The sequence below is a fragment of the Pristis pectinata genome, chromosome 39, assembly GCF_009764475.1.
Source record: "Pristis pectinata isolate sPriPec2 chromosome 39, sPriPec2.1.pri, whole genome shotgun sequence".
Lineage (NCBI taxonomy): Eukaryota > Metazoa > Chordata > Chondrichthyes > Rhinopristiformes > Pristidae > Pristis > Pristis pectinata.
In genome coordinates this window covers 10,161,400-10,233,488 of record NC_067442.1, presented here as the reverse complement: position 1 = coordinate 10,233,488, position 72,089 = coordinate 10,161,400, and positions in this window count along the sequence as shown.

Here is a 72,089-nt window from a genome sequence, read left to right as displayed (position 1 = left end):
CAGTTAATAAGGACACAGACCGTCCCTTACTTTAAAAAAAAAGATCCACCATTTTCATTTATATTCCTCTGAAAGGACCCACAGTGGCTTCAGGTTATTGTTTATTTTTCTTTGCAAATTCACGAAAAACTTTGGAGTCTTCTGTTATATTTCTGGCTCATTTGACCTACCCATTATATTTCCCCTCTCCCGAAACTTATCTGGGTCATTTGTGGAATAATGAAATGTCTCCAGTCGGAAGGCCTATTGCTTTCTGTCAATGGTTTAAGTCTATTCGTTGCAAGAAAAAAAAAAGCGAAATGTTAAAACCTGTTGCTAATTGGAGGTAACTGTTCATCTTTGTAAATGTTTTGTGAATGTTAACAGCAGTTGGAATATAAACCATTTGTTTGCCATGAATTGATTTCGAAGTAACATTGGGGACTTTTATCCTCTTTAACAACTTTCCCGCTTTTTGCCACGTTCCATCTTTTCTTTTGTCGTAACGTAATATGTATTATTTTGTATGTTCTCGTAATTCCTCAAATGCAGCCTTTGCTTATTCACATTCGTACGCAGCATTCCATCGCCAACTCATACTTCATGCTTTCGATGCCTGCATTATTCAAATATGAGATCCTGGCTTCAGACTGAATTAAATCACCTTCATTCCTTGTGCATAACATTCTCTCATATTATACTGAACTTCCCCTACGAGCGTTTATCTCATCCCATCATCAGCGTCCTCAGGTACTGCGGAACACTAGATATGAAATAGTCTGGTTACAGGTTGTTCTCTTGAAATATTTATTGAAGAAACCCGCCAAAATGTGTCCTTCACATGGTCACTGCTGACTTGTTTTGGCGTGATGCGATGTCGAAGAATATCTCTTCTGATTAGCGCATCACCGGCGTCACACAGAGAGCACATTTACAAATTAATACTGCATTAGTACTGCATTGAGCTGCCTTAAATATAATTCTACAGATGCTGCTGCCCCTCGATGTCCCTGATGCCCACGCAAAATGATTTTACTTATTTGCTTTGTTAATTAAAAAAAATCCTTTTCTGTCCCCTGTCTTGCAGTCAGTGCCCCTCCAATGGAAACAAATCTTTGTTCTTCTACTTTATAAATTAGACACAACTCTTCATATTGCTTCATCGCAAATTCCTCCTTTGCAGTGTGTTTGCCATTGGCTACGACGACAATTGGATCTGTCCAATACCGTGGAGATGTTCTTACTCCGGCCAGAGTGTAAGTAATCCTGATTTTGCACTTATGCCCGTGTCTGCAAAGAACAATCTCTTTCTTTCTTGCCATACGCGCCAACCATGGCAGAGGACGAGGACGAGGCAACCATGCCTGATAAGGGAAGTCAGGGATCGGATAAAAGCAGAAGAGAAGGCATAAAATATGGCGAAGATAAGTGGGAAGCCAAGGGATTGGGAAACCATTAAAAACCAACAGAGGACACTGAAAAAAGCAATCATGGGAAAATGATGAAATATGAGGGTAAACTAGCCGGTAATATGAAAGAGATTGCTAAAGCATTTTTGTGGATAAATGAAGGGTAAGAGCGGCGAGAGTGGACATTGGACCGCTGGAGATTGACGCTGTAGAACCAGTAATGGGGAACAGAGTAATGGCAGAGGAATTTTAAAGGAACGTTGTGTCAGCCTTCATTGTGGAAGACACCAGTAACATGCTAGGATTTCAAGACTGTCAGGACAGAGTGTAGTGTAGTGGCCACTACTAAGGAGAAGGCTTGAAGGTAGAGATATCACCTGAATCCAATGGCCGAAACTCCGCGGTTATGAAAGAGATAGCTGAAGAAATTGTAGAGGTATTAGTAGTGATCTTACAAGAATCACTGGAGTCAGGGATGGTCCCAAACGACTGGCAAAGCTCAAACATAATATCTCTGTTTAAGGAGGGGGGGGGGGGAAGCAACAGGAATTATATTTCGGTTATCCTGTCCATTGCTGAGATTTCAGAGTCCATTGTTAATCTTGAAGTTTCATAGTACTTACAAGTGCATGTTAAAATCAGACGAAATCAACACGCTTCCGTTTAAGTTAGAACTTACCTGACAAAGCAAGTAGAATTATTTAAGGACGTAGAAAGTACGTGAGACAAAGAAGAATCGGCGCGCGTTATTTTCACAAGGCCTTTGACAAGGTGCCGCATACCAGGCTGCTAAAGAACATGAGAGCCCATGATGTTAGAGGTAAGTTACCTGCATGGGTGGCAGCTTGGCTGACTAGCAGAAAACAAAAAGTGGGAATAAAAGGATAATTTTCTGGATAACCGATGGTGACCAGTGGAGATCTCTAGGGGTCAATGGTGTGACAACAACCTTCACTTTTTACACGAATGATCGCGATTAATGGACTGATAGCATTGTGGACAAGTTTGCAGACGACACGAAGATAGGTGGAGGGACAGGTAGTGTTGCGGAGGGATATAGTCTGCAGAAGGACTTGGAAAAGTGAGCATAGAGGGAAAATACGTGGCAGATGGAAAACAACACAGAAAAAGGTGGGCTATGCTCTTTGGTAGGAAGAGTAAAGGCTATATCCTGCTGGGGAGATAATACAGAACTCTGAAATACAAAGGTAATTTGCAGAGCTCGTTGAGAATTCCCTTAACGTTAACTTGGCGGTTGAGTTGGTAGAAAGAAAGTCAAATGCAATGGCAGCACTCATTTCGAGAGGACAGGAACATAAGAACAAGGTTATACCGCTGAGCGTTGAAAAGGCGTTTGATGGCTCTGGGTTGGTACTCGATGGATTTCAGAAAGATAAAGGCGGGGGTTTGATGGTGGGTGTCTCTGTGAAACCTATTGAATAATGGAAGGTCTGGATGTGGACGTGGAGAGAATGTTTCAACTGATAACAGAATCAAGGATCTGAACGCAAAGCTTCAGAATAATATGAAGTACGAGTCCATAGGACGCTCAAAGCAGCTGCACAGGTTGACTCTGTGGTTAAGAAGGCACATGGTATATTGTCCTTCATTCATCGTGGAATTGAGTTTATGAGCCAAGAGGTTTTGTTGCAGTTATGTAGGACCCTGTTCAGACCCTACTTGGTGTAGTCAAGTGGGGGCTGGACTGCGCAGGGGCGGCGCGGGCAGCTTAAAAAGCAAACAGCCTCTAGAGCGGGCAGCGTCGGAGCGGGCAGCGAAGTGAGTGGCAGCAGAGTGTTATGCGCTTTGGCTCAAGGGGCTTCAGCGTGACAGGGCAAAGTGGGTAAGTAGATGGTAAGTAGGTAAAGGCAAGGTTTACCTGTTGTTTATTATAGTTTTGTAGGTGGGACTAACTAGTGAAAAAAGAAAGGTAGTCAGATGGAGGACATGGTGGTGTACTGCAGCTGTTCAATATGGGAACTCGTGGACCTTGCTACGGTCCAAGATGGCCACATCTGCAGTACGTGCTTGAGGCTGGACGAACTTCGGCTCAGAGTTGATGAGCTGGAGTCGCAGCTACAAACACCGCGCAGCATAAGGGAGGGAGAGAGTTATGAGGACACGGTGTATCAGGTGACAGTCACCCCCCCCCCCCCTTAGAGCAGGTACATCTGAGGTTCAGGAGGCAGATAGAATGGTGACTGTCAGGGGAGGGAAGAGGAAGAAGAAGTCAGGCAGGCAGACACAGCAGGGAACCCCAGAGGCTGTTCCCCTCAGTAACAAGTTTTCTGCCTTGGAAGCTGTTGAGGGGGATGACCTGCAGGGGCCTAGCTGCAGTTACCAGGTTTCTGGCACTGGGGCTGGTACTGCTGCTTAGAAGGGAAGGGTGGGAAAGAGACATGCGGTAGTGATAGGGGACTCGATAGTCAGGGAAACAGACAGGAGGTTCTGTGGCAATGAGCATGAATCCCGGATGGTATGTTGTCTCCCAGGTACCAGGGTCCGGGATGTCAATAAACAGGTCCACAGGATTATTGAGCGGGAGGGAGTGCAGCCAGAAGTTGTGGTCCATATTGGCACCAACGACATAGGCAGGAAGGAGAATGAGGTCCTGAAGAGTGAGTTCAGGGAGCTAGGCAGAATATTGAGGAACAGGACCTCAAGGGTAGCAATCTCGGGATTGCTGCCTGTGCCACGTGATAGTGAAGGCAGGAAAAGGAGGAGGTGGCAGATAAATGCGTGGCTGAGAAGCTGGTGCAGGAGGGAGGGTTTTAGATTTCTGGATCATTGGGAGCTCTTCTCGGGAAGGTGGGACCTGTAGAGAGAGGACGGGTTACACCCGAACCAGAAGGGGGCCAATATCCTTGCGGCCAGATTTGCTAGGGTGGTTCGGGAGGGTTTAAACTAGTTTGTGAGGGGGAATGGAAACGGAGGAGTAGGTCAGATGAAGAAGGGAATGAGGAAAAGGTAGATCAAACAGGTAGAGAGGCTTTGGGAAAGGAGAAGCAGAATACAGACTATAAAAGTAGTAAGGTAGATGGACTGAAGTGTGTTTACTTAAATTCAAGAAGTGTCAGGAATAAGGGGGATGAATTGAGGGCTTGGATAAGTATGGGGGACTATGATATCGTGGCTATTACTGAGACGTGGCTGACGTGAGGAGAGGAGTGGATATTGAATATTCCTGGTTTACGTCGTTTTAAGAGGGATAGGGAGGGGGGTGAAGAGGAGTAGGCGTGGCGATAATGGTCAGGTACACTGTTACGGCTGTGGAAAAGATGGATGTTGTAGAAGGATCATCTCTAGAGTCCGTATGGGTGGAATTAAGGAACAAGAATGGAGCAGTTACTCTACTAGGTGTATTCTATAGGCCCCCCGGTAGCAGTAGAGAAATAGAGGAGCAGATTGGCAGGCAGTGTTTGGAGAGAAGCAAAAATAACAGGGTTGTTATAATGGGAGACTTCAACTTCCGAAATATAGACTGCAACCTGCTTAGTGCCAAAGGCTTTGATGGGACGGAATTTGTTAAATGTGTCCAGGAGGGATTCCTGACGCAGTATGTTGACAGGCTGACAAGAAGGAATGCCATGTTATATCTAGTTTTAGGAAATTAACCGGGTCAGGTGAAGGATCTATTGGTGGGTGAGCATTTGGGGCACAGTGACCATTGCTCTATAACCTTTAAAATTGTCATGGACAGGGACAGGTGCAGAGAGGACAAGAGGTTTTTCAATTGGGGAAGGGCGAACTATGAGGCTATAAGGAGAGAACTTGGGAGTGTAAATTGAGATGTTCTTTTTGAAGGAAAATGTACCATGGAGATGTGGTCGATGTTCAGGGATCTTATGCAGGATGTTAGGGATAAATATGTCCCGGTGAGGCAGAGAAGGAATGGCAGGGTGAAGGAACCGTGGGTGACGAGAGAGGTGGAACCACTTGTTAGGGAGAAGAAGGTAGCGTACGTGATGTATAAGCAGCAAGGTTCAGAGAGGGCCCCTGAGGAATATAGGGTAGCGAGGAAGCGACTTAAGAAAGGGCTGAGGAGAGCTAGAAGGGGACATGAAAAGGCTTTGGCTAGTAGGGTTAAGGAAAATCCCAAGTCCTTTTTCCAGTACATGAAGTGTAGGAGGATGGCTAGGGTGAAGGTAGGTCCGATTAAGGACAAAGGTGGGAGAATTTGCCTGGAGGCGGCGGAAGTGGGAGAAGTTCTGAATGAGTACTTCTCTTCGGTATTCACCAGGGAGAGGGGTCTTGATGCTGCGGAAGGGAGTGCTGGTAGGGGTAATGTTCTCGAGGTTGTAGATATCAAGAGAGAGGATTTGTTGAAATTGTTAAATAATATTAAGACAGATAAATCTCCGGGGCCTGACGGGATTTTCCCCAGCCTGCTTCGAGAGGCGAGGGAGGAGATTGTTGAACCGCTGGTAAGGATCTTTAAGTCCTCGTTGTACACGGGGATGGTGCCAAAGGATTGGAGCGTTTCGAATGTTGTCCCCTTGTTCAAAAAAGGTGATAGGGATAGGCCAGGGAATTATAGACCGGTGAGTCTCACGTCTGTGGTGGGTAAGCTGTTAGAAAGGATTCTAAGGGATAGAATTTATGAACACCTAGAGAATCATGGACTGATTAGGGACAGCCAGCATGGCTTTGTGAAGGGAAGATCTTGCCTCACAAGCCTGATAGAGTTCTTTGAGGAGATGACCAGGAAGATTGATGAGGGCAGTGCGGTGGATGTGGTTTACATGGATTTTATTAAGGCGTTCGATAAGGTTCCTCATGGTAGGCTTCTTCAGAAGGTCAGAGGCCGAGGGATCCAAGGAAGCTTGGCTGTGTGGATTAGGAATTGGCTTGCATTGTAGAAAGCAGAGGGTTGTGGTGGAAGGAGTGCCCTTGGATTGGAAGGCAGTGACTGGTGGTGCCCCCCAGGGATCGATTATGGGACCTCTACTTTTTGTGATATTTATAGATGACTTAGATGAGGGGGTGAGGGGCTGCGTTAGTAAGTTTTCGGACGACACTAAGATAGGCGGTGTTGTGGATAGTGTGGAGGGCTGTCGGAGCTTACAGAGGGATATTGATACGATGCAAAGCTGGCCTGACAAGTGGCAGATGGAGTTCAATCCAGAGAAGTGTGAGGTGGAACACATTGGAAGGACAAACTCCAGGGCAGAGTACTGGGTAAATGGCTAGGTACTTTGCAGTGTGGAGGAGCAGAGGGATCTTAGGCTTCATATTCTCAATTCACTGAAAGTTGCCTCACAGGTGGAAAGAGCGGTTTAGAGGATGAAGAGGATAAAGAGATCGGGGGAGCGTTAATAATTCAGGGCATTTTGAGAAAAAGAAAGAAGCAGTCTTGATCGTTTGAAGTATGTAACGGCGGATGTCCCCAGGGCCTGATGGGATATATCGCAGGTTATTGAGAGAGGAAAGAGATGAGATTGGTGGTGCTTTGACCATAATCCTGGTGTCATCTCTATACATAGGCAACGTCACGGAGGTGTGAAGATAAACTTATGTTGTTCCGTTATTCAAGCAGGGAAATAGGGATAATCCTGAAAGCTATAGAGCGGTGAGTCTAATGTCAGTAGAAGAGAAACTATTGGAGAAAGTTCATAGGGATAGGATTTATGAGCATTTGGAAAACAATGACCAAATTAGGGGCAGCCAGCATGGCATGTCGGACTGACTTGATTGAGGTTATCGAGGAATTGACGAAGGTGTTTGTTGAAGGTAGATCTGCAGATGATGTCTGCATGAATTTTAGTAAGGTTTTCGACTAGGTCCCTTCTTGTTGGCTCATCTGGAGGATTGAGGTGCATAGGATCCACCAGGAGTTGGCCGTTTGGATATAAATGTGGCAAGCGCATGCAAGACAGAGTGTAGTGGTCGATGGATCTTATTCTGCATGGGCATGAATGGCTACTGGTTTTCTGCAGGGATCAGTACTGGGACATCTGCTGTTTCTGAAGGATAGGTGGATTAATAGTTTCGCGGATTATACAGGGATTAATGACGTTGTGGATCGTGTGGAGATTGTCAAAGGACAAAACGAGATGTAGATCATTTGCAGATATGGACTAGAAAATGGCAGCTGGAGTTTATTCTACCCAAGCGTGAGGCGTTGCATTTTTGGATATTGAATGCAAAGGAACAGTACACTGTCAATGGGATGACCCTAAACAATGCTGATGTACAGGGGGATCTTGGGGTCTCAGTTCATAGCTGACAGAAATTCCCTAAGGAAATCGTTGGGGTGGTAAAGAAGACATATGACATGCTTGTCTTTATTCGTCGAGGCATTCAGTTCACCGTCAGAAAATTACATTGCAGCTTTTATAAAACTCTGCTGAGGCTGCATCTGTGGTATTGCATTATAATGTGGTCGCGACATCACAGACAAGATATGAAGGCTTTGGAGAAGGTTCCGAAGACGTTAACCAGGACGTAGCCTGCGGCGGAGAGAAAATTCTACGCACTTCCGTTTTCAATAACAGCCGCCGTATCTTGTAACACTGTGCGATTATTTGAGACTGTTCCACTGGGTAAAACATCTCCACCCTTCCCCTAATGTTCCTTCAGGATCTCACACCTTTCACGCAGCTCACAACCCATCTTTCGAACTCCAAGTTATACATTCACAACGTGTTCAACTCCTCCTCAGAGCATGATCCACTTATCCCAGGATTTAACCCGATTAATCTCCATAGGATATCCTTCTTCGATGGCTCTCTATCCTTTCTTGGGTAAGGAGTCCAACACTGTGCACAATTTTCCAGACGTGGGCATTCAATACCTGTGCAATTGTTACAAAACATCTCTGCTTCTAAACGCCAATCTTCCTGTGATACATTCCACATCTGCCCTTTCACCGCTTAGCTACTTGTTGCATCCGCCAGCTGACCTTTTTTTGTTATCCATGCCCTATCTACATCGCTGTTTCTGTGCGCCACACACTTGCCGTCTCTTTCCCTTTCGGTAATAATCCCCCTTCTTATCCTTCCCATTTAATTCCAATACCTCACATTTTCCCCTTTGAACTCCATTTGACCAGGTTTTGCCGAATGATTTAAGCCATCTGCAACTCGTTGCAGAGTCATAACTTCTTCACCACATCTTGCCTTCAATTTATTTTGTGTCACGGGCGACTGTGAATAACTTACATTTGGACGTGCCCCACAATCAGTCGAAGCCCCAAGCAACACACCCTCCCCGTGAGTCATGGAAGCGACAATGGATAGAAGATTATTTAATTTATTTCTTGTACATCTTCCCGGTCTTAGTTGGACACTAGGTAACTTCGAACCATTGTTGGGTCCTTCTCCTTGGTCAACACCGATGCAAAGAACGCATTTACGACCTGGACCATATCCTCCGCCTCCAAGCACATGTCTCCGCCTTTATGTTTATGTGATACCCTCTCTCTAGATACCCTCTTACTCATGATATATGTGTGGTATGCCTTGGCAATATCTTTAACCCTATTGCCAAGGCGTTTATAATTGCATGAGAGCCAGAGCAGATGCAATACTAGCTGATCATAAACAAGTTCTTCTGAGCAACTTTACATTCGATACCCATTGTTTCAGTTTCTTTCACAGTTGTCTCTATCAATAGTTTCTGAACTCTCTTGGTGGCGCAAGATGGAGTAGGTCGTATCTTGGCTCTGCTCCACTCAGCTTTTAATATCTTATACACCACCCCTTAATTAGATTTGTGTGGCGACTCACCGTTTAGTCGGGCGAACCGGCTCCGCAGTCGGGTCGCGCGGCGTCGGAGCGACAAGGCCCAAGAAGGCGGCGGACTTCGACCCTCCCGAGCGATGGGGAGAACCCGCGCGCGGGAAGGTCTTGATGACGTAGTACTTACGTCATTGACGGTTGCTTTGGGCGGGAACAGTCTCCCTTAAAGAGCCCGCGCAAGGCTGGAAAATAAACCACTTCTTGTTCGACAATCTTCCGACTAGCGTATTGTTTTATTTCCCGGTAGCAACCGCTACATTGGTGACCCCGACGGTCTAAACGGATTTCGGACCCGCGCAATGGCCGACAGCACAGCAGCCAACGCAGTGGCCCTCAAGCTTCACACCTTTTGGTCACTTCGGCCCAGCGTCTGGTTTGACCAGGCCGAAGCACAATTCCACCTTCAGCAGATCACCTCCGACTCCACGAAGTACTACCATGTGGTTAGCTCTCTGGACCAAGAGACAGCTGCCCAGGATGGAGACTTCATCCAGTCGCCTCCGGAGTAAGATAAGTACCCGGCTTTCAAAGACCTTTTGATGCGGACCTTCGGTCTCTCCCGTCGTGAGCGCGCTGCCCGCCTGCTTCATCTGGACGGCCTGGGGGACAGATCCCCATCCGCCCTAATGAATGATATGCTGGCATTGGCCCAGGAACACAAGCCATGCCTGATGTTCGAACAGGCCTTCCTCGAACAGCTCCCCGATGACATCCACCTGTTGTTAGCTGACGCCGACTTCAGCAACCCCCGTGAGGTGGCCGACCGGGCAGATGTCCTGTGGAGTGCCAAGCGCGAGATCGGCTCGTCCGTCAGTCAAATCACCAGGCCGCGAGCCCAACGCCCGCATCGTCCGGCCCCAGCAATCGAGCAACCACACCCCAGGAACGCAGACGACGACACGGGTGACCAGCTGTGCTTCTACCATCAGAGGTGGGGTGCGGAGGCCCGTCGATGCCGCCCACCCTGCAAGTTTCAGGGGAACGCCAGGGCAAGCCGCCGCTGATGGCTACGGCAGCTGACCACCGACAGAGCCTCCTATCCGTTCAGGACAAGAAATCTGGACGGCGTTTCCTCGTTGATACTGGAGCGGAAGTCAGTATTTTGCCCACGACCGTCTGCGACACTTGTAACAGGTCACCCGGTCCTCTACTCAATGCAGCCAATGGTACAACGATACGGTCTTTCGGCACCCGTACACTTCAATTACAATTCGGCGGCAGCCGTTTTACCTGGACCTTTACCCTTGCCACGGTCGCTCGACCACTCCTAGGAGTTGATTTCCTTCGGGCCCACAACCTGTTAGTCAACCTGCGAGGGAAGCGGTTAGTCCACTCTAGCACCTTCCAGACCTATCCCCTGGGAGAAATCAGAACACCAGCCCCGCGCCTGAACTCCATTGCCCTTTCTGGTGACAATTTCGCCAAGCTCCTAGCCGAATTCCCATCAATTTTGGCACCTTCGTTTACTAATTCTAGGCCCAAACACGGGGTACGACACCACATCATTAATACAGGGCCACCCCTTCATGCCCGAGCACGACGATTACCTCCAGACAAGCTCGGCCTGGCAAAGGAAGAGTTCCGTCACATGGAGGAGCTGTGGATTGTTCGCAGGACAGACAGCCCCTGGGCCTCCCCCCTGAAAATGGTCCCCAAAGCCACCGGAGGGTGGAGGCTCTGCGGCGACTACCGCAGACTGCATGACGCTACCACCCCGGACCGCTATCCCATACCTCAAATCCAGGACTTCGCAGCGAACTTAACGGGGCCCGCATCTTTTCCAAAGTGGACCTCGTTCGGGGATACCACCAAATCCAGGTCCATCCGAATGACTTCCCCAAGATTGCGATTATCACCCCATTCGGCCTGTTCGAATTCCTTCGGATGCCGTTCGGCCTTAAGAACGCCGCGCAGACTTTCCAGCCGCTGATGGACGCGGTAGGCCGAGACCTGGACTTCGTGTTCATTTACTTAGACGACATACTGATCACAGCCGTAACCGCCAGGAACACCTTTCCCACCTCCGCCAGCTGTATTCCCGTCTCCGTGATTTCGGCCTCACGATCAACCTGTCCAAGTGCCAATTCTGACTTGACTATATCGATTTCCTCGGCCACAAAATCACCAGCGACGGGGCAACACCCCTACCCGTCAAGGTGGACGCTATCCGCCATTTTGCCCGCCCCGACACACTCAAAGGCCTACAGGAATTTCTTGGGATGGTCAACTTTTACCATCGGTTCATCCCTGCAGCAGCCCGTATCATGCGCCCTCTGTTCTCGCTGCTGGCTGGTAAGGGCAAGGACATCACCAGGACTGACGAGGCTGCGGCTGCTTTAGTTAAGGCCAAAGACGCCCTGGCAGACGCCACGATGCTTGTACACCCTAGGACTGACGTCCCTACTGCCCTCACGGTAGACTCGTCCACCACCGCATTGGGTGGGGTACTGGAACAGCTACTCGAAGGCCGCTGGCAACCCTTGGCATTTTTCAGCAAGCACCTTCGACCGCCCGAACGGAAGTACAGCGCTTTTGATCGGGAACTTCTAGCGCTGTATCTGGCGGTCCGGCATTTCCGATACTTTCCAGAAGGCAGGCCTTTCACCGCATTCACCGATCATAAGCCTTTGTCCTTTGCCTTCTCCAAAGTCTCCGATCCCTGGTCAGTTCGTCAGAAGAGACATTTAACCTACATTTCCGAATTCACAACTGACATCCAACATGTCTCCGGAAAGCGTAATGTCGCTGCTGATGCACTTTCCAGACCAACCATCCACAACCTATCCTTGGGTGTCGACTACAAGGCCCTAGCTGACGCACAGCAAGCCGACGACGAACTACCCAGCTACAGAACCGCAGTTTCGGGTCTGCAGCTCCGAGATTTCTTGGTTGGTCCAGGTCAGCGGACCCTACGTTGCGACGTTGCGACTGGTCAGCCCCGCCCTATAGTCCCTGCAGCCTGGCGGAGACGCGTTTTTGACTCGGTACATGGGTTGGCGCACCCGTCCATCAGATCTACTGTCCGACTGGTCGCCAGCAAGTTTGTCTGGCATGGCTTGCGCAAACAGGTCAGTGAGTGGGCCAGGACTTGTCCGCACTGCCAGACGTCAAATATCCAGCGACACACCAAGGTCCCACCACAGCAGTTCGAGCCTACCCGTAGGAGGTTCGACCACATACACGTCGACCTCGTGGGCCCTCAGCCGGTTTCAAGAGGAGCCCGGTACCTCCTTACTATCGTGGACCGGTTCACGAGGTGGCCTGAAACAACCCCCCTGACTGACATCACAACTGATTCCTGCGCCCGGGCGCTGCTCACAACTTGGGTCTCACGTTTTGGTGTTCCGGCCCACATCACTTCAGACAGAGGCACCCAATTCACTTCCAGTCTCTGGGCTGCATTAGCGAACCTGCTAGGGACGCAGCTGCACACCACCACGGCCTACCATCCTCAATCAAAGGGGTTGGTGGAACGTTTTCACCGCCATCTGAAATCAGCCTTGATGGCCCACCTGAAGGGTCTTAACTGGGTGGACGAGCTGCCTTGGGTCCTGCTCGGCATACGCCCTGCCCCCAAAGAAGACCTCCGCACTTCGTCAGCAGAGCTTGTGTACGGGGCGCCCCTAGTTGTCCCCGGGGATTTCATACCTGCCCTTCGGGACCAAAGGAGACAACCCCCAGCAGTCCTACAAAGACTGCGCGAGAAGATCGGCAACTTGGCCCCGATTCCCACCTCACGGCACGGTCAAGCCCCATCCTGCCAGCCCAAGAAACTACGGGACTGTAAGTTTGTTTTCGTTCGCATGGGCACACCTCGGGCGCCAACGCAACGACCATATGAGGGACCATTCCGAGTCATACGGAATAATGGATCCACCTTTATTTTGGACATTGGAGGCAGGGAACAGGTTTTCACGGCGTACCGCCTCAAACCGGTCCATTTGGATCTGCAACAACCTGTCGAGGTTGCAACGTGGCGACACAGAGGCCGGCCCACTAAGCGGCAGCTGGCATAGCCCGCGGACCTTGGGGTCTGTATCGACTGTGCTGGGGGTGGGGGGTGTTGTGTGGCGACTCACCGTTTAGTTGGGCGAACCGGCTGGGCAGTCGGGTCGCGCGGCGTCGGAGCGACAAGGCCCAAGAAGGCGGCGGGCCTCGTCTTCCCCGAGCGACGGGGAGAACCCGCTCTCGGGCATGTCTTGATGACGTAGTACTTACGTCATTTCCGGTTGCTTTGGGCGGGAACAGTCTCCCTTAAAGTGCCCGCGCAAGGCTGGAAAATAAACCACTTCTTGTTCGACAATCCTCCGACTAGCGTCTTGTTTTATTTCGCGGTAGCAACAGCTACACTTGTATAATTCTTTTACAATACTGACTTTAATTTTTAATTGCCGGAAACGAATACCAGAGCTAAAGCTGCAACTGATAACAAGGGTAATGGAGACTCTCAACTTACTTTGGAAGCTATTTCTAAACTGGATAAAAAGCTTGACCAGAGATTTGCCACTTTGGAAACGTTGTTAAAGGAGATTAAAGACAAACTACACTCATACAGGGGAATGCTCAACAACAGAAATTCATTGCTCAACTGGATGAAGCTGGCAAAGAGAGAGATCGTAGACTAATCTTACTGGGAAAAGATTTAACTGCAACCATCCAGAGACTAGAACAGCAATGACAGAGGGTTACTGATTTAGAAAGCCGCAGTCGGAGAAACAATTTGAGAAGCATTGGCTCTCCCGAGAAGCTGAAGCTGGTAATCCTATTGAATTCTTTGTTAAACTTCCGATGGATGTGTTTGGCTCTGACGTTTTTTTCTGATCGTCCCATACTTGATCGTGCTCATCGAGCGTTTAGATCAAAACCTCCGGCAGAGCGAAAACCACGGCCAGTAATACTGAGATTTCACTATGTGAGTACTAAAGAGCATTTGATTCGAATCGCTCGTCGTCAAGGAATGATCCAATATAAAGACTGGAATTTCCGTCTGGATGAAGATTACATCCCAGAAGTTTTGAAAGAGAGACTGCGTTATAAACCGATTATGTATTTACTTTTTAAGGGTATTCTCAACCTGCATTATTGTTCCCTGCTCGCTTGAGGATTGTACCTCCCGTAAATCACGCCGATGGTTTAATTCCGTCATGGAAGCCGAAGATTTCCTCCAAGATTAACTTTTGACTTCAGTCGCTGAAGAAACGTACTATTCTTTGATTTTTATACCTATTTGGTCTACTAGGTAATAATTAACTACAGACTAGAGCGCTTTTTATGTTCGGAGATATTTTACCTGTCCTATGTTAACACTTCCGTGATGGTTCTGGAACATGAATACTTACTATGTTTCTATTTAACAATTCTTTTTTCTTTTTATTATTTACTTTAATATATTTAATGGTTTGTTTTAGTAACAATTAATAATCTGACTGAATGGCTTATCGTTTATTTTCTTTTGAAACAATAGTAAGATTGTGTTATTTAAATGTCGACTCTCAGTATTCTTGACTGTGTAGAAATATTTTAGCAAGACTGTTTACATTTCAAATTTTTTGTTTTGGATACTTGTATTCTCATGTTTTGATTAATGGTGGTGTCTTGCATTCCTCTTAACTTGGTGATTTTCCACCAAAAGACGTGAGGTTACGTAACTTAGCAGGTAGCATTCCTCCTGTATATTGGCCAGTGTCCTCGCTTCTGTGGGTGGGGTGGATGGGGGAGGGGGGTTGGGACTACTTTTACGTTAGTTGTTTCCTTCCTCGTGACTGATAAACTACAAATGTGCCTAAATTGTCGTCATATCCGCCTCCACTTTGAACTCGTTTTTCTCCTCCTGTTAAAGAGTCTCCTGTAAAATAAGGTTAAACATTTACCTACCATATGTTTCTAATTTGTTCAAATGGAGAAAGTGTTTAATTTTGTTTCATTGACCAAGAACTGTTTAAATAATCCAATTAAGCGCAAGAAGATCTTTAAAGTTTTTCATAGACTGAACGCTCAGTTTATTTTTGCGAAGGAGACTCACATCAGGAAAGAGGATAATCAGCGTTTTTTTTTTACATTTTGCAGGGGTCAACAGTTTGATTCTAATTCACATTCTTTATTTTTATAGATTCCTCAATCTATATGACAGGCCGACTAGAGGGAATACCATGTTATATCTAGTTTTAGGAAATGAACCGGGACAGTTGAAAGATCTATAGTTGGGTGAGCATTTGGGGGACAGTGACCATTGCTCCATAGCCTTTAAAATTGTCATGGACAGGGACAGGTGCAGAGAGGACAAGAGGTTTTTCAATTGGTGTAGGGCTAACTACGAGGCTATAAGGAGAGAACTTGGGAGTGTAAATTGGGATGTCCTTTTTGAAGGAAAATGTACCATGGGGATGTGGTCGATATTCAGGGATCTTATGCAGGATGTTAGGGATAAATATGTCCCGGTGAGGCAGAGAAGGAATGGCAGGGTGAAGGAACCGTGGGTGACGAGAGAGGTGGAAGGAATTGTTAGGGAGAAGAAGGTAGAATACATGAGGTATAAGCAGCAAGGTTCAGAGAGGGCCCGTGAGGAATATAGGGTAGCGAGGAACGAACTTAAGAAAGGGCTAAGGAGAGCTAGAAGGGGACATGAAAAGGCTTTGGCTAGTAGGGTTAAGGAAAATCCCAAGTCCTTTTTCAAGTACGTGAAGGGTAGGAGGATGGCTAGGGTGAAGGTAGGTCCGATTAAGGACAAAGGTGGGAGAATTTTCCTGGAGGCGTCGGAAGTGGAAGAAGTTCTGAATGAGTACTTCTCTTCGGTATTCACCAGGGAGAGGGGTATTGATGATGCGGAAGGGAGTGTTGGTAGGGGTAATGTTCTCGAGGTTGTTGATATCAAGAGAGAGGATGTGTTGAAGTTGTTAAATAATATTAAAACAGATAAATCTCCGGGGCCTGACGGGATTTTCCCCAGGCTGTTTAGAGAGGCTAGGGAGGAGATTGCTGAACCGCTGGTAAGGATCTTTGAGTCTTCGTTGTCTACGGGGGTGGTGTCGGAGGATTGGATGGTTGCGAATGTTGTCCCCTTGTTCAGAAAAGGTAATAGCTTTAGGCCAGGGAATTATAGACCGGTGAGTCTCACGTCTGTGGTGGGTAAGCTGTTAGAAAGGATTCTAAGGGATAGGATTTATGAACACCTTGAGAATCATGGACTGATTAGGGACAGCCAGCATGGCTTTGTGAAGGTAAGATCTTGGTTCACAAGCCTGATAGAGTTCTTTGAGGAGATGACCAGGAAGATTGATGAGGGCAGTGCGGTGGATGTGGTTTACATGGATTTTAGTAAGGCGTTTGATAAGGTTCCTCATGGTAGGCTTCTTCAGAAGGTCAGAGTCCAAGGGATCCAAGGAAGCTTCATGTGTGGATTAGGAATTGGCTTATATGTAGAAAGCAGAGGGTTGTGGTGGAAGGAGTGCCCTCGGGTTGGAAGGCAGTGACTAGTGGTGTCCCGTAGGGATCAGTTCTGGGACCTCTACTTTTTGTGCTATTTATAGATGACTTAGATGAGGGGGTGGAGGGCTGGGTTAGTAAGTTTGCGGACGACACTAAGATAGGCGGTGTTGTGGATAGTGTGGAGGGCTGTCGGAGCTTACAGAGAGATATTGATAGGATGCAGAGCTGGGCTGACAAGTGGCAGATGGAGTTCAATCCGAAGAAGTGTGAGGCGGTACACTTTGGAAGGACAAACTCCAGGCCAGAGTACTGGGTAAATGGCAAGGTACTTGGAAGTGTGGAGGAGCAGAGGGATCTGGGGGTTCATATTCACAGTTCATTGAAAGTTGCCTCACAGGTGGAAAGAGCAATTAAGAAAGCCAATGGGATGTTGGCTTTCATAAGTCGCAAGATTGAGTTTCAGAGCAGCGAGGTGATGATGCAGCTTTACAAAACTCTAGTTAGGCCACACTTAGAGTGCTGTGTTCAGTTCTGGTCGCCTCATTATAGGAAGGATGTGGAGGCATTGGAGAGGGTGCAGAGGAGATTTACCAGGATGCTGCCTGGATTGGAGAGTATTGAATATGAGGAGAGGCTTAAGGTGCTAGTGCTTTATTCACTGGAAATGAGGAGGATGAGAGGAGACATGATAGAGGTATATAAAATATTGAGAGGAATAGATAGAGTAGACAGTCAGCGCCTCCTTCCCAGGGCACCAATGCTCAGGACGAGAGGTCATGGCTTTAAGGTTATGGGTGGGAGGTTCAGGGGAGATGTCAGAGGGACGTTTCTCACCCAAAGAGTGGTTGATGCATGGAATGCACTGTCTGGGGTGGTGGTGGAGGCAGATACATTGAACACGTTCAAGATCTTGTTGGATAGGCATATGGAGGAACGTGAGATAGAGGGATAGGCGGGAAGAAGGGGTTAGGTAGTGTGAGGGTGGTCTGATAGACGGCACAACATGGTGGGCCGATGGGCCTGTTTTGTGCTGTATGGTTCTATGGTTCTATGGTTCTCATTTGTTCATCATGAAACAATTTCAGACCCGAATGGTAGAATTCTATTAATTACTGGCTTACTTCATAATTAAAATATTGTTATGGTTAAAGGTTATGCATCTAATGTGGATGATCCCGAGTTTTTTTAAACATTTATTTTCATCTTTTCCTAATTTGAACGAATATTCGTTGATTATGGGTAGAGATTTAAATTGCTGCTTAAACCCTTTGATGAATTGATATGTTTCGAATCACGTACTTCCAAACAAATCTGTTTTCTTCATTAATTCCTTTTCAGTTGATTCCGGAGTTTTAGAAGTTTGGAGATTTTTACACCCATATGATAAAGAGTTTTCATTCTTTTCTCATCTTTATCACAACTACTCAAGGATTGATTACTTTTTTATTGACTCGCGATGAGCCCCATTTGTTACTGACAGAACGTATGATGCAATTGCCATTTCTGATCACGCGCCATTGAAACTGTCAATTATATCAGCGGACGTATCCTCTGGTGTCAGACAACGGCGTCTCAATTCTTCTCTATTGCAGTATTTAGACTTTGTTCACTTTATTGAAGAACAGATTTCATTTTTCTTCTCAACTAATTTCACGGAATAAACTTCCAGTGGGATATTATGGGATACCTACAAAGCTTATGACCGTGGTCAAATTATTTCATACTCTGCTGGATTGAAAAAAAAACCGAAATAACAATGAATTGCTTATATTGGCCGATAAGATTAAAGAACTCAATAAAAATACTGATTTGGAGCTGTATAAAAAACAGAACTGAACTTCAATTACAACACAGGTTATTATTAACATCTCCAATTGAAAATCCATTACTCAAAAGCAGGAGTCAGTTTTATATACATGGAGATAAATCTGGTAAATTGTTGGCCAACCAAATGAAAGTTGCTTCAACTGAACGTCAGTTTATGAAAGTTCGTAAACGAGATGGTAATGACACGGTGGACCATGATCAAATTTTATATTTCTTTATGTCATTCAGAATTTCCTGAGGATCCTACGTCAATGAATGAATTTTAAAGGAATTGGAAGACTCCGAAATTATCACTTAATGAACGTTTAAAGAAGAAATAAAGAAAGCAATCTCTTCAATGAATTCGGCTAAAACACCTGGTCCCGATGTGTTTACAGTTGATATTTTTTAAATGCTTTTCTGATCTTCTCTCTCCCTGGTTATATAATTTTTTTAAAGATGACTTATCAGTAGGTAAATTACCACAATCTTTTAAGAAGCAACTATCTCTTTAATTCTTAAAAATGATAAAGATCCTATGAATGTGCATCTTGCAGACCTATTTCTTTATTGAATGTGGATTCCAAAATCGTTTCCAAAATATTGGCTTCTAGACCGGAAAGGTACTTCCACAAATTATTTCTGATGACCAGACAGAACTTATTAAGAATCGTTATTTGCGTTTTAATATTAGGAGGTTAATGAATATTGTACATACACCTTCATCTATTAATCCAGAATGTGTTATCTCGCTGGATGCCGAGAAGCTGTTTGATAGAGTTGAATGGGAATATTTATTCAACACGCTTAAGAAATTCAATTTTGGCCCAAATTTTATATCCGTTATTCAATTGATTTACCATACACCTATGGCTTCAATACTTGCTAATAATCAGAGATCCCCCTTTTTCAGACTTCTTCGAGGCACTAGGCAGGGCTGTCCTTTAAGTCCTTTATCATTTGATATTGCCTTTGAACGCTTGGAAATTGCCTTTCGGGACTCTTCTAACATACTTGGTATTACTCGTGGGAAGGGGATCCATAAGCTATCACTATATGCAGATGACCTGTTACTCTATATTTCGATGCCTGAGAAATCTATCCCTACAGCATTATCACTGTTTTCTCAGTTTACTGTTTTCTCTGGTTATAGATTCAATCTTAATAACAATGAACTTGTCCTATTAAATATGGAAGTCCCAATTTATAGGCAATTACCATTTAGATTAGTGACTGATTATTTTAAGTATCTGGGTGTTAAAATTACCAAGGACTTATTCAAAGTTGACTTTTTACCCTTATCGATCATGTTAAACTATTGTTTACTAAATGGCCCCCATTGTCTCTATAACTGATTGGCCAAATTAACGCGGTTCAGATGAATATTTTACCAAAGTTTTGTATTTATTTCATGCGGTTCCAACTTTCATTTCGAAATCCTTTTTCGATACTATTGATTCTAAAATTCTTCCTTATATATGGCCGAATAAAAACCGAAGGTTAAGTAAGAAATTTTAAAAAAAATAAAAATGATGTTTGTATAGCTTTGCCTAACTTTAGATTTTACTATTGGGCAATTAATATTAGATATTTAGTTTTCTGGTCACAAGATTTAGATGTAATTCAATGTCCTCGATGGGTGTATCTAGAATATGAATCAGTGCAAGGATTTTCATTAGCTTCTATTTTAGGAGCCTCATTCCCATTTGCACTTACTAAATTGAGTAAACAAATGACAAACCCATCAGTTAAACATACAATACAAATATGGTTTCAATTTCGTAAATTTTCTGGCTTCAATAAATTTATTTCATCAAGTCCTATCCAATCTATTTTTTTTTCTTTCAGCAATCCAGGATTGACTTAGGTTTTTCTTTATGGAAAATGAAGGGAATAACATGTTTTCGTGATTTATTCATTGATATCTGTTTTATGTCTTTTGAACAGTTTGTCTAATAAATACAATTTGCCTAGATCACATTTCTTTAGATATTTACAGATTAGAAACTTTTTAAAAGTCACATTACCTTCTTTTCCGATACCATATAAAACTGAAATGATGGGAAAAAATCTTAGGTTTTAATCCTTATCACAAGGGCTTGACAGCAATAATTTATGATCTGATTATCAAAATACGTCTAATAACACTTGATAAACTTAAGAATGAATGGGAAAGAGAACTCCAGATACTCTTACCTACAGAGACATGGAAGAAAATTCTCCAATTAGTTAATACATCTTCAATGTGTGCTGGAAACGCTTTGATACAGTTTAATGTGATTCACAGGACCCATATGTCGAAGGACAAGTTAGCCCTTTTTTATCAGCATATAAATCCTATATGTGACTGATGTAATTCGGAGGTGGCTTCCCTGACACATATGTTTTCGTCCTGTCCTCTTTTGGAAAATATTGGAATACATTTTAATATTATTTCAACTACATTGAATATTGATCTGCAACTCCATCCTTATACTGCAATTTCTGTGTTAGCAATGATGGATTCTGGCCATCTATCCGCTTCTGCATGTCGTATGATTGCTTTTATTACATTAATGGCCAGGAGATCCATTCTATTTAAATGGAAGGACCCTATACCCCCAACCTAATTTCAATGTTTTTCTCAAACTATAACATGTTTAAACTTAGAAAAAAATAGTAGTGGTACTGCTGATCCTTCGCTGAAATTTTATGAAGTTTGAAGTCCATTTATTCAATAATTCCATATGATATAAGCTGACCTTTTTCGAATCCCTTTCAATAACCTTGGAATATAGAGGAGTGGAGCTGACGACATAGTTATTTTAAGCGAAGAAATATCAGTCTATTTTTTGAAGTTTTTGGTTTGATTTTGTTTATTATGATACATTTTTTGATTTGGGGGTTTTCTTTTCGTATCATCAAATTTCTTTACAATTCTTTTTTTTGTATCATGTTCACTTAGCAAGAGAGCGGGGGATCCAGATCACATATTTCTTACTCCTTGTGAGTATAAATTAACTGTTATGATTGTCATCCCGATCTCTTCGTATCATATGTAGAATTATTAATGTCATTTGAGAATTTGAAATTCAATAAAATTAGTGAAAAAGAGAAGACATCAAGAGTTTCTGCTTTATGATGGACTTGCATGAGGAAGAACATCAATTTGTGGTGTAACGCAAAGATACAAATGTCGCTAAAAATACTTCCACACGCTATTCACGGCAAAGCTGTGTTTAACCAGTCTCTGCTGATTCTAGATAATCCCACAAGTGAAAATACTTGGACCACATCCATCATGTCACGTACCCCTCAATCACTCTTTTAAGCGCCAGCGGATACAAGGATAAACTGTCCATCCTTTCCAATAGAAGATCATCAACAGGTTTGACATCGTGGACATAGAAATTCAACTTTCCTGGGCTGTGTAAAAGCACAAATAAATGATAATTTATCGGACAAACACACGATGCACCGTCACACAGTTTTCCCCGTTACATGTGGACATACATTATTAGCCATACTGGCGATGGAAGAAGCCTTCCAGTTACAACATTAAAATAATCTTCTTCTGGTGATGAAGAAAAGAAATCCAGCACGACTCAGAGCAAATCCATTGTCATGGGATGAAGAAGCAGAAGCTAGAGTCTGAAGAAGAAACGAACAATAACAAGATCGCGGAAGTACTCAGCAGTTCAGGGAACCACTGTGGTGGAGAAACAGAATTAACTCTTCAGTTCAAAGACCATTCGTCAGGTGACGAGCATTCCTTCGCTGACACAGGTTCCCGCATTCATCCAACCGAATTAAGCTGCCTGACCTGCGAAGTCAAGAGCTACTTTCTTACGGACAGAGATATCCTGATCTGCAAACAGCTTCAATGATAAGAAATTAATTCAAAGGGTGTTTAAACTTTGTTGGAAATATAAATAGTCTCCGATAGCAAAACGCAGAAATAACTGCACGAATGAAGAGGTGTGGGAAGGATTGCGGCATCTTGACACAATCAAAACGGTAGTGTAGCTGTTAGCATAACGCTTTTCAGCGCTGTCGACTCGGATTATATTCCAGCAGCTCTCTTAAAGGAGTGCGTCGACCAAAATCCGCCGTGTTTCCTCCGGGTGCTCCAGTATCCTCCCACATTCCAAAGATGTGCGGTTAGGAAATCGTGGGCACACTATGTTGGCACCGGAAACGTGCCGACACTTGCCAGCTGCCCCCAGAACACTCTATGCAAAAGGTATATTTCAATGTGTGTTTCGATGTACATGTGACTAATAAAGATATCTTAAATTCCTTACCTCTAGTGTGAGGTAGACAAACCAGGTCGATGAATTATATCATTTCCCCCCAGAAATGTTAGTCATTGATTTCGTATTGTGAGGGTGAGCATTGTTTACGACGTCACGGACACATTTCTCATTCGAGCTCCCCTCACCAAAATACGTGCAGCAATATCTGCAAAACGTGACCATTTCCAGTTAAAACCAGGATTATCTTAGTCAAATGCTGTGAACTTCACTGATGTTACGGACGTGGACTTTCCTCGATGAATAGGCAGCAGATGACATATTTTGTAAGACCTTCATTGGAAATGCGATATATTCCGGATCATTTTATATGACACCAGGATTACTCTCCTATTACACTTCACCAGGTGACACAGAGGATGTTCACTCGAGTACCAGGGATGGATAATTGGGCGATTTGTAACATTAAATTCCCAATTAACAATCAAAACGTCGGCACTGAATTCTTTGGTCACGTGGCCCTCATTAACGGAACAAATTTTGCTTCTTTCGGTGAATGTAGCATGCTATTGATGTTCATTCACTTCGCTGCATGGATTTGTGGAAATTTATCAAACACATGAATCGTTTAGCACATTTATTTGAATGCTCAACAGAAGTTGCAAACATATCTACAAAGTTGTCCATTTAATGTAAACAGGTATTTTACTCCGTTCTTCAACTCCTCTCTAAATTTACTCTGTGACAGTGTGTAGATACAAGTGTTAGTGCAGGTACAGAGAAATTGCAACATGAATCCAACCTGCTGCAGATTGTCTGTGTAAAAATAATTTTCAGCTTGACAGGTCATACTCAATACAATGAAGGGTATCCACAACAAGATGAAATTCACCGATAGAGCGAATAACAAAATCATTGACTTCCTCCGGACCTCCACCTCTGGATACTTCTGATTCTCGTTGTTGCTCCTGAGTCCCTGGCGGGCGCGGTTTGCCGCTATCATATGTCTGGCGGTCAAAACGTCAAAAAATAGAATTAAACCAATTGGTAATAAAGGTGTAATGATGCTGATAAACAACTGGTACGCCTGCCACACTGATGAAGTAAAGTATTCCGCTTTGGTGACGCAGCGCCATGGGACGTTGTCAATGATAACATAAGGTTCCACTGAAGATTAAAACGGAACGCACCTCGCACAGCTCCCTACACCCACAATTGCTATCACTACGGTCGCTATTTTCTCGGTACAAAATCGTTCTCGGAGCTTTTGACTGCAACTTGCGATGCAGCGATCGAAAGTGAAAGACACAGTGAGCCAAACAGAGCAATCCGTAGTTGCGAGCCTCAGGACAAGTGTCACCGCGCAAATCGGAGTAACGAGCAAAGTAGGGGCATAAATATAGATATTATTGATCTGCTGCAGTACAACAGAAATGATAACGCCCACTAAATCAGCCATCGCCATGCCCACCAGGTAACGGGTGATGCATCTGCAGAGTCCGCAATTTCCTCGAGACAGGATCACAATCGCCATTAAATTAACTGCAAGGAAGAAATACAATTGAGTTTCAAGCACACCAAACCTGATTCATGGAAAATGCGTTGTGCGGTGGGGTCAGGTTTGGTCAGGTCAGGTTGGATTCGAATTGGAGAGTGGAAATCCAGTCCATTCGGTATACGGCGATGCACTCAACTTGGCACCTGAGTGACAGTTGAGATGGCAACGTTCCAAGAATTTACAACGGAGACTCTGAACGCCACGACAGACACCGGTAAGCGGCTGATCGATACAGTCATCGAGACTGAGCCTATCATCCTTGCTACGAACTGGGAAGTGGCCATTGATAGCGAGAAAAAAAAGGACTCCGGAGACTTTCAACTTCAGGAAAGGGAAGTGTTAACATTAAAACAGGTAAAAGGAGGCCAATAAAGTAAACGGGACATTTTTCATGTTATTGAAAAGACATTTCGACAAATACCGAAAAAAATGTTTGTTATTTTGAGGTGAATGTAAAAGACCTACGTCTCGCAGATATACTTGGAAGCTCACTGAAAGAGATGTGGCGACGGTAAAGGGATTCTTTTCATTGTAGTAGAGGTCCAAGTTTCCGTATTGACGCAGACTCAGAACTAGAAGTATTTCGACTGGAAATGCTTCGGAAAGTGGAGCAAGGTAAAATGCTGGAACAGTGTCAATATTAGCACTAACTTGACGGATGCAATTGATAAAAGAACCATACAGTAAAATGAGATCAGCAATACCTGAGACTAAAACATAGCTTTGAATCGTGAACAGTCTGGAAACATTCAACAGGCGAGTCAAATCTGCAATGGTGCGACAATACTGCAGCGCAGCAGGTCCAGCAAGAAGAAAGAAGAACACAGAAAATCGCCGGCGTCCGTACCTTACCAGGGACACCAACCGCTGCCAGTACAGGGTAGAATAATCTCGCAATGTGGAAAATTGCTGGATATTCCATTTTCTTTGTGAAGCGGCGATCAGTTGATCGAAATGTTCCGACGGCCCAAATGTTGTGGTGATTGGTTTGAAAGCTCTTATACGGTGGAGGGAACGTGCACTCAGCCAATTAACGTCACCACTTCCTCAATTACGTCAGGCACAGCCCAATGAACAGACACTTCAGGTAAACTATTTTAATGCATTGTGTCACCGTGAAATGAAATTTGCTGCTCGAGGTAATTACAAAAACAATCAGATTTAATATTTTTGTTATCATTTTCAAAGGTGAATATTGCACGTTTCATTTCTATGCGCATAACGTTTGAGCTGTTTAAATGAAGCGATTCTTGTGCTCATTTTTATAGCATGGACACAAGGAGCACAAGGGCTTCTCAATTTCAGAAAGGGAATTTCCCTTGGCCTTTAAATAAGTTGAACGTTTTCTTTGAAGGGGAAGATTCACATCTTCCCTTTGCCTTTTGATGGGTTTAGTGCGGAACGTAATAGCCACAACGCATGATATTTAACTGAATTGACTGTAGTTCGATTTAGTTACCTCTATCTCTCAATCTGGCAACGGGGTGTAGCGGTTAGCGTAACGCTTTACAGCCCCAGCAACTTGGGTTCAATTCTGGCCACTGTCTGGAAGGCGTTTGTACGTTCTGCCCGCTGCTGTGTGGGTTTCCACCTCGTGGTCTGGTCTCCTTATTAGTTCCAAAAACTTACGGGTGAGGAAGTTGTGGGCATGCTATGTTGACGCCGGAAACGTGGCGACACTTGCAGGGTGGCCCCAGAACACTCTGCGCAAAAGATGCATTTCACTCTATGTTTCAATTTACATGCGACTAATAAAAACATCTTATTTTACCTCGTCTTATCGAAACACACCACACAGATATGGAGTTCATCTAAAACAGATGCAAACTAGATCGAGATTATGGGAAAATTGAATGCCAACACTTTGCAGCACAGAACTGCACCGTTGGACTCGAAGCAGCCGGATCTCTTCCAGCAAACGATCTGACCACCTCACGTCGTCCCATTGACATTTATGCAGTCGCCTGTATTTCTGTTATTTCTAGACATTAATCAGCATTGCTTTTTTGCAGATTTTACAGGGCTCTGAATCTACCACAATTGTGTTCAGTGGTTTCATGTCCGAAATAATATATTGACACAGGACGGTGATATACCTACCGGCTATTATGTTTGTAGGGATATTTTCTTCTTTTGCTTTAAGTGCCTTGCAGAGAAGTCACCAATCTATTGAACCGGAAGGTGAGAATAAATATTCGAAGTAATATTTGGTTCCTCCTTAGTATGTGCAAGTGCGTGGATACCAAAGTAGCTTCTAAAATGTTATCGCTGTATCTTCTCATCCTGGCTGGATCTTGAACGATTGGTAAGTCTTGTGCTGCGCTGTTTTCATGGTGGCGTTTCCTTCCCACTTGCTCTTCTCGCGCACTTCTCTGTTCTTCCTAAAGAAAATTACAATACGAGAAGACAAATTGGCTGCTTGACAACTGTGGAAACCGTGTTTTATTCCAAAGCTTGCTGCCTGTTTTCAAATTGTGTCTCGGCCGCAAGGTCACAAGAGACAAGATGCCACTTATGACCATGGCAACGCAGTTTGAAGGGTACAAAAGCGGCTGGAGTCGCGACCAGACCTGAGAAGCAGACAGACACATAAGACAGCTGAAGTGGCTGTTGGGCAGCTGGAGTTTCCTCCAGCACTGTAGATCACCACTGAGTGATTGATAAGAAGACTTTCTATTCTTTCCTTCTGTTTCTTTTGGTTAACAAGTAGTTCCTACATAATTCTAATAAAGTTAGTTTTTGTAACCGTCAACCCGCATATAATTGCCTCTTTTTTTGCGAAAACCTCTTGCTGCTGAATGAGAAGCACAAGGAAGGAATTTTAAAATATTTTTGTTACGTCATCCAAATGCATTGTCATTTTACGGAGTTTTGTTTTGAAAATCGTCAATATATTATACTCCTTGTGTGCTAGTTACAATCCCACATTGATGTGTTCCGTTCACTGTACCGCATAAACGTGAAAAAGCTCTGTCACTTTACACTGTTACCATAAGAATGAGTCACTTTACACCAATATACAAGTGTCGGATTTGGTGTATCATCATGAGGGAGGGCCTTGTTCTTTGATTTGTGTACACTGGCACATTTGTTGTCCCGTTTAAATTCTGTTTCACCACGGCAACAAACAACTACAATCTTCACGAGCAATGTACCTTCTCCCTGGTTTCGAGGGCCAGGTATATAACCAGTTAATATAGCTTTGCACTCCAGTCGCTGGAATTCAAATTATATTCAAATAAGAGACGGATTTATCGCTGACACTTGAGGATGTGTCAGGAATTGGAGTGTCTCTCCCGAATAAGTCTCACATCTCTTTATCGCCTGATATACTTCATAATTACAGCACAGGTAAAACAGACATACTCTACTTTCAGTCGATCATTCAATGTGTAAGGGCAATGCTGACGTAAACACTTCTCGTTGTGTTCTGCACGCTGTCAGGCTCTCTACCTCGAGCAAAGGAAAAAGATCCAGTTCTCCTGCCCACATAGAAATTAATTCAGCAGTTTAGAAAATGGTCACTGAATTGCTTATTGTCATCCGAAATGACTGTGACGAAGGTAATCTACCCCTTTTCATTCTCACACATTTTCGCACAAGTGACTACTTTGTCCTCAACTAACATCTTTCCAGCTTAACTGAACCACATTGGCTTGGCTGTAGTCATTGGCAAAAAAAAAAGACATCTTCTATTTCCTACCACTTCATAATTATCGCCGGTATCTTCCAAAGTTCTCTTCTCGGCCCTCTTCTCCATCGCTTACCTGCTATCTGTTCGTAATATCATCTGAGAACATGGTGTCGATCATTTTGAATGCGAGCACTGACGATTATGTTTCACCTCTCTGTTGAATATCCAGTGTTGATAAAAATGAAGCCCTGAAACAAAATAGCAAGTGAACCAGGGCTGTCATCTTCAGTTCACCAATACATTCTGTTGCCTGCAAATGCATCCCTGTCTCTGGTCACATCTGAAATTTAACCAGGCTGTTTGTAATATTTCGTTCTGACATTATTTTGACCTACATTACACGGAGACTGCCGACTTTACCTTCTCTCAACTCCAGCCCTGCTTTACTTCCTCCAATGTTCACGACTTCATCCACACTTTTATTCCTGCGCAATCAAGATGCCACGCATTCCTGGTCCGACTCATTGTTCCCGTCACCATAAAAAAGAGGACATCCTAAACATCGCTCCTCCTGCCCGAACTCACTCCAGATCGCGACAATTCATCGATACTATCCTTGGGTGGCTCATATTAGCTCCCACATAAGCAATATATCGATTTTGAAACATTCACATCGTATATAATTATTTGAAATAATTGACCCGCCCCATCGCTGTCAGCGCCTGCAGCCACATCGGTCTCCAGAATATCTGTCGTCCACTTCAGGTCTGTTGACACAATCGGTCTCGTATTAGCAAAAGTGTCTTCAGATGACGAGGAGACAGCTCTGGGCTTCACTCCTTCTCATTCCTCCTTGAATCATGTGATTAAACTGGAGAGAGTGCAGAGGAGTTTCGCCAGGATTTTGCCTGAGATGGCGTCTATCCACAATGAGCAGAGAGCTTGGCTTGGGTTTATTTCCTTCGAGCAGAGAAGGCAAGGCAAGAAAGAACTGAAGGAGGTATATAAAGTTATCGGGGCAGACAAAGGGTTGCTAATGAGAAACATTTCCCCACGGCAAGGAGCCGATAGACAGCGGATGCAGGTTTAAAGTACGAAGCTTTAAGTGCGTGGACTTGATGAAGAATATCCTACACAAACGGCGTTGACTTCTGAAACGCACTGACAAAGAGCGGCATTCTGGAAAGAATTCTCACATTTAAGAAGGATTTAGAAGATCATTTGCAACGACATAGTACTGAAGGCCACGGGCGAGTTCACGGAAAGAGGGATTACAGTAGACCGATTGCTCTGTGGAACACTGGGTACCAAAGAGTCCGTGTCCGTGCTGTTTGAGTTGATGACTCTGATTCCAAGTGGAATATTGTGAAACTCTGACTGACATCAAATACAGTGTTCTCATCAACATATTTCGCTGGAAGTCCCCGGGTTACGAACGAGTTCCGTTTTTGAGACTGTTCGTAACCCGATTTTGTCTGTAACTCATAACATTGTCCACGCATGCGCACTTGGGCCGGGGATCGAGGCTGCACATGCGCACTTGAGCCGGGGATCGCGGCCGCACATTGCTCCAGGCGCACATACGCACTTGGCCAGGGGTTACCCGGCCGCATATGCACACTTGGCCCGGGGTTGGGCCACAAAATGTGTACCGCCGTCATGGTAGGATCGGGGGCTGGGCCCGTTTACGAACCGAAGGTCGGTTCGTAAGTACGGTCGTTCTGAAATCGGGCGTTCGTAAGTCGGGGACTTTCTGGTACTTAGAAGAAAACAATCATGTGAGTCAACGTCGAGCACGAACAAAACCACGCTGACAATTTTGACCAAGCTCTGCCTTTCCAGATGCAGTTTTATCCTGTCCATCAGAGATTTTACAAAAACGTCCCCACCACTGACATCCCACTCAGCTATGTTACTTGTGGTACACCTTTGTATAGTTATGTCTGGAAATGTCAATAACATCCGAAACGCAACTATCCTAGCTGGCGTCAGTACAAACTTTCCCTTTTCCAATAATTCTGCTACCTTATGATGCGTGTACAGAATCACAGGATAACCCATGGTCACAGATGATGCTTTCTCATAAGCATAGTGCAATGCTGCCAGTCCCCGATAACAAGCGGATATCCCTGTGTCACCTCATCCAGTCTCGCACTATAATATGCTATTAGTTGTTTTGTTCTCCCTCTTCCCGTCTCCTGTGTCAGTACTGCTGCAACAAAACCTTCCTGTCCGTTCGACACATAAAGGTGAAAGAACTTTTCATAATTAAGCAAAGCCAGCGCTGGGGCTGACTGCAATTTCTGCTTAAGAGTGTTAAAACCTATTTCTGCCTCCTCATTCAACTGCAGAACACCCTTCAGGTCAGTATGTCCAGCTTCCTTCATCATGTTCCTCAATGGCGTCACAAGTTCAGCATATTCTCCAATCCAGTCTAAACTGTATCCTGCCCATTCCCAAAAATGTCATCATCTGTCCTACTGTATGAGGTTTAGGAGCCTTAGTTATCGCTGCAATATGATCCGGCTCTATCGACTTTGCTCCCTTGGATATTAATCTACCCAAATATTCCACCTGCCGTTTACAAAACTGCAGCTTCTTTCTGCATAATTTCTGACCTCCAAATGCCAATCTTTCTAACAAAGCCAGCGGATCCCGCTCGCACTGTTCCTCGCTTTCGGAGCAAACCAACAAATCATCCACATACTGTATCAGTGTACTTTCCAATGTTATACCCTCCAGGTCTGCCTTTAATGCCTGGTTAAAAATATGTGGTGTATGCTTAAATCCTTGTGGCATCCTTGTATAAGTATACTGGTTACCTCTGTAAGTGAAAGCAAACAAATACCGGCATTGCTTCGCCAAAGGAATGCTGAAAAAACCGAACACAAATCAATCACCGAAAAACAAACTGCCTCCGATGGAACATTTTCAATAGCGTATGCGGGTTTGGGACTACAGCTGGCCAATCTTCCACAACCTAATTCACTGCTCTCACATCATGTACCAGTCTTCACCTGGACTTGTCTGCTTTCAAGACAGGTAACAGTGGGGTATTACAGGGGCTACTCGTGCTCTCAAGCTCTCCTACCGCAAGCAATCCCTGTATTGTTAGCGCTATTCCTTCCTCTGCTGCTGGCTTCAAGGGATATATTGGCCTTTTAGGTGGAATCGCTCCCTGTTTTAGTTTTATTTCTACTGGGCTTACTGACTTTGCTCTTCCTACATCTGTATCGTATTATGACTATAAAATGACTGGCAGCGCCTCCAGCCTTTTATCCTTCTGCTGGCCCTCTTCTTCTACCAGCAATGTCATATGTCGTTGAGGGGTCACCTCGACCTGCTTAGGGTTTCCTAAAATCTCTGTGTCTATTGCTACTCTGACATAATTATTGTCCCCAGGCTTCCAAACCCTTGGTGTCACTGTCTGCCAATCAATAATTGTTCCTTCTTGCTTCACCATGGGGCCCAAATCTTTGGACTGGCACCCCTCATTTACTAACAGCGTTACATGGGTGCAGCTCCTGGCGCCCTGTACCATTTCTCCAGTAATGAATTTTGTTTTATTTGAAAGGCAGCTCCGTTTCCCTATTATTATTGTCTCACCTTTTAAATGCCGCGGAGTATTTACTTCATTGTACCATTGTCTCTCTATTTCTTTACACTGAGTTTCATCAAAAATCACTGTACAATGTAACTCAGTCAAAGGCGGCTTGGCCTTAGGTAATATTGCCAGAGCGCCCTCTTTTCACTTTCTCCAAGTTTTCCAGACTTGATCTTCCCCTCTCCAATACACATTCGTTCTTTCAGCTGCATGCACACTAGCTGAGTGCTTATTTTTCCCACGCTTAAATGCTTCGGGGTGCATTCTAATTTAAATCTCAGTTTTAGCAGTACATCTCTGCCTAACAAATTGATCGGGGTTCCTTTGAACACTAAAATCGGTAAAACTATTTCATTATTTCCCATCTTTAAATTCACCGTAGCTGCAAATGGTGCTAACTGTGCTTTACGCCAGAACCCTACAGTTTTAACACACTTTTGAAACATGCGAAGGTTGGAGGCATATTGTGGCTGTACACAAATGTACGTGGCTCCAGTATCTATCATCATTGGTGTTATTTGCCCTTCTAGGATGATCTGAACAATGGGCTCTTCTTCCGCCTCCCGTGTTATCATTGGGTACTGTACTTTCCTACCCGGGTGCTCTGGGCACCCCTTGCACCTTCCATAGGGGTTGACAGGTCCTTTCGGACCTGCTGGGGCTGGTCCTTGATAAAACTGCTGCTCTCTTCTTATGGATTCCTTCTGAAATGTGGCAGGCCAAGGTTTGTACGGACAATCTCTCCTGATGTGCCCTGGCTGATTACATCCCCGCATAATCCGCCTGTCCCTCTTTCCACCTGTCTGTTCCCTGGCGCCTTTTACCAATTACGTCTCTGCCCTCTTCCTTGGAAGTTCAAGTCCTGTCTGGGCTGTTGTCCTAATTTATTTTGCCCCTGATATGGCGTTTGATGAAACGCTCCCCCAAAGACGGCTATTGCTGCCATGGGGCTTTCTGGCCCTTGTCTGGCAGTATAACAGGTTCCTCCAAAAGCTGGCGCTTCGTTCATTTCGGTCGGCACAGTCAGATCAGTTGTTGCAGGCAACAACTTTTTGCCTTTTTCTTTTTCATTCTTTTTATGCTCCTCAAGCCGCATCTGTGTCAGCTTTGTTTGTCTGTCTTTTCGGTATTTCAAGACTGCATAGACAACGCGGTCCCTAAATTCTTGGTGGGACATCGACGTCAGCCCTACCACCTCCTCGAGTCTGGACTTGACTTGGGGTGGTATTGCATCTACAATAGCAGTCCGAAACAATGTGGTCATCAACTGGTTGCCCTCCACCTCTTGCTCTGTTTCCAGTCTACACTTTTTCAACTGGTTTTCTAGGCACTCTGCCGGGTTTTCAGTTTCTCGCAGTGGATACCCTTTCAAAGCTTTGGGGTCCACTTTAGGTGGATAACAGTCTCTGAGGGCCCTCCATACCCACTGCCTCACTCGGTCAAAACCGCTTCGATCAACATTTGGGTTGTCTGCCACATTTGCTAAGCCAGCTCAAATCATCATTTATCTTAGTTTTTAGGGTCCCACCACCTTCACCAGTAGTGCCTTCAAGTCACCCATTGCCAGTAAGCATCCTGTGGTCTCGTCCTCAAAGGATCTAATCCATTTTCCCGCTTCCTCGTATAAACTGGATAATGCATTTTTTAACCCTTCCTGTCCCTGGGACCCCAAGGAATGTACTGTGGATGTCCTCCTCATTTTACCAGTAGAGGGCGAAATCCCACTTTGTCTCTTCCTGATCCTTGGCTTTCTATCTCATCCTCTGATTCCTCGCCACTCTCTGATTCTGTCTCTATTTGTATTTTCTGCCACGTCAGCCTCTCCAGGGTTGCTTTTATTCCTCACTTCTCTTTTTGTTCTCTCCTTAGATTTCTTTCTTCTCCCTTCTACCTCTAACAGTCCTATCACTACCGGGCATTGTTTCAGGTTCCCTTCGTCTGGATAGGGATGTTTTTTTCTGCTCCAAATGAAATCTGGATATAGAGTCGACCCTTCATCCTTTTCTTCTATAGGGAGTTTTTTTTCTAACTCTTTGGCACCCTGTCTAGTTACTACTAGTGCCTGATATGCTTGCCTTACTCTTTCTCCTTCCGTCCTAAAGAGACACAGTATCTCTGCCTCCTGCTCCATCTTCTGGTTTCTTTTTTCAGATTTCTCTTTTCGTTTGTAGTTTTTAATTAACCCCTCCATTTCCTCAGACAGACCTAAGTCAAAAGTTCCCACTTTTGGCCATTTCGTAACTAGATCTTTAGTTCTCTTTTCCCATTTTCAGAAATTTTTGTGATATCACTTATAGATATTGGAATTTTTTACTTAATATTTCAACTGCTGTTCCTTTTCCCGTCATGTTGTTTTACAGGGTGTTTCTCACAATCTCACTTGTTAGCGCTATTGTTTCCTTTACTACTTCTGAACCTAACTCTATAATTTTTAGCGCCCAATTTGCCGGCTTTTGTATTATTTAATCTTATCCAATTTATCAAAAGATTCTTACATCTTCTGTTCTGCCCGTGCAGACCCCTTCCTAGGGCGGTATCCGCAGAACTTTCCTTTACATCTCGTGCGTTCAGATCCTCGTCTCCTGCGAGGCTGTATCCACGAGGACTTTCTGCCCTGCCCGTTCAGACCCTCGTCTTCTGCGAGGCGGTAGCCACAGGGACTTCTCTTACCCTGTCCGTGCAGACCCTTGCTACCTGCAAGGCAGAATACACAGGGGCCCTGCACGTTCTGACCCTCATCCCTGCGAGGCGGTATCCACAGGGACTTACCAACACCACTTGGAATTTTTACTTTAATCGTTCCTGTTCTTCTCACCCCACTGCGCAGTTTTCTTGATCAATCCTCTGATTCTCCTTTAATTTCAATTTATACCAGATTCTTTGGATCGGAGAGACCCTTAGACAATCGTTTAACACTTCTGCGTCCGGAGACCTCCCACACCCATCAGAGTTTTGGTCCGAATTTACAGCGAAAACACTTATCTTTTTTCTGTGTCCTCACCCTTTACTCTGCTGGTCTCGTGGGGGTCCCCTAGGGACAAGGAAGTCTCCTTGATTTGTCGGTTTTTACTTATGGGTCTCTTTCCGATCCTGTTCGTGACGCCAAATTTGTCGTGGTTAACCGCAATAAATAGACGACCAGGAGAAGCAGAAGATTCCTCAAGAAGTTAAACTTTGATTTGCAAAAAAAAATGTTGTGACAGTCAGACAATCAGTTACTAGTCACCCTCTGACGACTGCACTCTCTGACTGCCCCCAAGTAAAGCTCGAGGGCCTTTTTTGTACCTTCTTTCTTAGCTCAATTACAATGTTACAATCAATCATGTTCTCTGTTATAATCACAGTTTCATCCTTCACCATTTGCCTCTTTCACAGTTGTCTCCTGGCTCACAACCGTTTGTCTTTCGCCAGAGTCATTTCCTGTCTTAATCGCAGGGTGCCCCAATTATTTATGGGCATTGGGAGTATTGGTACTCGGCTACAGAATTAACAGTTATAAAACAATACTAGACTTATTCGCCTCTTGCTAACGGTTATAAATCATTACAATTTTCCCCTATAACCTATGATTTCTGAGACTTGCTGGCATCTGGCTTATCAGTTAAAAAAAACTATCAGCTTCAGAACTGCTGCAAACTCATTCGTCGCACTAACCCTAATGACCATTAGCTACACAATAGATCAATAGTCTCTTCCTAGGAATGAGCTAACCATCGGTTTAATGAGGTACACTAAATCAAAAGTGTTTCCCATTAATGAGCTATATGTTTCCCGCACTAAGAGTTTCCCGCGCTCGAGCTGAAGACGAAGGAGGCCCAGTGGCCATCTTAAGGAGATCAGCAGCCATCTTAAACACAGAGCAGATTATGAATAAAAAACTATAGCTTCTACTTTCTATATATTCTGTAATGTCAAGTTGGACTATTCGTTGAAAGACATTCTCATCATCGCAGGTAAGGTGAGTTGACACTCGCTGACAAGCTGCACCTCGGGAAAAAGAGATGCCATCGAGAAATCCCGGAAGTGGGAGCCACAGAACAGAAAGTTTACTCATGTGAACAGGAGTCAGGGCTGGGTCAATTGTGATCCGGCTAAGTGAAACCATTTTTGAACGAATTTGTCTCAGTCATCATCAGTAAGACCTTGAAACTAATGTCTCGCCGTTAACGTCAACATTTGTTATTTGCATAGATGGCAAAAATAGAAAACGAAAAGAGAATCACCAAACGAACAGAACGACTCGTTGATTTGGATACAGATGTTACCTCGTCTACTTTCAGGGCCAAAGGAGCCGAAGGTCGCGCTGATAAGGACAAAGAGTCAGTGGCAGGGAAACGGCTGCAGCCGCTGCTCAGGAGACCGAACTATTCTTGTTTGGAGAAGCACTGATAATAAGATACAGAAATAACTGTTTATTAAATCCAGTTTTCATACATTGGCCCTGTTGTATTATTCAACTATCAGGGTTGATCCAAGGTGAGAGGTTGTATTTGTTGCTGGAATATTAAGTGGCGCTAATCCACTTGAAAATACAGCTACTTCCGAAAGTGGTAATATCGGTAATTGGACGGGAGTTCAAGAGGCCTGTGAAAATCTGCACGTGTTTGTTCTCTGACAGACAAAGCGCTCTTGGTATGTTCTGACAGACATCAGAACTTGGGGCGTTACTGATATTTAACCAACACGTGGGTTCGTGGATGCAGTACAGTTCTGATCCCCTGACATTGAGAAGAATATTGTCAGGTAAACACCAGACAGCAGAAACCTCATTCAGATGGAGAGATCGGAAATGTTAAGAATTGTTTTGGGCCTCATCGAACGCCGACACGACTCAGCCACTGAGCTCTCCGCTCGGCCTCAGTAAATTGTGCTGGGACTGTCCGAGGACAAATATGGGTATCAATGTGAAGAGGGACTCACCAGCGCTCAGCACGCTGGAAAACCACAATCTTCAGCGTCGGAATCTCCACAGATAATGTTGAGGCCGAAGATTACCGCCAGTGCGCTTTGTGAGCATATTTAAACATTTCTGCTATTCAGCAGAATTAATAAAAGATCATTAAATCTGCGTTTTCTATTCAAATTCAAAAGAAATGAATTCCGAAATTTGTTTAAAATATCATTCACACTTCCATACAGATTTTTATTTTGAAAAATAAAGTAACATAAATTACATTTTAAAAGAAGGGTAAATAAAAAAATATCATTCTTTGTGATGTCCGCCGAATGACATGATGCACTGAACTGAGGAACCGGAGAGAAAGACACGGAGACTTTACGTTGCAACACGCGTAACATGAAAGCGAAGCAATTGAAGTAACAGTCAGATGCAGTATTTTACCAGGAATACAGACCACTGCAAGTACAGGGTAGTAAATACTCGCTCTGCAGTAAGTTGCCAGATATCCGGTTTTCGGTGTGAAGCAGCAATCAGTTTTAGAGAACGTTCCAACTGCCCATAGCACCGATTCAAGTAACGCTTGTACACCAGGTGGAACATCAGTTAGGCCAATTAGTATCCTGCTTAGTCACGTTAGCCACAAGCCACTGAACAAACACTAAAGATGCGTTGTTTTTACTCATTGTGTCATATAATTAACTCTTTGAAAAGGTATTGCAAGCAATTTCATTTGACGTTGTTTTGGGGTAGAGGTAGAGTTTCGGAGCAGAACGTTCCAAGTTCTATTTCCGTCTCAGGGAAATGGAGCTGTAATGAAAATATTTTAAAATTCGTTCCTTGTTCTTTCCTGATTCAGCAGCAAGAGGTATTCGTAAACAAAGGAGGCATTGCATACATAGTAAAGATTATAGAAACTGCTTTATTAGTGTTATATGAAGAATAAAATACAGAAAGAAAGATGAAATACAGAAGGAACAAAAATAATTAACTGATGCCGCAGAGAACCTCAGGTGTGCGACAGCCTTTCAAGCAGCCTTCTGTCTGTGTCTCAGCACTGGCAGAGACACAACATAAGGTAAGGTCCCGATTTGCACAGAGTAGGTGTCTCCTTTTATACCCCACAATAATTTAACATAACCTTTACTGCAGTAATTTCCATTCCTTTATGTAGCAGCCTGAACCTTCTTATCACTCAAGACCTTTGGCCTAAACACAGAACTTAGAAACAGAGAAAACTTTCTGTAAATAAGTGAACATCCTTCACCTGTATCTAACATCAAGGATGTGCATCGGTACTCCCATAAGTTCTCAAAACATTCTTACAGTCTGATCTGACACCATTTTGTGTGACACACTACTGTACATACCAAGGAGGAATCAAAAATGACCTTTGGCTGACATCCTTACGGATTCCAATATATCCCGACGCACTCCGACTGACACCGGTTTGTTATTTCTGACTTATGTTTCTCCATTTCCAAGAGAAGGATTTAGACTCGTGCCCCAGGGATAAATGATCCAGTTGATTGCAATATAATTCCAGCAACGTAACGATCACATCTCCACCACTTATATTTTTGGCGCGATTTCCTCACCTACTTTCATTAATTGAGCTGGCTTCGGTGGATATAACAGTTTGCCGATGGTCAAGAATATTCCTTATTGATTTGTTATATTTACTGTGGAGAAAGACAGGAGAAGGCTCAGAAGTTCAGGGATATGAACTGTGATATCCTGGGGCACATCGAAATTATGAATGAGGAGGGGTTGACAGTGTTGTGGCGCAAGAAGGGGAATAAATAGCCCGGGATCCGACAAGTGTATTATGAGACACTGGGGAAACATGAAATGAGGTTTCTGGGGCACTGACAGAGAATTTTGTGGTTTTGCAAGACGGAGACGTGGTACCGGAAAACTGGAGGATGAAAATTTAATTCCTTCATTTATGAAGGGCTGCAAGGGCAAGGCAAGGAACCAAATTCTGGTGAGCCTTACATCAATGGACAAAAATTACCGGAAGTGATTCTGAGGGAGAGGGTTTAATTGCATTTGGAAACATAAGGTCCCATTGCGGACAGGCAACTTCGGTTTGCTCGTGCGACATCAGGTCTCACAGATTTGACTGAGTTATTCAGGGGCTGACCAAGTGGTTTGAAGCGGGCAGGGCAGTAAACATTGTTTCCATGGAATTTAACAAGGCAATCGACAAGGTTCCGTGTGGCAGGCTGGTCCACAAGGTTAGAGTACATCAGATCAAGTGTGAATAAGCTGATGAGATACAAAACTTGTCTTGGTCGTAGGAGACAAAGAGTGAGAGCGGAAGGTTGCTTTTCAGATTGGAAAACTGTAATCAGTGTTGTGGCGCAGTTAATGAGGACGGTTTTCCAAGGTTGCAACAAGATGTAGATTACTGAGAATGCGGGTAAGGTAATAGTTGATGGTTTTTAACTCAGACACGTATTAAGTGATGTATTTGGTGAAGCTGAACCAGGCGAGGAAACACATTAAAAGGCAGAGCACCGGGGTGCGTTGTTGTGCCTTGGGGGTGTAAGTGCATAGCTCCCGGGAAAAATAGCAAGACAGCCAGATAGAGTGTCGAAGAGGTCGCACGGCATGGTTGAATTCCTCGGTCGTGGCAATGAGTACAAAATTCAGAACGTCACTTTGCAGTAATGCGAGTTGTTCGTGTGGTGGCACTTGGAGCATTGTGTGCAACTTGGAGCATTGTGTGCAGTTCCCGTAATCACGTTATAGGAAGGATGTGATTAAGCCGGTCAGGAGGCATAAAAGATTCACAGGTATGTTGTCTGGACCGGAGGGTTAAAGGAGATATTGCCGAGGCTCGAACGGTTTGCCCTGGAGAGAAGGGGGCTAAGGTGTGACCTGATGAGAGTTTCTTAATTTATGAAGAGGATAGATGAGTTGTATAGTCACACAGTTTTTCACAGAGTATGAGCGTTTTAAAACAGAAAGCATGGGTTCAATGTGAGAGGGGAAAGATTTAAAGGGAATCTAAAGGACTTGTTTTCTAGTCAGAGGTTGGTGGGAATATGTAACGAGCTGGCAGAATAAATGGTAGAGGCAGGCACTATTAAAACGTTTAAAAGTTATTTGGACAGGTGTATACGCAGGAAAGGTTTGGGGAACAACGGGCAAACGCGCGATAATAGGAGTAGCGTACATCGGCATATTGGTCGGCATGCACGATTTGGGCCAAAGAACTAGTTTCCGTGGGGAATAAATCTGGGAATCAAGACTCTATAATTAATGGCATATTTGCAAAACTGTTAGAACATTTATTTGATGAAAACATTTATTCAGCCAAGTTGCAATTGGATCTCCATGTTATCGGCATAGCAGCCCATTTAATGTGAAGAGATATCTCACTCCATTCTTCAGCTCGTTCCTGAATTTTCGCTGAGTCAGCGTGTAGATGCACGTGTTGGTGCACATACTGAGCATTTGCAAAAAAAAATCCGATCTGTTTCAGGATATATATCGGGTTATTCAAATATCTGTCTGTATAACGAGAATGTTGCTGTTGCCAGTTAATAGAATGTACAACATAGGGCATCCTTAGTAAGATGAAATTGGTTGATATAGCGAACAACAAAATTATTGATTTTCTTCGGTTCTCCACCTCTTCATCCTTCTGATTCTTGCTGCTGTTTCGAAGTCCTCTGCGGACCTTATTTGCCGCTATGATATGTCTGACTGTTAAACCATTGAACAACAGAATTAAACAGACTGGTAACAACGGCGTTAAGATACTGTCGAATAACTCGTAGGCTTTCCACGCCGATGAGGTAAAATATTCAGCCGTGACGACGCAATGATACGGAATGCTGTCTATTATGGTGTCAGGCTCCACCATAAAGTAAAACGGGACACATCTCCCGCAGCTCACGACAACCACGGTCACTATAACTACAGTCGCTGTTCTCTAGGTGCAGTATCGTTACCGGAGTTTTTGACAACAAATTGCGATAAAGCGATTGAAAGTGAAAACCACAGTTAACCAAACGGAACAGTCCCTGGTTACAACCCTCAGTACTTTTGTCAAAGCGCAAATTGGAGTAATGAGTAAGAAATTCGCATACGTATAGATAAAGTTCGTCTGTTCCACTAAAGCAACAACGAGAACCACCATGAGATCTGCTGCTGCCATTCCCACCAGATACCGGCTGATGCATTTGGAGAGTCCGCATTTTCCCCAGAAGATGGTCGCAATCGCCGTCAAATTAACTGCAAAGGGAAAAAAAGAAACGTTATTCCAACCCGGCTAAAATGGATCCGCTTCATTTGAAAAATCCGCTTGACCGTGCGGAGTTGTCTCGTTTCTCTGACCCTACACTGCAAATGGCTGTCTTGGAATCTGAGGGAGGATATGCAGCCCATCCGGGCTCTGTCATTTTACTCCGTCTGGAGGACAGCGGCTGAGCGGAGTGATAATTGCGTTGGACACTCTCCAAGCGTTGACAGCGGGGGCTTTAAAATCCACAACGTACTTAGCGCTGAGTGGCTGATGCTCTCAGCCATCGAAAATTTGTCCATCATTGGAGCAGAAAATGCTGAAGGGAGCATTGTTCGTGAAAATAAAGTGGACTCAGGGAAACTGTTTCTTCAATCATCACGTATTTGGGGAGTGGAACCGCAGATTTAAAATCAAAACTGGCAGAAGAACACCAACGTGGAAATCGCGAGAATTGTCACTTTATTGTTTAAATTGAAGAGACACTTCGATAGATATAAATACCAGTAACGTTTCAGAAAGTCAATCAGGTAAAATAATGGTGCAATGCCAATATTAACACCAATGTAATTAACAAAAGAACCAGACGTCAATAGATAAAACAGGCTGAAGATCGACATATCCCGATCAGCTACTTCAAGACTCTTCATTCTGGAAATACTCAGCAGGTGAGGTGGCATTGTGTTGGGTATCAAGACGTCTATTCTGCAGTTCAAAGATTAAAACAAAATACGGCAATCACATACATGCTTCTTTTACCCGGGATACCAACCGCTGCAATTGCAGGATAGAAAATACTCGCCATATAATAAATTGTTGAGTAACCCATTTTCTGTGATAAGCAACGATCACTTGGGCAGAACGTTCGAACTGTCCATATGTTCTGGTGATTGCTTTAACAAACTCTAATATAAGAGAGGGAACCTCCACTGAGACAATTAGTGTGACAATAATCCTTAGTCACATCACACACAACCCACTGAACAAACACTTACTATAAATTATCTTCATCATTGTATCACTGTGTAATGAATTAGGCTCCTCAAGGGATGTTACAAATTATGTATTTTTTGAAAAAAAATATGTTAAACATTTTTGAAGGAGAATGTTGCAAGTTCAACTTCCATGACACGAGATTCAATCTTCCAAAATACAATTCCTTGGATCAGTATCATTTATGACATGGTTACTCAACTTGAAATATGTGTCATTCATAGTATTAGGCGGAGCACTGTGGGATTCTGAAATTAAGAATGGGAGTTGAGTTTGGCAGTTAAAATTAAGTACCTGTATTCCTTGAAGGGTAAGACTCATCCCTCCTTTTGGCTTGCGTGAGGGTGGGGGGGGGGAGTGTGTTCGTGCTGGAAATCGTAGGAGCAGCCGAGAACATTTAACGTTTAAAAAGATACAAATTCAGTTACCCTGAAGACATCAACAGATCCACACGCATACTGGAGTCACCTGTGATGAACACACGGAATCCCAATTCCCAAAACTGGAATTGTGGAAGAACTGCATTTCGAAGCATATAAATAGGCCCTTTGGCCCGAATTACACTGCCTTCTGCAACTGAAAGGCGTGACCACCGTTGATGTTTGTTTCAGTCCCTTGTTTAATTTATTTTCAGACATTAATCGTGAATGTATTTGTAGTTTATCCAAGGTTCTGGTTTTACTCTAATTTTACGCTGACCAATTCTGTCTGACCGGAACTCAAATCGACGATCCATCCGGGGGTCGCTACGCTTTGATATCCAGGGACTCAGCAATGGTAGAAAATTAGAATGTCAATATTAGATGGTTGGACCCTCTCTTTTTGGACATGGTGCTGGCCTGGAAATTCTGTTGCAAGTTTATTACTTATGGATGGTCAATGCATCCCTGAATATCTGTGTGCACGAAGCCATGGGATGCATCATTCTTGGACAGTTATGAATGGAACTGAAAGCCAAGAAATCATCATCGAACGTCCCCTCTTCTGACCTTCTGATGGATGAAAATTCATTAATGAGCAAATTGAGAGGAGTTGGACCCAGCAGACATCTCTGAGGAACTCATGCAGTGATATCCTCGGGCTGGATAATGGACCGCTGACAAACACAACATTTTTCCATTGTGCGGGAGATGACTTCGACACTCGGAATGTATCACATTTATTTCCCGTTGAATTCAGTTTTATTTACGCTTGATGATGCAACACTCCATCAGAGGCTGCATTCATTTCATGCGCAGACGCCCTCTTAATTCTACCAAAGGAAGTCACGGTGGAAACAGGGGTTGCATTGTTGCTGACGTTCCAACATTTTTACACGCTGGTACAATTATTACAGACAAGAGCGTGACAAACCTGGTGCCAATATTTATGTAAGGCAGGAAGGAAATTAACGCCCTATTGTAGGCTAGCTGGTCCAACAACGGAACTGAGGGAAGTAAACTTGAATCTTGTCTAGATAACACGATATCAGAACACGTGGAACGGGTTAAGAGGATTGGACCAAATCAGCCTGAAGTAATGAAAGGAAACGGATGCTTCCCATGTCACTGGAGGACACGGGAGAACAAGGTTAACAGAAAGTGGCGAGTCAGTTGCAAAGTAAGTACTTGTTAAAAAGGTTTGCATTCCCTCTTCTCTCACCTGCTCTTCATTCAACATCCTCTGTATTCTCTGTATTCAGCCCGGCTTTCGATTGCATTCACTTCCTGAGGATTCACCTCAATTCTGCATCTCCTCATTCTCGACATCTCTTCCAATATGATCGGCCTGTCTCTCTCTGTCCGCACTGCCTTTGCCTATTGCCATTTTACATACCTTCGTCGGATCTACTCGCAACCGGTTCTGTTCCAAGGAGAACAGGCCTCGCTTCTCCAGTCTGATCACGGAACTAAAACTGTTCAGCCCTGGAATTATTCCAACAAATCCGTTCTGCACCCACTCTAACTCCTTTACAGTTTTGCTGAAGGGCGGCGCCCAGAGATGAAAACAATACTTCAGCAAACACAGAAAGTGCCGGAAACACTCACTGGATCTGGCAGCTTCTGTGTGAAGTTAACGTCTCATCTCGAACAGTTAAGTCGGTTTCTCTTTCTACAGATCATCCGTAACCTGTTGCGTGTTTCCATTATTGTCTGTTTTGGTTTCTTATGTTCATCATTTCAGGTTTTCCACACATCAACCAAGTTGTGGCCGGACCAGTGTGCACCATTACTTCGTCGTTCTCGGTCTCAGTGCGTCTCTTCCTAAAGCTCAGGACTCTGTCTGCCCGATTCCACAGAAACACTGAGCTGTGGAAATGCTCGTCTACGCTGAGCAATGGTGCTCTGGAGTTCAGCATAACTGCCCTCATAATAGTTCATTCCCTCCAACGTAATGTGAATTCTGTCTGCCGGAATACAGGTTTGTTCGGACTTGGAACTTTCCATATCTCAGGATCTCATTTTAGATACAACAATGCAGAGTAACCTACCATTCGTGTGTGTGTCTGAACTGACCCAGTCTGGGGAAAGGTCCTTATCCCGAAACTTTTCCTCTGTTTCCCTTTCCATGATTTCTGTCTGGCCTGCTGAGGTTTCCCAGCATTCCAGGTTATCATTTTGAATGTAATGTAATGAATAGAAAGATAGAGACAAGGCAGCAGTCGCCAAGACAGAGTTAGAGTACTCAAGCCAACAATCTGAAACCCTCACGTGAAAACTGCTTGGATGTGGACCTGAAGAAGGGTAATTAGACCATGACCCCGTGGGGTTTACCGAGTGCTCCCGTTTCCTGCCACATGCGAAAGACGTGCTGGTTGTGCACATTGTGCCTGTGTGTATGTGTGTGGCATCAGGAAAGAGCTGATGGTATAGAGGGGAGTTAATGTGGGTTAGGGTCAGAAGCTAATCCAAGACCTTCATATCTTTCCGAGGCTGAGCCTCAGTTCACGATGAGAATGTGAATCTTGTTCTTAATGCGGAGCAGCCCACAGTTGGTCCCGGATTTACGGAAGCAGCTCTCATCGATTCCTGGGACCAGTGAAAATGCTGCACAACGGCTGGGTTTGAATAATTCACTGAACCTGTGATTACACTTGCAGAGGGCGGTTATCCCAGTGTGTCTTGTCCTGAGTCTGGGCGAAGAACTGTAAGTGGAATCATACCTGATTCTGGAACTGTGTCCTGTGGGATACTGCGCATTGGTCTGGGGGATGATGTTGCCCTGGCTGTGGGTGTTTAATTCTCCCACTTAACCTGTACAAATGACAAGACCTAAACCGCGCTGTACTTCAAAGGGGCCCTTTAACCTAAGTCCCTGGAAGTAGCAGCTGTCCATTCGTCGTGCACCGGACTGGCTCTCAACTCGGCCGTCGGGCACCCAGTCGCTATTATTGGGCGAGGGAGAATGGAGCAATGACATTCTGCCCCCGTCCCCTTGTGCAGTTGGAACAACTATTGACATTGACAAAAATATTGGTAAGATTTGAATGAACATTCTAATCGTCTTGTTTGACTTTGCCAATAAACTTCCTTTCTTACCGCTCCGTTTGTAGTCGAATTTATTTGCGACACGCCGAATTCTCACGGTTTTTTTTTTGAAATCCTGCCATCAAATTGAACAGGGTGGGAGTCTTACCTTCACACTGGGGACATAAGCTGGGACGCGCGAAGAGTCGTTGGAAATCAGGAGGGTAGCCAAATAGAACAGTCCATTGTTACAACTCTCAGTACACGTGTAAAGGCGCAAATCGGGGTTAGGAGAAAGACATGGCATAAAGATATATATAATTAGTCTGCTCCACAATAGCAACAACGGTAATCACCATGAGATCTGCTGTTTCCCTTCGCATCAAATACCGTGCGATGCATTTGGAGAGTTCCTATTTTCCTCGAGACAGGATCACAATCGCAGTTAAATTAACTGAAATGAAACCATGAGTTTTATTCCAACAGCACGAAACTGATCTGTTTCAGTTGACAATTCCGCTGGATTGTGCCGAATGGTTCCCATTCCGCTGAACCAATGCTGTACATCGATGACTGAGAATCTTAACGAGGAAATAGACCGCACGGGCGCCGTCACTTCTTCCCATCTGGAGGACAATGACGGACCGGGGTGGCAGTTGCAGCGGCAACTCTCCAGCAGTTTACATCGGGGTTTCTGCAATCCACAACAGTACAGTGAGCTGATGATTGCCCCATTGATGGAGACTTGGCCCATCCTTGGATCAGAAAATCCTGTACTCAATAAAATGGACTCAAGTGAGACTTTTTCTTTAGGTATAACATATTTTCGAAGTAGAAACACAGAATGAAAATTAAAATTGATAAAAGAACGCTAATGGTGAAACCGCGAGATTTGTTTATGTTATTGTTAAAAAAATGAAGAGACAATTCTCGTGTTGAATTATGGTTAAAAAAAAAGATCTGCATGTGGAATGTAAACTGGAAATTTCACTGAAAGAGGTGTCAGGTTATTATTGTAACTTTCCAAGTTTATCTCTGATTTAGACTGTTACCTAGTGCAACATATACCGGTGACGTTTCGTAAAGTTGAGTAAGGTAAAATGCTGAAACAATGTCAGCATCACCACCAAATTCATTGACAAAAGAAGCGGATATCAAATTGATTAAAATACGTGAAAATAAAAATGAAACAATCAGCTGCTTGACTCCTCGTCATTCTGGAAATACTCATCAGGAGAGGCAGCATCTGTGTTGCGTATCAAGCCGTCTATTATACAGTGTAGCCGATAGAGCAAAACGAAGGCACGACACAAATACTACCCAGATCCATTGTCTTACCGGCAATACCAGCAGCTGCAAGCGAAGGATAGAAAATACTCGCTGTGTAGTAAATTGTTGCATATCCCATCTGCCGTGTGTAGCAGCATCAACGGTATAGAACTTTCCAAACTTTGGTTTAACAAACTTTCATACAAGAGAGGGAAATTGCACTGAGAGAATGCTGTGTCCATCCCCTCAGTCATATCAGGTGCAAGCCACTGGACAAACATTCAGGGTGAACTATGTTTACTCATTTTTTCCCTATGTAATGAATTTGTCTCCTCATGGGATATTACAAGCTATTAATTTTTGAAAAATATGTTAAGCATTTTCGATGGAGTATGTTACAAGTTCACTTTTTATGACACGAGGTTACAGATGCTGAAATAGATCAATTACGTAGATCAGTATTATTTAGAACATGGGCACTCAACTTGAAATCGGTCACATTTGTCACATTAGGCGGAGCACATTGAGCTTCCGAAATTAAGGAAGGGAGTTTAGTTGGCAGGTGAAATGAAATACAGTTCTCCATTGAAGGGTACGACTCATCCCTCCCTTTGGCTTTCGGGAAGTATTCGTGCTCGAAATCACAGGGACAGCTGAGGAAATTTAACGCAATAAAAATATACTGTATTCACCTACGCCGAAGATATCAACTCATGCACACCCATAGCAGAGTCACCTGTGATGAACACACGGAAACCTATTCACAGAACTGTCCTGGCGGAAGAGCTATGTTTCCTAACACGAAGCACCTGCACTTCTCCAACTGAGAGAACTGACCACGTCATATCGCATCATGGACGTTTATTGCAGTCTCATTTTTATATTTATAAAACAATCACGATGTTTTTTGTAATTCTTCCAAGGTTCTGATCCTATATCAATTGTTGCCACGCCATTTCCTGCGTGACCGTAGCTCAAAAGGATGATACTCTCGGAGGTTGTTGTGCCGATCACTCTTTCAGTACCAAGTAGCCGTGATACTGTTTCCTTATTTACTTTAAGGTGTCTTGTCTCCATTTAGTCACCACTGCAATCATCCAACCCCGTTGCCAGTCAGCTATACGAAACGCCCTAAAATGACAATGTATTATTTTCGTGCTGTCCTTGCGTGGGAAATCCCGCGCCATGATTACATCTTACTTTCGTAAATATCGGGGCATTTCTCATTATCTCCAGGTGACAATATCACACTGTCACCCACTGGTTACTGGGTCACAAAAACGTGAAATATTCCGGTACCCTATCCCTATATTGTCACCTCACTTTGCAATTCATTACCAATCTAATTGTAGTGCAGAGCAGTGAGTGCGTTCAAGTTACTTCACTCTTGCTTCGGGACCTTTCAGAGCATTTTCATCTACTAATGCAGTGCACCACTCTGCATCCATTGGTGAATCTGTACTCAGCGGTCTGTGTGGGAATGGGAAGTGGAATTGAAGTGGTTGGCTACCGGGAGATCCTGGCCCTTGTGGCGGATGGAGCGAATGTGCTCGACTAAGCAAACACTCAAACTGCATCGAGTAACACCTATGTCGAGCAGGCCACACCGGGAACACCGGATGCAATAAATAACACCCCGAGATTCACAGGTGAAGCACTCCCTCACCTGGAAGGAGTGCTCGGGGCCCTGAATGGTGGTGATGGAGAAGATGAAGGGACAGTTGTAACTCTTTGCACGGTAGCAGTGTTAAGGGCCCGGAGGGTGACCAGTGGTGAGGGACGAGTCGATAATGGAGTCGCGGAGGGAAAGGTTCCTGTGGAAAGCGGAGAAGGAGCGAGAGGGGAAGATGAGCCTCGTGGTGGGATCCCGTCAGTGATGGTGGAAGTTGCTGAGAATGATGTGTCTGATGCGGAGGCTCGTAGGACAGGAGGTGAGGTCAAGCGAAAGCCTTTCCCTGTAATATCGGGAGGTAGGAAACAGGTGAGGGCAGACGTACCAGAAATGTACGAGGTGCGGGTGAGGGCTGCATTGATGGTGGTGGAAGGGAAACTCGGTTTACTGTACAAACAACACATCTCATATGTATTGGAATGCAATGCATCGTCATGAGAAGAGATGCGGAGGCGGAGGGACTGAGAAAAGGAAATAAAATTCTTAACGATGACAAGGTTTGAAGAGGTGTCGTTAAGGTAATTGTGGGAGTCATTGGGTTTGTCGAAGATGTCGGTGGATAATCTTTCTCCGGAGATGGTGACACAGAAATGAATAAATGAGAGTTATCGCAGGTGAGCCAACTAAATTTAAGGGCAAGATATAAGTTGGAGGAAAATATGATGAAATTGATCAGCTCAGCATGGGTGCAGGAAACAGCACCAATGCAGTCGTCAATGTAGCGAAGAGATAGTTGTGGCGTACCGGTGTAGGCTTGGAACATGGACGGTTCCCACGTAGCCGTTAATGCAGACATAGCTGGGGCCCTTGGGAGTGCCAATGGCTAATCCTTTGGTGTGAGAAAGAGAGAAGGAGCCGAAAAAGAAGCTGTTGCTGCTGAGTACCAGTTCTGCCAGACGGAGGAGTGTGGCAGTGGTGGGGCACTGGTTGGATCTGTTGTCGAGAAAGAAATGTGGAGACTAAAGGCCTCCCTGATGGGGAATGGAGATGTTCAGGGACTCCACGTCCATATTGAAAATGAGACGGTCAGGTCAAGATAATTTAAAGTTGTTAACGAATGGAGAGCATGCTCAATGTCATGGATTTCGGGACTGAACCAAGTCGTACAAAATAGAGTCGAGAGATGTGGACACGAATTCAGTAGGGCAGGAGCAGGCAGAAACAATGGGTCAACCGTGGCAGTAAAGTTTGTGTATCTTAGGGAAGAGGTAGGAACTATGACGTTGAATGCTGCAGAGGGGAGAACTCCGGAGATGATGAGGACGGTGATGGTGCGTGAAACAATGGTACGATGCTTCTTGGTGGGTCCTGGTTGAGAGCTAATTAAGACGAATTGATGCTGAGTTTAGGCTTGGAATGGTCATATTGGAGGGCAGTGCGTTCAGAGGGTTGGAACTGGTAAGGGAAGTGGCGACGTCGAGATGGTAATGTCCTGTCGGCAGTTAGAGATGAGACAATCCAGATCGATGAAGGGTCTCAACCTGAAACATCGACTGTTTATTTCTTTCCATAGATTCTGCCTGACCTCTAGATCACAAAACAACGGAGCAGAAGTAGGCCATTCGGCCCATTGTCTTCTTCATGAGCTAAATTAATACCATTCTTATCTAGTCCCAATTTCTGTCCTTATCCCTATATCCCTTGACACCTTGACTAATTAGATAACTATCAATCTCCTCCTTAAACGCCCCAAATGATTGGGCCTCCACAGCTGTACGTGGCAAAGAAATCCATAATTTTACTACCCTCTGACTAAAGAAATTTCTCCTCATTTCTGTTTTAAACCGGTACCCTCTAATTCTAAGATTTTGCCCTGTAGTTCTGGACTCACCCACGAGGGTAACAGTTTAACCACATCTACTCTGTACAGTCCTTCCAACATTCTGAATGTTTCTCTGAGGTCCCTTCTCATTCTACTGTACTCCAGTGAGGACTGTCCAGGAGCCGACAAACGCTCATCATAAATAAGCCCTTTCATTGCGGGAATCATCTTCGTAAATCTTTTCTGAGCCTTCTGCAACATCCGTACATCCTTTATAAGATAAGGGGCTTAAATTTGCGCACAGTAATCCAAATAATGCCTCACCAGTTTTCCATAGAGCCTCATCAACATTTCCTTCCTTTTATGCATTATACCTCTCGAAATGAATGCTACCATAGCATTCGCTTCCTTTACCGCTGATCCGACCTGGTGGTTAACCTTTAGGGTATCCTGCACGAGTACCCCCAAGTCCCTTTGTACTTCTGTACTTTGAATTTTCTTCCCATCCAGATAATAATCTGCCCGTTTATTTCTTTTTCCAAAGTGCACGACGGCACATTTCTCTACATTGAATCTCATCTGCAATTTCTTTGCCCATTCTCCTAAACTATCTAAGTCTCTCTCCAACCTTCCGATTTCTTCAATACTCCCTACTCCTCCACCTATCTTGGTGTCGTCTGCAAACTTAGCCACAAAACCATTTAATCCATCATCCAAATCATTAATGTACAAAGTAAAAAGAAGCGGCCCCAACACCCCCTGCGGAGCACCACTGGTAACCGGTAGCCAACCGGAACAGGATCCCTGTATTCCCACCCTTTGCTTTCTGCCTCCCAGCCAATGCTCCACCCATTCCAATACCCTACCTGTAATTCCATGACCTCTCATCTTATTAATCAGCCTTTTGTCCGACACCTTGTCGAGGGTTTTTGAAAGTCTAAATACACAACATCCACAGCCTCTCCCTATCCACCCGACCTGAGATCTCCTCAAAAACTCCTATAGGTTGGTCAGGCAAGATCTTCCCTTCACGAAACCATGCTGGCTAGGACCTATCTTGCCTTTCACCTATAGATATTCCATAACCTCATCCTTGAGGATAGATTCCAATAAATTTTCCACCACCGATGTCAGACTAATAGGTCTGTAATTTCCTTTATTCTGCCTACCATCCTTCTTATATAGATGAACTACATTTTTGACCCGCCAGTCCTCCGGAACCATGCCGAAGTCTGTTGATTCCTGGAAAACTTATCACCAATGCCTCCGCAGTCTGTGAACCCGTGGGTGCACCTCATCCTGTCACGGAGACTTACCAGTCTTTAGCCCATTTAGCTTCCCTAGCACCTTCTCTCCAGTGGTGCTATGGAAGCTAAATGGACTAACTGGTGTGTTCGTTCAGCATTTTGTGTGTGTTTCTCCAGATTCCAGCATCTGCATAATCTCTTGTGTGTCGAAATCGTAATAGTAATTGGTACTATAGTCACATGTACCGAGATACGATGAAACCCTTGGTTTTGAATGCAGGATGTGGGAGTTGAGGGAAACTGACAGTGTCCCCGATAACATCACCTGCATGACCTGAGCCAAGCTGCAGCTCCTGTTTCATGGGACGCATTTAGGACAGTCCGGGATTCCGAGAGCACCAACAACAAGCGTTTTAGCGAGCTGATCACACCTAAGATGCAGGCCGGAGATAGTTGGGTGACTTACAGGAGAGGTAAGAGGAAGAAACATACAGTGCAGGGTCCCCACGTGGCGGTTCCCTCAGAAATAAGTATACCCCTTTGGATACTGCTGGGTGGATAACTGTTCAGGGCAGAGGTTGGTAAGACTGTCGCCGGCTCTGAGGCTCAGCATGGAAGGAGAAAATCAGACAGAACAGCGGTGATAGGAGACTCGATAGTTAGGGGGACAGAAGGGGATTTTGCGACCGTGAAAGAGACGACAAGATGGTATGTTGTTTTTCCGGGTGCCAGGATTGTGGATGTCTCGGAGCGGCTGCAGAACATTCTTCATGGGGCGGGTGAACGGCCAGAGGTCGTACTGCCTGGTGGTACAAACTACATGGGTAGACGAGGAATAAAGTTTTCGCAATGAGCAGAGCGAGTTAGGAAATGGACGGAAAGGCACGATCTCGATGGTAGCAATCTCTTTATTACTTCCGGAATGACTCATGGCAGGAATACAACGATAGAACAGATGAATGCGTGGCTGAGGTTCTGGTGAAGGGGGAAAGGTTTCAGGTTGCTGTATCATTGGAACCTCTGCTGGGGCAGTGGCTACCTGCAGAAGAGGGACAAGATGCATCTTAACTGCAGTGGAACCAGTAACCTGTCCGGGAGGTTCGATCGTGCTACTCGAGAGGGTTTCAACTTGTTTGGCAGGGGGAGAGAACCAGAGCCCCAGGTTAGAAAGTGGAGCGAGTGAGAGAAATATAGACTTCATGACCAGTAAGACCAAAAGGAGCAAGGCAATAGATACAACAGGACCGTCGGGTTGAAGTGTGTCCATATTAATGACTGGAGTATAATGCGTAAGAGTAATAAATATAGAGCAGAGGTCAGTACAGGGAACTATGGTACTGTGGCCACAACAGAGACTTAGTTGAGAGAGGGAGAGGAATGGATGCTTATTGTTCTAACGTTTCGATGTCTTAGGAAAAATAAAGGAGAATGTACAAGGGAGGGGGGGGGGGGTTGCGCTATTAATCAGGAACGATACCACAGCTGCACTCAGAGGGCACATAATGGAGGGCTCATCCACTGTGCCCATATGGCTGTAAATCAAAATATAAGAAGGGTGCAATACTCTGATAGGATTTTACAACAGACCTCCCAATAACCATCAGGAAATCGAGGAACATATGGGTGCAGATTAGGGAAAAAGTGTAAAACCAATAGGGTTGTGCAGTGTGTGAACCTCAACGTCCCTGGCATAGACTGAAACCTCATTATTGCAAAAGGTTTAGACGAGGTAGAATTTGCTAGATGCATTGAGGAGGGTTTTTTTGAATCAATATGTGCATAGTCCCACAAGAAGAGGGGACGTATTGAAACTGGTGTTGGGTAATGAGCTTGGCCAGGTGACTGACCTTTCATGGGGGAACCGTTAAGGAAAATGACCAGAATTGCTGCAGTTTTAAGAGCGCTACAGATAAGGATAAGTCTGGACCATCAGGCAGGAACTAGGTAGAGTTAATTGGGAAAACAGTTTCTGAGCAAGTCCACATCTAACATGTGGAGCGTGTTTGAAGACCAACTTCAGAGAGTACAGAAAAAGTATGTTCCACTCAGAAGGAAGGGCACCGATATCAAGGTAAGGAATACAGATCAGTTGCAGATAGGGGAAGAAAAATGGCAGATGGAGTTTAAGCCGGCCAAATGTGGAGTGTTGCACATTGCGATATCAAATGTTAAGGGATGGTACACTGTTAATGGAAAGACCCTTAACAGTGCTGATGTGGATAGTGATCTTGGGGTCCAAGTTCGCAGCTCCCTGAAAGTGGCTAAGCAAGTTGATAGGGTAGTAAAGAAGGCGTAGCTGTCAGGAAATGTTTCAGCTTTATTAAACCTCAGTCAGGCCGCACTTGGAGTATTGCATTCAGTTCCGGTCGCCCCGTTACAGGAAGGATTTGGAGGCTTTGGCAAGGGTGCAGAAGGGGTTTACCAGGACGCTGCCTGGATTATGGGGCATGCGAATTAGACAAAGCTGTTTTTCTTCCTCTGTAGCGGTGGACGCTGAGGGGAGATCTAATATAGGTTTATAAAATTATCAGAGGCATACATAGAGTAGTCAGCCTGTATTTTCCCCCAGGGTTGAAATATCTAATACCAGAGGACATTAATTTGATGTGACAGTGGATTAAGTTCAGAGGAGATGTGCAGAGCAAGTTTAGTACACAGAGGGTGGTGCCTGCAATGCGCTGTCAGGGGCGGTGGTGGAGGTAAATACGATAGAGGCGTTCAAGACGCTTTTATATCGGCAGACGAATGTGCGGAAGATGGAGCAATACGGACACTGAGTAGGCAGAAGGGAATAGTTTCGTTGGACAGTTGATTAATAGCTTAATTAGTTCGGCACAATATCCTGGACTGAAAGGGCTGTTCCTGGTCTGGACTGTTCTATGTTCTATGAATTCCATCTCTGCAGATCGTTCTAAAACATGAATACATCGAAGTAGTACAATGTGAAGAACAAGAACAGAATGCGGAATATACTGTTGCAGTTGTAGAGAAATTGCAGTGCAGGCAGACAGATAAGGTGAACGAGGAAGCAGATTAATGGATTAAGAGTTCATCTTCATTGTACAAGAGGTCCATTCATGAGTCTTACAACAGTGGGAGAGAAGCTGTCCTTAATCTTGGTCGTGGCTGTTGTGAAACGTTTGGGTCTTTTGACCGACAGAACCGTGCAGAAGAGAGAATGAAAGGAGTGGGAGGAGTACTTCAAAATATTGTTTCTTTCCTGAGTCAACGGGAAATGCAGAGATGGAGAAGAGAGGAGAAATGGTTTACGTGATGGACTGAGCTGTATCCCCAACCCTTCGCAATGTCTTGTGCTCATGGGCAGAGCAGTTGCCACACAAACTTGTGATGCATCCAGATTGGATATTTTTTATTGTGCATCAGTAAACATTTCAGACAGTCAAGTCAAGTTTATTGTCACAATCACAAGTACATGGATGCACAGGTGCAATGACAAATATTTACTTGCAGCAGCATAACAGGCACTGTAAATGGCACAGAAGAAAATCATAAAGTAAACATTAATTTTAGAAATTATTCACAATAAAGAACAGAAATAGAACAATAAACGTCCGTTTTAGTGCAAAATGATCATGGTGTTGCTAAACTGATGTCAGGAGGATTTTGCTGATTGGCTGACGAACCGAATGGTTGAAAAGAAGCAGCTGTTCTTGATTATAGTGGTGAACAATTTCAGGCTTTAGACCTCCTGCCTCAGGGTAACTGCGAGGAGATGGCATAGCCCGAATGCTGGGGGTATTTGATGATAGCTATTGGCCTCTTGAGGCATTGCCTCCTGTCGGTACTACTGATGGTGGTGAGGGATGTGACAGTGATGTATTGGGCAGAGTCCACTACACTCTACAGCGCCTTACCTTTCTATGCAGTCAAATTGCCTGAACAGAGTATGATGCAACCAATCAGGATATTTTCACCAGCACATGTTTAGAAGTACATAAATGGGGACATGCAGAGTTTACTTATCCTTCTGTGGAAGCAGTGGAGCTGGTGAACTTTCTTGGCTATAGCGTCTGCGTGGTTGGATGAGGACAAGCTCTTTGTGATATGTACACCAAAATCTTGAAGCTCTCAACTATCACCACCTCAGTATCATTGATGCATACAGATTTGTGTACTCCGTCCTACTTTCTGAAGTCAATGAGTTGCTCTCTTGTTTTGATGACATTGAGGGAAGAGTCTTGCAACGTACCACTAGAGTCACTATCTCCTTTCTGTATTCAGTCTCGTCATTGTTTGAGATCCGGCTCATATGGTGGTGCCATCCACGAACTTACAGATGGAGTTCGAGCAGGATCTGGTCTCAGCGTCGTGAGTGTACAGGGAGTAAAACAAAGGCCTGTGGACGCTCACCTGTGGTAGAATCAGCGTTGAGGATATTCGTGGTGGAGATGTTGCTGCCTATCCTTACTGATTGCTGTCTGTTACTCAGGAAGTCAGGGATCCAGTTACAGCAGCAGGTGCTGAGCCTTAGGTGTGGGAATTTGGAGATGACTTTGTTTGGAATGATGGTATTGAAGGCCGAACTACGGTGATTAATATCTGAGAAAAACGTGTACAGCACCTAATGCCAGCCGTTCCAGGTGTGATGGCTGAGGCTTTAGGTGGGTGACGACCAGGTGCTTCGGTTGAACGGTGCATGCCCATGCTTGAAAATGTTGATATTCAATCCGTCCATATACTCCAGTTAGTTTCGTGAAACAGACTCCTTGCATTCGTCACAGATGATCCTATCAATTTGGAGGCAAATAAATAGCAATCCTTTATTTAAATATCATCATCTGTGACTATTACTTGCCGCACAAATACCACCCTGAGGCGAAAGGCAGGTGTGAAACTGACACGTTCATGAAAACGTATCCCTCATTTAACAACCAAAAAAATCCTCATCTGCGAATCTTAAAGTCCTGCGCCTGTTGTTACAAACAATACTTAATTGAAGGTGATTGTCCATGTTACAAAACTATTAAGCTAAGGAATTGTTCAATTTAAACAGAGAAACAAACGACTGCAGATACTGAACCTTGATGAAAAAACAACAAGATGTTGTAGGAAATCAGCAGGTCAGGCAGCATCCGTACAGGGAAGCATACGGTCAACGTTTCGCGTCTGGAACCTTATTCCTGACTGTCTCAGGAGTCCTGTAGAGGGATCTTCTCCCGAAAGTGTGACCGTTTGCATTTCTAACGGAAGCTGCCTAACCTGCCGAGTTCCTTCAGCATTTTGTCCATTTTTTTTTACAAATTAAACAACGCAACTTAGTGTTATTGAAATGGAATGTGGAACATTCTCCTTTGAGAAGGTGAAAAACAATATCAATAACAATTTTTGTTTTGTAGTGCCCTCGAGGAAAGTTTTTCATTGCCCGGTGGAACAATGCATAAAACTAAAAATAGTTCACCCAAAGTGTTGGTACAGTGGGCTGTGACAGATGAGATGAAGAAAGTGGCCACATTAATTGGCTTAGTGCACTTTACCGTCCTACATAAGAGCATTCAAACAAATCACATATCAGCAGTCTGAACGATTTCAGCATCTGATCGATTCTTCACACAGATAATGGGATATCCAGCAATTTACCACACAGCTAGACTATTTTATCCTGTACTGGCAGTGGTTGGTATCCCTGGTAAGTACTGAATCTGGCTATTATGTGTGCTCTTCCTTACTCTTTCTGTACCGACTTCACTGCATAAAAGTCGCCCTGAACCCTATTACGCATGCTGCCTCGCCTAATGAATGTTACCACGTTGTTCAAGTTTAAAGCTCAGGTTTGATGATTCTTCTTATTGTCCGTCTTTTTGTCAAATGCAACAGTTCAGTTAGTGTTAATATTGGCATTGTTCCAGCAATTTACCTTGCATGACTTTCTGAAGCATCTCCGGTAGATATTGTTCTGAGTCTGAGTCTGCATCAAAACAGAAACTTGGACCTCCACACCAGCGAAGAGAAAACCTTTACCGTCGCCACAGATCCTACTGTGAGCTTTACACTGTATATGCGACACGCAGGTCTTTTTTTAACCATAAAGAAAGTTAGAACTTTTTTTCAACGTCTCTTTAAATGTCTTTTCAATTGCAACAATAACATGAATACTGTCCTATTTCCCCTTTGCCCTCTTTTGCCGGTTTTAATTTTATCTATGCAGTTCCTCTAACCAAATATGTTATGCCGGAAGAAACTCTCTCCCTGAACTCATTTTAGCTCCACCGTTAATACTACCTTCAGCTTTCCCAGCGTCTGTCATGGACCCAGTTTCGACGACTGCGTTGATCAGCAGCTTACCGTTATATATGTCATGGACTGCAGAGTCCCCGCTGTAAAGTGCAGGAAAGTTGCCGATTCAATGGTCAAATGGGTCCGCCCTTGTCCTGCAGCTGGAGTGCAGCGGCAGAGCCCAGACGGACTGGATTTCTGCTTTCTAATTCGAAGCCAGGCTGACCCGCCAGAGGATCAGTAGAATGGGAATCATTCAACACGCTACATCGCATTTTTCGCATGCAAATCTAGTCAAACGGATTAGGTTTTGAGAGCTTAAAACTAACTCTTATTTTTCTCCCTTATAGTTAATTTAATGGCGATTGTGATCTTGTCTCGGGGGAACTGTGGACTCTCAAAATGCATCACCCGTTACCTGGTAGGAATGGCAACAGCTGATTTACTGGGGGTTATCATTGATGTTGCACTGGAATATTTCAATAATATTTATGTTTATGCCTCTCCTTTGCTCATTACTCCGATCTGCGCTGTGACACTCATCCTGAGGCTCGCAACTATGGACTGTTCTGTTTGGCTTACGGTGGCTTTCACGTTCGATCGTTGTATTGCAATTTGCAGTCAAAACATACGGGAGCGATATTGCACCGAGAAACCAGCGACTGTGGTGATAGCAACTGTGGATGTCGGGAGCTGTGCGAGGTGAGTTCCATTTTACTTTGAACTGGAACCTTACATAATTATTGACAACGTCCCCTGGCGCTGCGTCAGCAAAGCGGAATAGTTCACGTCACCAGTGTGGAAAGCTTACCTATTATTTAATACCATCATTACACCTTTATTGCCAATCGGTTTAATTATATTGTTCAATGCTTTAACCGCCAGATATATTATAGCGGCAAACAAAGTCCGCCGGGAACTCAGGAGCAACAATGAGAATCAGAAGGATCTTGAGGTGGAGAACCGGAAAAAGTCAATGATTCTGTTGTTCGCTCTATCAGCTAATTTCATATTGTTGTGAATACCCTTTATTTTTTCCACTATGACCTGGCAAGTTCAAAATTATTTTTATACAAACAGATATTTGAATACCCCGACATATACCCTACAACAGTTTGGGTATATGTTGCAATCTGTCTGTACCTGCACCAACACGTGTATCTACACACTGTCACAGAGGAAATTCAGAGAAGAGCTGAGGAATGGAGTCAAATTTTTGTTCACATTAAATAGACGACTTTGTAGATAAGTTTGAAACTTTTGTTGGGCCTTCACATAAATTGTCTAAACTATTTGTATGTTTGGTAAATATGCCTAAATCTGTGCAGCCAGGTGCGTGAACGTCAATAGCCTGCTACTTCCACCAAAGGAAACAAAATTAATATCGTTAGTTTGGTGAACTGGACCAAAGAATTGAGTGCCCGTGTTGCGATCATTCCATTGTTAAAATTGTATTTTAAGTCATTGGTTTACCACGGGAACCTGGACCAGCGAACTAGATGCCGGCGATTTGATTGTTCTATTGGGGGATTTACATTGGAAATCACCCAATTTTTCATCCCTGGAATACGGGTGTACATCCTCTGTGACAACTGGAAAAGTGTAATGGGAAAGGAAAGCTGGTGCCATATGAGGTGATCCATAATATATCGCACTTCCAGAGAAAGTGGTGCAAAAATGTTGGCTCATAACTATTCATTGAGTTAACTCCCCGTCCGTAACACAAGTGAGAGCTAGGAAAGAAAATCCTGCTCTTACCCGGAAATGGTCATGTTTTGCTGATATTGCTATACGTATTTAGTGAGAGGGGCTGGTATCACAAATGTGTCCGTGACGTGAAAAACAATGATCGCCCTCACGATACATCATAGATGAATGTTTTAACGGAATTCGACCTGATCACCTCGCGGCAGAGGCAAGAAAGTTATCTCAAGGCCCCACAATCCTTTCCATACCGCGTTCGTCATGCAGATATTTCATGTTTTGGACGGGGAATTGATTAATATTTCCAACAAATATTAAATGATATTTGAAATAATTACTTACCAAGCTGGTTACAGATAAGGACCGCTCTGTACGTCAGGAAGTTTTTATTGAATTCGCAGGTCAGGGCAGATTAATTTACCGGGGTAAATACAGAAATCTGTGTCAACGATTCAACAATAATGCTCCTTATAGAACGAATGGTCTTCGAACTGAAGAGTTAATTCTGTTTCTCTCCTCACAGAGGTTGCTTGAACTGCTGAGTATTCCCGGCAGTGTTTTCGGTTCCGATTCAGAATCCAGCTGCTGCAGATGTATTCCGTTTACTTGGATTTTATATTCGGCGTGCTGGAATTTTTTTCTTTACCACCCGAATAAGTTCACTTTAATTTTATGAATGGAAACGTTCTTACATCTCCAGTATGACCAATCTTGCATTTGCACATATAACCGTCAAATCTGTGTGAATGTGGCCTGCATGACTGTCCGGTAAATTAACAGTTATTTGTGCTTTTACACAGCCCTTGAAAGTTGAGTTTCTATTTCCAACCCGTCAGACTCGTTGATAGATATTTTATTGGAAAGGATGAACAGTTTATGCTTGTATCAGCTGGAGCGTAAGAGACTGAGTGCTGATTGAGAGGTTCATGGCAGGAGAGATATGGTCAAATTGTTACCACATGTGGGAAAATCTTATATCTACGGACAGTGGTTAAAGACATTTTTGCCACGAAGAGCATGTGGAAGTATTTTTAGCGACATTCGTATCTTTGCTTCACCCAAGTCAATGTTCTTCCTCATATATTTCATCAAAGAGGCGAAACTCTTGATGGAGACAACTGGAAAAGAAATTGAAACATTGAGTATGGAATGAAAAGTTACAAGAACGTGGGTATGATCAGGTAATCATTAATATGCTTTGGCTCTCATGAAATCATAACGCCTTGGCAAGTCCTTTGCAAGTAGGGCAAAAGATTATCCCAAGGACTACATTAAGAGGAAGTGGATAACTAGAAAGAGAATAGAACGGCTCAATGGTGTGTTTGGAGGCGGAGGATTTGGGCGAGGCCCTAAATGCCTTTTTGCATTAGTGTTCACCAAGAAGAAGGACGTAGAGGATAAAGAGATCAGGGGGAACATGTTAATAATACAGGGCATTTTGAGAAAAAGAAAGAAATAGTGTTGCATCATTTGAAGTGTGTAACGGCGGATGTCCCCAGGGCCTGATGGTATATATCGCAGGTTATTGAGAGAGGGAAGAGATGATATTGGTGGTGCCTTGACGATAATCCTGGTGTCGTGTCTAGCCATAGGCAACGTCACGGAGGTCTGAAGATAAACTTATGTTGTTCCGTTATTCAAGCAGGGAAATAGGGATAATCCTGCAAACTATAGAGCGGTGAGTCTAATGTCAGTAGAAGGTAAACTATTGGAAAAAGTTCTTAGGGATAGGATTTATGAGCATTTGGAAAACAATGACCAAATTAGGGGCAGTCAGCATGGCATGTAGTACTAACTTGATTGAGGTTCTCGAGGAAGTGACGAAAGTGATTGTTGAAGGTAGAGCTGTAGATGACGTCTGCATGCATTTTAGAAAGGTGTTCGACTAGGTCCCTTCTTGTAGGCTCATCTGGAGGATTGAGGCGCATGGGATCCACCAGGATTTGGCCGTTTGGATATAGATGTGGCAAGCGCATGGAAGACAGAGTGTAGTGGTCGATGGATCTTATTCTGGATGGGCATGCATGGCTACTGGTTTTCTGCAGGGATCAGTACTGGGACCTCTGCTGTTTCTGAAGTATAGGTGGATTAATAGTTTGGCGGATGATACAGGGATTAATGACGTTGTGGATCGCTTGGATATTGTCAAAGGACAAAACGAGATACAGATCATTTGCAGATATGGACTGGAAAATGGCAGCTGGAGTTTAATCCACCCAAGCGTGAGGCTTTGCATATTTGGATATTTAATGCAAAGGGACAGTACACTGTCAATGGGATGATCCTTAACAGTGCTGATGTACAGGGGGATCTTGGGGTCTAAGTTCATAGCTGACAGAAATTCCCTAAGGAAATCGATGAGGTGGTACAGAAGACATATGACATGATTGTCTTTATTCGTCGAGGCATTGAGTTCACCGTCAGAAAGTTACTTCACAGCTTTTATAAAACACTGCTGAGGCTGCATCTGTGGTATTGCATTAAAATGTGGTCGCCACATCACAGACAGGATATGAAGGCTTTAGAGAGGGTGCCGAAGACGTTAACCAGGACGTAGCCTGCGGCGGAGAGAAGATTCTACGCACTTACGTTTTCAATGACTGCCCCCATATCTTGTAACTCTGTGCGATTATTAAAGACTGTTCCACTGGGTAAAAAATTTCCACCCTTCCCCTATTGTCCATTCAGGACCTCACATCGTTCACGCAGCTCACAACCCATCTCTCGAACTCCAAGTTATACATTCACAACCTGTTAAACTTCTCTTCAGAGCTTGATACCCTCATCCCAGGATTTAACCCGATTAATCTCCATAGGATGTCCTTCTTCGATGACTCGCTATCCTTTCCTGGGTAAGGAGTCCAACACTGTGCACGATTTTCCAGACGTGGGCATTCAATACCTGTGCAATTGTTACAAAACTTCTCTGCTTCGAAACGCCAATCTTCCTGTGATGCATTCCTCATCTGCCCTTTCACCACTTAGCTACTTGTTTCACCCGCCTGCTGACCTTTTTTGTTATCCATGCCCTAGATACATCGCTGCCTCTGTACGCCACACACTTGCAGTCCCTTTCCCTTTCGGTAATAATCCCCCTTCTTATTCTTCCCATTCAGTTGCATTACCTCACATTTTCCCTTTTGAACTCCATTTGACCAGGTTTTGCCGAATCATTTAACCCATCTGCAACTCGTTGCAGAGTCATGACACTTCACCATATCTTGCGCTTCAACCTATTTTGTGTCACGGGCGACTGTTAAAACCTTACATTTGGACGTACCCCACAATCAGTCGAACCCGCCAGCAACACCGCCCACCCCCCGCCCCGTGTGTCATGGAAGCGGACGCTGGATAGAAAATTATTGCATTTATTTCTTGTAAATATGAACAATATATGTAGCCTGGTTTTGGTCGGACACTGGGTAACTTCGAACCTTTGTTATGTCCTTCTCCTTGGTCAACACCAATGCAAAGAACGCATTTACGACCTCGCCCATATCCTCCGCCTCCAAGCACATGTGCCCTCCTTTATTTCTCTGTGATACCCTCTCTTTAGCTACCCTCTTACTAATGCTATATGTGTGGTATGCCTTGGCAATATCTTTAACTCTACTTGCCAAGACGTTCATAATATCATGAGAGCCAGATCAGATTCAATACTAGCTGATCATAAACACGTTCTTCTGAGCAACTTTATATTCGATACCCATTGTTTTAGTTCCTTTCACAGCTTTCTCTATCAAGAGTTTCTGAACTCTCTCAGTGGCGTAAGATGGAGTAAGTCGTATCTTGGCTCTGCTCCACTCAGCTTTTAATTTCTTGTACACCACCCCTTAATAAGACTTACATAATTCTTTTACATTACTAATAATGATGTTTAATTGCCGGAAATGAATACCAGAGATAAAGCTGGAGTTGTTAACAAGGACAATGGAGACACTCAACTTACTTTGGAAGCTATTTCTAAACCGGACAAAAGGCTTGACCAGAGATTTGCCACTTTGGAAACGTTGTTAAAGGAGATTGAAGATAGACAAACTACACTTATACAGGAGAATGTTCAACAACAGCAATTCATTGCTCAACTGGATGAAGCTGGCAAAGAGAGAGATCGTAGCCTGAGCTTACTGGGAAAAGCTTTAACTGCGACCATCCAGAGACTAGAACAGCAAAGACAGAGGATTACTGATTTAGAAAGCCGCAGTTGGAAACACTTTGAGGATCATTGGCTCTCCCGAAGAAGCTGGAGGTGGGAATTCTATTGTTTTTTTTTTCTAAACTTCCGATGGATGTGTTTGGCTCTAAAGTTTTTTTTGATCGTCCCATACTTGATCGTGCTCATCGAGCGTTAAGATCAAAACCTCCGGCAGAGCGAAAACCACGGCCAATAATACTGAGATTTCACTATGTGAGTACTAAAGAGCATTTGATTCGAATGGCTCGTCGTCAAGGAATGATCCAATATAAAGACTGGAGTTTCGTCTGGTTGAAGATTACAGCCCAGAAGATATGAAAGAAAGACTGCGTTATAAACCGATTATGTCGCGACCTGTTAAGGGACTTCTACCTGCATTATTGTTCCCTGCTCGCTTGAGGATTGTACCTCCCGTAAATCACGCCGATGGTTTAATTTCTTCAAGGAAGCCGAAGATTTCCTCCTAGATTAACTTTCGACTTCAGTCGCTGAATAAACGTGTTATTATTTGATTTTTATACCTATTTGGTCTACTAGGTAATAATTAACTTACAGACTTGAGCATTTTTTATGTTCGAAGATTTCTTTCCTGCACTATATTAACACTGCCGTGCTTGGTTCTGGAACATGAATACTTACCATGTTTCTATTTAACAATTCTGTTTTTCTTTTTATTATTTTACTTTAATATTTCTTAATGGTTTGTTTTGGTAACAATTAAGAATCCGACTGAGTGGCATATCTTTTTTTTCTTTTGAAACAATAGTAAAATTGTATTATTTAAATGTCGACTCTCAGTATTCTTGATTGTGTAGAAATCTTTTAGTAAGACTGTTTACATTTCAAAAGTTTTGTATCGGATACTTGTATTCTCATGTTTTGACTAATTGTGGTGTCTTGCATTCCTCTTAACTTGGAGATTTTCCACCAAAGGTGGTGGGGTTAAATAACTTAGCGGGTAGCATTCTAGCTGTCTCTTGCCCAGTTTTCTGGCTTTTGTGGGTGGTGAGCCGCTGCTTTCAGGTGAGTTGTTTTCTTCCTCGTGACTGATAAACTACAAATATGGCTAAAATGTCGTCATATCCGCCTCCTCTTTGAACTCGTTTTCCTCCTCCTGTTAAAGAGTCTCCTGTAAAATAAGGTTAACCCTTTACCTACCACATGTTTTCAGTCTGTTAAAATGGATAAGACGTTTAATTTTGTTTCATGGAACACGAACGGTTTAAATAATCCAATTAAGTGCAAGAAGATCTTTAAAGTTTTTCATAGACTGAACGCTCAGATTATTTTTGCGCAGAAGTCATATCAGCAAAGAGGATAATCAGCGCTTTTTTTCGATTTTGAAGGGATCAACAGTTTCATTCTAATTCACAAGTAAAGGTGAAAGGAGTCTCTATTTTTATAGATTCCTCAATCTCATTTGTCCATCCTGAAACAATTTCAGACCTGAATGGTAGACTTCTATTAATTGCTGGCTTACTTCATAATAAAACAAAGGCGGTTCTTGTTAATGTTTATGCACCCAATGTTGATTATCCCGAGTTTTTTCAACATTTATTTGCATCTTTTCCTAACTTAAGCGAACATTAGTTGATTATGGGTAGAGATTTAAATTGCTGCTTAAACCCTTCGATGAATAGATCTGTGTCGAATCACGTACTTACAAACAAATCCGCTGTCTTTATTAATTCTTTTTTAGTTGATTCCGGAATTTTAGAATTTTGGAGATTTTTACGCCCAAATAATAAAGAGTTTTCATTCTGTTCTCATGTTTATCACAACTACTCAAGGATTGATTACTTTTTTATAGACTCGCGATACGCCCTATTTGTTATTGACTGAACGTATGATGCAATTGCTATTTCTGATCATACGTCATTGAAACAATCAATTATATCAGCGGACGTATCCTCTGGTGTCAGACAACGGCGACTCAATTCTCTATTGCAGGATTTAGACTTTGTTCACTTTATTAAATAACAGATTTCCTTTTACTTCTCAATAATTTCACGGAAGAATTTTTTCAGTGGGATATTATGGGATACCTACAAAGTTTATGTCCGTAGTCAAATTATTTCATACTCTGCTGGATTGAAAAAACGAAATAACAATGCATTACATATATTGGCTGATAAGATTTAAGAACTCGATAAAAATACCGATTTGGAGCTCTATAAAAAGAGAACAGAACTTCAATTACAACACAGGTTATTATTAACATCTCCAATTTAAAATCCATTACTCAAAACCAGGAGTCAGTGTTATATACATGATTATAAATCTGGTAAATTGTTGACCAACCAAATGAAAGTTGCTTCAATTAAACGTCAGTTTATGAAAGTTCGTAAACGAGATGGTAGTGACACGGTGGACCATGACCAAATTTTATATTTCTTTATGTCAAACAGAATTTCCTGAGGATCCTACGTCAATGCATGAATTTTAAAGGTATTGGAAGACTCCGAAATTATCACTTAATGAACCTTCAATACTAGATGCACCCACTTCGGAGAAAAAAAATAAAGAAAACAATTTCTTCATAGAATTCGGGTAAAACACCTAGTCCCGATTGGTTTACAGTTGAATTTTTTTAAAATCCTTTTCTGATCTTCTCTCTTCATGGTTAGGTAATTTTTTTAAAGCTGCCTTATCAGTAGGTAAATTACCACAATCCTTTTATGAAGTAACTACCTCTTAAAATCTTAAAAAGGATAAAGATCCTACTGAATGTGCATCTTGCAGACTTATTTCTTTATTGAATGTGGATTCCAAAATTGTTTCCAAAATATTGGCTTCTAGACTGGAAAAAGTACTTCCACAAATTATTTCTGATGACCAGACAGAATTTATTAAGAATCGTTCTATGCATTTTAATATTAGGAGGTTAATGAATATTGTACCCCTTCATCTATAAATCCAGAATGTGTTATCTCGCTGGATGCCGATAAGACGTTTCATAGAGTTGAATGGGAATTCAACACTCTTGAGAAATTCAATTTTGGCCCAAATTTTATATCCGTTATTCAATTGATTTAAAATACACCTATGGCTTAAATACCTACTAATAATCAGAGATTCCCCTTTTCAGACTTTTTCGAGGCACTAGGCAGGGCAGCCCTTTAAGTCCTTTATTATTTGATATTGTCGTGGACCCTTGGCAATTGCCTTTCGGGACTCTTCTAACATACTTGGTATTACTCGTGGTAAGGGGATCCATAAGCTATCATCTTATGCAGATGACCTGTTACTCTATATTTCTAACCCGGAGAAATCTCTCCCTACAGCATTATCACTGCTTTTTCAGTTTACTGTTTTCTCTGGTTATAGACTATATCTTAATAACAGTGAACTTTTCCCATTAAACATGCAAGTACCAATTTAAAGGCAATTACCAATTAGATTAGTGAATGATTATGTAAAGTATCTTGGTCTTAAAATCACCAAGGAACACAAGAACTTATTCAAAGTTGAGTTTTTACCCTGAGAGATCATGTTAAACAATTGTTTACTAAATGTTCCCCATTGTCTCTATAACTGGTTGGCCTAATTAACGCGGTTCAGATGAATATTTTACCAACATTTTTGTATTTATTTCAGGAGGTTCCAACTTTCATCCCGAAATCCTTTTTCGATACTATTGATTCTAAAATTCTTCCATATATACGGCCGAATAAAAACCGAAGATTAAGTAAGAAATATTGACAAAAATTAAAAAAAGGGATGGTTGTATAGCTTTGCCTAACTTTGGACTTTACTATTTGGCAATTAATATTAGATACTTAATTTTCTGGTCACAAGATTTGGATGTAATTCAATGTCCTCGATGGGTGTATCTTGAATATGAATCAGTGCAAGGATTTTCATTAGCTTCTATTTTAGGAGCCTCATTCACTTTTGCACTTACTAAATTGAGAAAACAAATGACACACCCATCAGTTAAACATACAATACGAAAATCGTTTCAATTTCGTAATTTTTTCATTCAATAAATTCATTTCATCAAGTCCTATGCAATCTATTTTTTTTTCTTTCAGCCATTCCGAATTGACTTAGCCTTTTCTTTACGGAGAATGATTTATTCATTGCTATCTGTTTTATGTCGTTTAAACAGTTGTCTAATAAATACAATTTGCCTAGATCACATTTTTTTCGATATTTACAGATTAGAAACTTTTTAAAAGTCACTTTACCTTCTTCTCCGATACCATATAAAACTGAAATTACGGGAAAAATCTTAGGTTTTAATCCTTATCTCAAGGGCTTCATAGCAATAATGTATAATCTGATTATGAAAATACGTCTAAGAACACTTGATAAAATTAAGAATGAATGTGAAAGAGAACTCCAGATACTCTTACCTACAGAGACATGGAAGAAAATTCTCCAATTAGTTAATACATCTTCAATGTGTGCTGGACACTCTTTGATACAGTTCAATGTGGTTCACAGGACCCATATGTCGAAGGACAAGTTAGCCCGTTTTTTATCACAATATGAATCCTATATGTGACATATCTAATTCGTAGGAGGCTTACCTGACACATTTGGTTTCGTCCTCTCCTCTTTTGCTAAAATATTGGAAATACATTTTAAAATGTTTTCAACTGTATTGAATATTGATCTACAACCCCATCCTATTACTGCAATTGTTGGGTTACCAAAGATGGATTCTGGTCATTTATCCGCTTCTGCTTGTCGTATGATTGCTTTTGTTACATAAATCGCCAAGAGATCCATTCTATTTAAGCGGAAGCACCCTATACCCCCGACCAAATTTTCAATGGTTCTCTCAAACTATACCATGTTTAAACTTAGAAAAATAAGAGTGGTACTGCTGATCCTTCGCTTAAATTTGAGGAAGATTGGAGTCCATTTATTCAATATTTCCATACGATATAAGCTGACTTTTTTCGAATCCCTTTCAATAACCTTGGAATATAGAGGAGTGGAGCTGACGACATAATTTTTTTAACCGAAGAAATATCATACCAGTTTTTTCCAAGTTTATGGTTTGCTTTTGTTTATTATTATACATGTTTTTTTTGACTTGGGCGTTTTATGTTCATATAAGCAAATTTCTTTTCAATTCTTTTTTATGTATCATGTTAACTTAACAAGAGAGCGGGGAATCCAGATCACATATTTCTTACTCCTTGTGAGTATAAATTAACTGTTATGATTGTTATCTCGATCTCTTTGAATCATGTGTATAATTATTAATGTTATGTATAGTCATTTGAAAATTTGAAATTCAATAAAATGAGTGAAAAATAAAAGAAAGTAAGAGTTTCTGCTTTATGATGGACTTGCATGAGGAAGAACATTAATTTGTGGTGTAACGCAAAAATACAAATGTCGCTAAAAATACTTCCACCCGCTCTTCACCACAAATCTGGGTTTAACCAGACTCTGCTGATTCTAGATATTCCCATAAGTGAAAACACTTGGACCATATCCATCATATCATGAACCCCTCAGTCACTCTTTAAAGCGCCAGCGGATACAAGGATAAACTGTCCATCCTTTCCAATAGAATATCATCAACGAGTTTGAGAGCGTGGACATAGAAATTCAACTTTCATGGGCTGTGCAAAAGCACAAATAACTGTTAATTTATCGGAGAAACACACAATACACCGTCACGCAGTTTTCCCCGTTACATGTGGACATACAGGATTCGCTATACTGGCGATGAGAGAAGCTTTCCAGTTACAACATTAAAGTAAGCTTCTTCTGGTGATGAAGAAAAGAAATCCAGCACGACTCAGAGCAAATCCATTGTCATGGGATGAAGAAGCAGAAGCTAGTGTCCGTAAGAGAAATGAACAAAAACAAAATCCCAGAAGTACTCAGCAGTTCAGAGAACCACTGTGGTGGAGAAACAGAATTAACTCTTCAGTTCAAATACCATTCATCAGGTGACGAGCATTCATTCGTTGACACAGATTCCCGTACTGACCCAACCGAATTAAGCTGCCTGACCTGCGAAGTCAAGAGCTACTTTCTTATGGACCGAGAGATCTTTATCTGCAAACAGCTTCCATGATGAAAAATTAAGTCAAAGGGTGTTTAAACTTTGTTGGAAATCTAAATAAACTCGGATAGCAAAACGCAGAAATATCTGCACGAATGAAGAGGTGTGAAAAGGGTTGCGGCATTTTGAGACAATCAAAACGGTACTGTAGCGGTTTGCATGACGCTTTACAGAGATATCGAACAGGGTTAAATTCCAGCGGCTCTCTAAAGGGAGTGCGTACCTTCTCCCCTTCACACCAAAATCCGCCGGGTTTCCTCCGGGTGCTTCAGTATCCTCCCACATTCCAAATACGTACGGGTTAGGAAGTCGTGGGCATACTATGTTGATGCCGGAAACGTGCCGACACTTGCCAGCTGCCCCAAAAACACTCTATGCAAAAGATACATTTCAATGTGTGTTTCGATGTACATGTGACTAATCAATATCTTAAATTCTTTATCTCTAGTGTGAGGTAGACAAACCAGGTCGATGAAATATATCATTTCCCCCCAGAAATGTTAGTTAATGATTTCGTATTGCGAGGTTGAGCATTGTTTCCGACGTCACGGACACATTTCTCATTCGAGCTCCTCTCGTGAAATACGTGCAGCAATATCTGCAAAATGTGACCATTTCCAGTTAAAACCAGGATTTTATTAGTCAGATGCTTTAAGCTTCATTGATGTTACGGACGTGGACTTCCCTCAATGAATAGGCAGCAGATGACATATTTTGCACGGCCTTCATTGGAAATGCGATATATTCCGGATCAGTTTATGTGACACCAGGATTCCTTTCTGATTACACTTCACCAGGTGCCACAGAGGATCTCCACTCGTGTACCAGGGATGGAAAATTGGGCGATTTGTAACGTAAGTTCCCAATGTAACAATCAAATCGCCGGCACCCAATTCGCTGGTCTCTCTTCCCACGGTAAGACAATTATTTAAAATATAATATTACCAATGGAACAATCCCAACGTCGTCACTTAATTCTTTGGTCACGTTGCCCTCATTAACTGAATAAAGTTTGCTTCCTTCTGTGGAGGTAGCATGCTATTGACGTTCATGCACTTCGCTGCATGGATTTGTGAAAATATATCAAACATACGAATCGTTTACCACATTTATTTGAATGCTCAACAGAAGTTGCAAACCTATTTACAAACTTGTCCTTTTAATGTAAACAGATATTTTACTCCATTCTTCAACTCCTCTCTAAATTTACTCTGTGACAGTGTGTAGATACAAGTGTTAGTGCAGGTACAGAGAAATTGCAATATGAACCCAACCTGCTGCAGGATATATGTCGGTGTATTCAAGTATCTGTCTGTGTAAAAATAATTTTCAGCTTGACAGGTCATACTCGCTACAATGAAGGGTATCCACAACAAGATGAAATTCGCCGATAGAGCGAATAACAAAATCATTGACTTCCTCCGGACCTCCACCTCTGGATCCTTCTGATTCTTGTTGTTGCTCCTGAGTCCTCGGCGGACACGGTTTGCCGCTATAATATGTCTGGCGGTCAAAACATTGAACAATAGAATTAAACCAATTGGTAATAAAGGTGTAATGATGCCGATAAACAACTGGTACGCTCGCCACACTGATGAAGTAAAGTATTCCGCTTTGGTGACGCAGCGCCATGGGACGTTGTCAATGATAACATAAGGTTCCACTGAAGAGTAAAACGGAACACACCGCGCACAGCTCCCTACACCCACAATGGCTATCACTACGGTCGCTATTTTCTCGGTACAAAATCGTTCTCGGAGCTTTTGACTGCAAATTGCGATACAGCGATCGAAAGTGAAAGACACAGTGAGCCAAACAGAACAATCCATAGTTGCGAGCCTCAGGACAAGTGTCACCGCGCAAATCGGAGTAACGAGCAAAGTAGGGGCATAAATATAGATATTATTGATCTGCTCCAGTACAACAGATATGATAACGCCCACTAAATCAGCCATCGCCATGCTCACCAGGTAACGGGTGATGCATTTGGAGAGTCCGCAATTTCCCCGAGACAGGATCACAATCGCCATTAAATTAACTGCAAGGAAGAAATACAATTTAGTTTCAAAAACACGAAACCTGATTCATGGAAAATGCGTTTTGCGGTGGGGTCAGGTTTGGTCAGGACAGGTTGGATTCGAATTGGAGAGTGGAAGTCCAGTCCATTCGGTATACGGCGATGCACTCAACTTGGCACCTGAGTGACAGTTGAGATGGCAACGTTCCAAGAGTTTACAACAGAGACTCTGAAGTCCACCACAAATACCGGTAAGCGGCTGATCGATACAGTCATCGAGACAGGGCCCATGATCTTTGCTGCAAACTGTGAAGTGACCATTGATAGCGAGAAAAAAACAAGGACTCCGGAGACTTCAGGAAAGAGAAGTGTTAAAATTAAAACAGGTAAAAGGAGGCCAATAAAGTAAACGGGACATTTTTCATGTTATTGAAAAGACATTTCGACAAATACCGAAATGATGTTTGTTCTTTTGAGGTGAATGTAAAAGACCTACGTCTCGCAGCATTACTTGGAAGCTCACTGAAAGAGATGTGGCGACGGTAAAGGGTTTCTTTTCATTGTCGTTGAAGTCCAAGTTTACGTATTGATGCAGACTCAGAACTAGAAGAATTTCGACTGGAAATGCTTCGGAAAGTGGAGCAAGGTAAAATGCTGGAACAGTGTCAATATTAGCACTAACTTGATGGATGCAATTGATAAAAGAACCATACATTAAAATGAGATCAGCAATACCTGAGACTAAAACATATCTTTGAATCGTGAACAGTCTGGAACATTCAACAGGCGAGACAAATCTGCAATGGTGCGACAATACTGCAGCGCAGCAGGTCCAGCAAGAAGAAAGAAGAACACAGAAAATCGCCGGCGTCCGTACCTTACCAGGGACACCAACCGCTGCCAATACAGGGTAGAATAATCTCGCAATGTGGAAAATTGCTGGATATTCCATTTTCTTTGTGAAGCGGCGATCAGTTG